This window comes from Echinops telfairi, unplaced genomic scaffold, assembly GCF_000313985.2.
Source record: "Echinops telfairi isolate 266 unplaced genomic scaffold, ASM31398v2 ScPeMD7_60;HRSCAF=208, whole genome shotgun sequence".
Taxonomy (NCBI): Eukaryota; Metazoa; Chordata; class Mammalia; order Afrosoricida; family Tenrecidae; genus Echinops; species Echinops telfairi.
In genome coordinates, this window is record NW_022103958.1 from 787,624 (window position 1) to 858,558 (window position 70,935).

The 70,935-nt window shown below is 36.6% G+C and overlaps 4 protein-coding genes and 1 pseudogene across 4 annotated transcripts; 1 reads left to right on the forward strand and 4 right to left on the reverse strand.

Annotated features, from left to right (window-relative positions):
- Positions 1-2,728: 2,728 nt before the first annotated feature.
- Positions 2,729-3,661, reverse strand: LOC101661202 (olfactory receptor 8I2). The gene has a single exon (XM_004708391.1). The coding sequence runs from the start codon at positions 3,659-3,661 to the stop codon at positions 2,729-2,731; it is 933 nt and encodes a 310-aa protein (XP_004708448.1).
- Positions 3,662-10,845: 7,184 nt separating this feature from the next.
- Positions 10,846-11,784, reverse strand: LOC101663838 (olfactory receptor 1052-like). Its single transcript, XM_004708511.1, has one exon. It carries the CDS (start codon positions 11,782-11,784, stop codon positions 10,846-10,848), a length of 939 nt encoding a protein of 312 aa, XP_004708568.1.
- A 24,985-nt stretch (positions 11,785-36,769) lies between these two features.
- Positions 36,770-37,708, reverse strand: LOC101660888 (olfactory receptor 1052-like). The gene has a single exon (XM_004708390.1). It carries the CDS (start codon positions 37,706-37,708, stop codon positions 36,770-36,772), a length of 939 nt encoding a protein of 312 aa, XP_004708447.1.
- Positions 37,709-56,746: 19,038 nt separating this feature from the next.
- Positions 56,747-60,713, reverse strand: LOC101663530 (olfactory receptor 1052-like). Its single transcript, XM_004708510.1, has 2 exons — positions 59,806-60,713; positions 56,747-56,825 (listed from the first exon to the last, which is right to left on the reverse strand). Exons 1-2 carry the CDS (start codon positions 60,711-60,713, stop codon positions 56,747-56,749), a joined length of 987 nt encoding a protein of 328 aa, XP_004708567.1.
- Positions 60,714-63,226: 2,513 nt separating this feature from the next.
- LOC101660569 lies at positions 63,227-65,321 on the forward strand (annotated as a pseudogene).
- Positions 65,322-70,935: the final 5,614 nt, after the last annotated feature.

Consider the following 70,935-nt stretch of genomic DNA (forward strand, 5'->3'; position numbering starts at 1 on the left):
TAACATCACCATATAAAGGGTGCTGAAATGACAAGTGTTTTATTATGTATGCAGATAGTCCCTGATATGTAATGGGTTTCAAATAAGCTGAATAACCCCTTTTATCATTTTCCTTTCCATTATTATTATCTTTCATTGTCAGTATCCGTGTTAGTCTGGGTACTTTAAAGAAACAAGCTCACAGAAACTCATGTATAAGAAAGTGTTTTATGTGCATCAAGAAAACATCCCAACCCAGTGCTGCCCAAGTCCACAAGTCAAACATTAGCCCACATGTCCCACACCAATCCACAAAGTCCTCCTCCATCTCACAAAACAGACACAATGATGCCGACTGCAGGAGGAAAGCCGAGTCAGTGAATGTGTAAGCAAGTCAGCGCTGGCAGGAATCTCCACATGGGTGCTCCAGCACCCAGGGCTGCATCGGGGCAGGTCCATGTGGCTTCTCCTCAGAGATGTCATGCAGGAAGTGAACCTTGCCAGCTGAAGCAGGGAACTGGCTAAGGCAGCTGCACCCAGACCATCAGAAAGCAAGAGACTTGAGAACTAGAAAGGAGAGGCTCACCGAGCCATTTATCCCTCTGCCCTTCAATTAACCCCACATTTTTGTTTTTGATAAACCATTTGATATACCATCTGAGAGTGCTGATATACCATCAGCACATTTCATTCTACAATATTTTTAGTATACATTACTAACAGCATATATAATTAAAGATAAAAGGATGGTCATAAATGTGGTTTGTCATAATTTAAACATGTTGTGATTCAGGGGCTATCTGTTCATTTACCACATTTAATAATAATAATAATGCTTTTTACCAATCTTAAATTTGCTTTTATATATGACTTTTATTTTGTTCCAAAGAGAAACAATAAAGTAATTTATAATGAAAACATTTTTTAGAAAGTTATCACAGAAGTCTTCAGTGAAGAGATTACATATAAACAACTTGAAAAGCGTGAACTTGAAAATCATATATATTCCTGGAGGAAGTGAGGATCAGGCAAATGGAGTAACAAAAACAATGTTTTATAAAATAAAATCATAAACTAAAGAAATACAAGTGTTGATATTGTTTTTAATAAGGCACCATAGACTTATAGATTGAACAAAAATAATTTTATTTCTTTTTAAGCTTGATATATCAAACATTTTAAGTTGAAGGGAAGAATTTTAATTTGGAGAAAGACTTTGCTAATTGCTATGTTGGACAAGTAAAGTGTAAGAGTCTTTTGCTCCTGGAGGAAAAAAAAACAAGCAAGCAAGAAAATGACCAATAGATACATACTTATATTAACAATAAAAATTAAATGGGAAGTCCACTTGACATCTATTGAAGAATGCATTTTAAGTTCCTTTGGGAAATAAGAAAGAAAAACAGATAAAAGCCAGATTCTGGTCAAATGCTAATGTATGCAAGTGTTCTGTTTTACTTGAAAATTGAATAATATATTTACAATGAAAATCCCTGATAGGACAAAAGAAGGAAAATATACTTAGCTTTGTGAATTTCCATGGTGATGATAATGGGAAGTTTTCAGTCACCAATATTAATTCAGAAACCATGAGTGGAAAAATAATTTTCTTGTGACTTTAGTATCTCACTCCAAATTTACTGAACCATTGAGTCAATTTTGACTCATAGTGACCCTATAAGAAGAGGAAATCTATTTATTTGGATTACTAAGACTTTTGAAAAATTCACCCTAGGAACATGTGGCCTCATCTGTCTCTCTCTTGGGATTGTTGATGGGTTCCAGCCACTCACCTTGAGATTAGTAGCTCACTGTATGGGGCTCATGGTGACACTAGGGCTCCTAGACCTTAGTATAGAGGAGTGTACAATGAGGGAAAAGGTATTTCCAAGATATACTTTTAATCATACAATGATGTTTGGAAGTTGTCCTTTATAACATTAGTTTACAATATGAAATATTACATCATAATATCATTTGCAAGACTGAAACTCCTCTAATATCGATCAGAGAAGAAAAGAAAAAACTGGCAAAGATCTACATGCACACACTCTCACTGATCCCATCACATTAGATTAATGACTTATTATCTATCTAGGTGGTTTGATTAAGACATAGGAGACATGATAAAAACTGTAGTAACAATTATTGCAAAAGGATCAAATCACCTGGAGTTTTCTCTGTGTTTCCTCTCCAGTGCCTTCTGGGCTCATTCATGCTTGCACCTTATTGAATTGATCACAATATTTTCATCTTTTGAAAAATTTGTTAGTTCTGTTCTCTTTCCTGTATGTTTTCACATTATCAAATGTGATTTCTTACTGTCAGTGAAAATTATTTTTACTCACATTTTAATCCTCTAATTCCTTGCTCTCAATTTGCTAAAAGCTGAGCAGACGGAACAACAAGCTATACTGAGAATCAATTCAATTATTTGTCCACATGTTTCAATATGACTGAGTTCTCATACAAGGTTGATTAAGTATGAATTCTGTCACTACATAAAGTTCTTTCTCTGTTTGAACATGTTTATGTTATAGCTAATGATGTGTCTAAAGAACCTTCTAAAAAGAGTGGTTTGCTATCCCATATAAACAAATAAATAGGTATTTATCTTCTCAGTTTGAACCCTCTGATTATTTGGTTTTTGATATGCCTTTTGAGGTTACCATAATATGTTCCTAATTTTTAGTCATTTAATGCTCAAATTCATCCAGGTTTTTAAAAATATATCACATGCATAGATTTCTTATGGAAATTGTTTTCTATGAATGACTCTCAAGAGAGCATTCTTCACATCTTTGTTCCGCAGACTATAGATCAATGGATTCAACATTGGAATGACAATGGTGTAGAACACAGATGCCACCTGTGCCTGGGTCAGAGAAGATGTATTATCAGGCTGCAAATATGTAAAAATCAGGGACCCATAGAAGATGGTTACACCCATGAGGTGGGATGCACAGGTGGAGAAGGCTTTTTGTCTGCCCGATGCAGACTGGATCCTCAGGATGGCTGCAATGATGGCGATGTAAGTGATCATGATGATCAGAAGAGAACTCAGAAGGGTGAACCCAGCTAAAACAAAGATCACCATTTCTGTGTCAAATGCATTGATACAGGACAGGGCCAGCAGGGCTGTGGTGTCACAGAAAAAATGATTGATACTGGAATCACAGAAGGCCAAACTGCTTATCACACAGATGGATATCAGGGAATTTGTGAAGCCAATCATGTAAGGCATGGATGCCAGCCAGTTGCACACTTTCTGGGACATAATTACAGAATAGAGTAAGGGATTGCAGATTGCTACATAACGGTCATAAGCCATGGATCCCAGAAGAAAGCACTCACTACACACCAGACCAACAAAAAAGTACATTTGAACAAAGCAGCCAACAAAAGAGATGGTTTTCTGGTTGGACTGAAAATCAACAAGAGCCTTGGGAGTAACAGTAGAGGAATAAAATATGTCAATGAATGCCAAATTGCTGAGAAAAAAGTACATAGGTGTGTGAAGCTGAGAGTCGATTCTGATTAGCATGATTAGTCCAAGATTCCCCAAGACAGTGAAAAGATAAATGAACAGGAATATCAAAAAAAGACTGACTTGTAGTTCAGGGTGGTTAGCAAATCCAGAGAGGATGAAGAATGTCGCCTCAGTAAAGTTGGACCCAGCCATTTATTTCAGTGAGATTGCTGGTTTACCTAGTTCACAGAATAATACACATCAGAGAAGGATTAAGTCTAAAGACCTAAAAAAGCAGAGCTCATTTAGGTATTACCATATGATAAAATACTGAATGACCATAAATTAGAGAATACATATCACTTTCATTCCTTACTGAATTGGCAGAGTGAAATAGTTATTTGTATTTAACTCAGACTCGTTAAAGGCACAGAATGCACTAGTTAAATAACCCAAAGGGACTTCGTGCTATTTAACCATTTGCTATCTACACATTTCTGTTTATCCATGTATTCATTTAACAAGTATTTATTCAATGAGAAATTTTGTCTTTTTTTACATTAGAGCAAGTTTTCTTAAGATCTACTAGAAGATACAGACGGGCGGGTGTGGGGGGGTAAAGGCTACCAGTATTTGCTATTATGGAAATACACGCACAGTTTCAGATTTAGATAATAGAATTACACTTACCTGGAATTTGGTTATCCAATGGAAATTATCTTCTCTTGTAGGTATCTTCCTATTTCCAGATAATAAAAAAGAAAGATAATGGCCTTCACCAAAGACATCCTTAATATTTTGCACATATATGCCTAATCTATATCCTATGAACTGTCAGTATAATAGCCAAATCTGTGGTTATTTAACACAGAGATTCATTGCTTATAAAACGAACTCCTATAAATATGTTGATAAAAATATAGAGGTATTTTTGTTGATAATACTGGATATTTTGTATGTTTCTTCCCATTGATAGGATAGAAAATAGGAAATTAAATAGCTATAATAATTCTTTGTCTAATGTCTTCTTTTTCCACCTCAAAACTAGATTTGCATTCAGGGTTAACTCTGCTCTTAGTGTATTTCTAAAGCAGTTTCATGAGAAAGGATCATCATCTAAAATCTAATGTGCTGAGCAGACTTCTTATATTAGCAACCTCTTCTTCAAACTTCTAAGCTAATCTCATACAGGAATTGGTCAATTAACATCTTGCATCTCTTGAGATTTGTATTCTAATTGTACCCCAAGGTCTAAAATTCTTAATTTGTGTGGCATACATCTCTGATTCAATTGTTCAGAAATGCATATTCCTCACTTTTATATATTTAATTGTTAATAGTACATATTGAAGAAGTTAATTGTCATTTTAAAGTCAGATTACATTAAAATATTATATATTATTACTTGTACTTTGAATAAGTACTTTGAACTTTTATAGAGATTATTAACTTCCTGCATATTTATCTCTGCACCAGTTATGCATATATCACAGTATCATCATCACCATTCATCATCATCATCATCAAGATATCTAAATTCATGGTGTTCTTAATACATGCCAAGCATAATGTTAAGGAGTATAAATGTGTAATCTTATTTAATCTTATTATATTAATCACATAACCCTGGTGAAGTTAACTAGTCCTTAATAATATGCTACTTCATTCAGTGAATTTTTTAAAAGTAACTCTCCAAAAATTAGTGATTAAGCATTCAATCTGATGTTATGAACATATTTTTCTTAAGATGTTCATCTCTTCCATATCCAATTCTACTGGTCAATTTTTCTCTCCTAGTAAGCTTCTTGAGAAAATAAAACTGAAACAATTGAGCAATATACTGGGATATCACAGTTTTGTCTATCATTTACTTATTCACTTATCACACATTTTTAAAGCATTTATGTATATTTTGCCACAATTGAATATAACTTCATGAACAATAATGAGTACAAGGAAGAATAAAATGTTCTAGAATTGATTGTGATAATTGTACAACTCTTCTTGATATGATTGAATTATTGAATTATATGGCATATACATTAAATGCCAATAAAACTGTTTAAAAAGCATTTATTAGATAGAGATATTTTACTGTGTGCTAGACCACAACTGTATACATGAGATTGTTTCTACCTTCATATTTGTGTTAGGCTGGGTTCCCTAGAGCAACAAAATCAGTGATGTTGCATATATATATATATATATAAAAGATTTATATCAAGAAATACTTAATAGTTATAGAAGTAGGTAAGTCCAGTTCAGTTCAAATCCATAGGTCAGATGTAAGGTGGAGGCTTCTCCTGACTCAAGCGACAGTAGAAGCTGACAAACATGAAGCAGGGTAATGAAGGAGTGCCGCAGTCTGGTGGATGCAGAGGTAAATGAATACAAGTTCGGGCCAAATGATTGCAAGGTAGACAGTCTACTGACTGTTCCTGGCATTGGCAGGTGGAAGAACAAGAGATCCATAACCAGACAAACACAGGCTCCAGATCCAGTAGAATTCAAAGGGGGCAAGAGAGCTCTGGGTCTCTCTCTCATACAAATGGCCACAGCTCCAAGGAGGTGTCATCAGGCCATGACCATATTGGGCTCCATCCCTCCCTTTAACCAGGTCTAGTTTACATAAACTCTAACCATCGCAATGCCTGAAGATGTTACATGAAGTTCCGTTGGTTCTGGCTCATAATATTCCCGCATTCAATAGAATGAAACTGCCCAGTTGTGCACAATCAGTACAATTGTTGATTTATTTAAGAGCATTGTTGTAGCCACTATATCAATGGATTTTTTCCCCTGACATGTTTTTCCTCATCCCTGATGTCCTTCCCAGAGACTGTTCCCTCTCGAATAAGTGAAACACAAGGATTTCTACGCTTGTAATGATTTACATTCTCAGAAAGACACAGGGAGTTCTGCCCGGTACAATAGGGTCACTATGAGCCAGAAGGACTTGATGATAGTGAGTTTGAGATTTTTGGTTCCCTCCTGATAAGAAAGTCTGTAACATGAAGTCTAACCATACTCCCTTCTAAGGAGAATTCTGGCTTTACTTCTCACAAGACACATTTCTTCACTTTTCTGGCAATATGTTCTTTATTTTTTGTCAACACCATAATTCAAAGGCATCATTTCTTCCACTATCTTCCTTAGTTAATTGTCCAGCTTTGGCACACAAATGAGGCAATGCTTTGATCAGGCACCCCCTTGTCCACAAAGTGGCATATTTTCTCTTTAACATTTGAAGAGTCGGAGGGGGCTACAGAAGAGTTTTTCGTTACATCTTTATAGGAGCACACAGCCTCAACTTTCTTCCACGAGAGGTTGTGGGGTTTGAAAGACCTAAGTGGATGTTCTCAGAATGACAACCTATGGAGCAATTTTATTGTGCCCTATAAGATTATTATGAGTTGGAATAGATTTGACGGGATTGAATGGGGTTTTGTTTTGTTTGTCTTACAAGAACATTGCTCAGTGCTACATGACAACATGTAACGCGATTTCTTTACTGTTGTTTCCATGGGTGTTAATTATAGATGTAAGTAAATGAAAATCCTTGAAAATATCCAAATTTTATCTATTTGTCATAAGCATGATTATTTGTCGAGTTGGATTTTCCCCCTCATATTGCAGTTTACAGGGTATGGTGGTATTGTCCAGTAAGCATTGGACTGTTGGCTGAAGCGTCCTCTATTTGAACCCACCAACTGCTCTGTGAAATAAGGATGAGACTTCATGATCCCATAAAGGTATACAAAGTGCTGGTAAACCTACATAGTGTCAGTATGAGTCAGAATGGACTTGGTGGCAGGGTGTAGGTAATATTGAAGTATAATTCATACTGAAAGATGCAATCTTTAATCATCATTAGTAAGTGCTTTAAATCCTCTTCCCTTAAGAGTGAGTTCCCTCATATGTGAGTTAAAATTTCTCATTACTATAATGTTCTGATATTTAGTGAACCAATTGTTGTTATTGTGCTAACAAATATTTAATTGGTATGATTGCCTATAGTTTTCATAAAATGTGAATTGTGGGCATTTAATAAAGACTTGTTTATTAATGGAATCCATATTTGTTTATATGCCTATTTTGATTTCTGTTAATCAGCTATATTTAACTTTATAATCATGCTAGCTATATGTTACACATGAGCCACAGTGAAATTATAAAAACTAATAAATGTTTACTTATACAATAATATTAATGAAAGTAAGGCTTCATTCAATCTCACCAGTTTTTCTACTAATGTCCTTTTTCTGCATCAAAATCTAACTCAAACCCTCACATTGCCCCTGGTGGCCTTGTCCCTTATTCACTCCCATTCTCTGACAAGTCTTCAGTCTTTTCTTTGATGATTTTGATACAGTTGAAGAGTAATGGGCAAGTATTTGTCGACATTAAAACAAGCCATGTTACATTTTTTCTACTTCATAATTCTATTACAGACAAACAGATAGATAGAGCAACCAAGTTAAGCCATTTTACCTCACTACAGTAGTGTAATTAATTAACATACTCAGCTTCTAATCTAAGGATGGATGCTTTTAGTTAAAATTGCCTGGGAAGAAAAGTCTAGTGATTTACTTCCAAAATATGAAACTCTCTCAACTGCGATCCTTATGGTCGTTAGTTTGAGACCACCAGCAGCTCCATAGGAGAATCACAGGGCTTTCTACTCCTGTAAACAGTTACAGTCTCTGAAACCCACAGAGGGATTTGCTCTGAGTTGGCATCGACTCAATGGCAGGAAGTGTATCACACACACACACACACACAGTGTGTATATAGTATATATGTGGGTTTTAGAATGCACATGTTTATATGTGTGTACACATGTATATACATACATATGCATAAATTAATTCCTTACAACACAGATTCTTATTTTTGTTTTCTAATGATAGTTTAAAAGTATTATTGGATAATATCAGTATGTAAACAATATTTTACAACTCATCATTTTAGATTAAACGTTTCCTGATATTGAGTAAAGACTTAGGAAATGCAGGCTTGAATTTCTAACAGTGTGATGTAAAATAATATTTTAAATATAATTTCAAATACCATAAACACTACTGCAAGGTTTATTTTACTATGTATATTTTACAGAGCTACAAGACATTAAAAAATAATAACTAATCACTTTTGGCATATTAAACTAATATTTTCACATATTAATCTTCCTACTGAAAGGCAATAGTTTTAAGGAAAAAGTAAGAAGTCATGTGTAAACTGCCTGTCCATTATGCAAATGTTTAAAGTTAAAAAAAAGAAAAAGAAGGAAAAAGACTAAACTCTGTTCACTTACCAAGAAACAGGATTTTTTATTAACTCTGGATTTGTGTCTCCTGTGGTTTAGATATAGCTTTCCTTTGATTGGTTGGGTTTAAATAAAACTATTTTAAAATTGTTATGATGGTTTCACTGCTTTTATACTTATATATTTTTATTAAATACAAAACCCTCTATGGAGATTAATATTGAAAATATGATGGACTGCAAGAAGAACAAATATACATGTCTTGTAAGAAGTACGATAGAATTTAGATGCAAGGATGGTGAAATTTGTCTCAGGGACAGTGGATGGGTTATCACCAATACCTGGTAAATGAATTTGTGCTTGGTAAAGTGGAGGCTCAGTGAGAAAGAGGAAGACTGTCAAGGAGAGAGACAGTGGCTGCCACAATGAGCTCAAACATAACAATGATTTTGAGGATGCCTTAGGACTGAGCAGTGCTCCATTTGGTTGTATGCAGCCTTACTTTAAGTCAGAATTGACTCAACAGCTATCATTGAATCTAAAAAACTACTTCTGGTCATTCGGGACCAGCAACTTATTTTCTAGATCAGTGCAACCAGTTTCCAAAGCGCAACTGCAACTTGACACACATGAAATCAATAAAATAGCACATATTTCTAAAGATTTCATTAAGCCTTAGATCAATATTTGCTAAATCCTGATTTCACCAACTGTTTATACTTCACAATATTGGATTTTGTGGATTGTATTTTAATATACCCTCACCCCAGTATATTACATAACAGCAAATGGAATAGCTTTAGTTATCTCGTTGATGAATCTTTCATTTACTACTGACTTTATTAGCAGATTATAAAACTTAGACTTTTTCTTTTATCTTTTTACATAACTAGTTAACATTTTTCCATCAATGTGTATGTACCCACATATATTTATCAAGTGGAACAATAGTACACATTTTCCAATATATATCAAGGCTGTATTACACATTTTCCAGACATCTAGCCTACAAATGACATGTCATTCTCCTATACATAAATGTCACACACATGTTGTCTTCTGAGTCTCTATCTCAAATAAAAATCTTAAAGTCATTGGGAAATTGTGAAGGGCTATCTAAATACTACATGCTGTTACTTTATTCTGAAAATTAAACTCTCATAGAAAGTTATTTGTGTAATAAAAGTTGAACTTGTGCACATTTTTTTAAATGGGGAAGAAGTAGGTCTGTACCAATCAATATCTACAGACCTTATTTTAAGACAAAGCTCTTATATGTATAATATGAACTGAAGGGACTTTCTAGTTTATCATAAAAAGTACAGTGAACCAATCTTCAGGTACTTTTTTGTTCAATATCTCTTAAAAAAAGCTGTACATAGCAGGAACATGTATTCTTAGAGTCACTCTAAGCAAGTGTCAGAAGATCCTAAAAAAAATTAAAAGTATTGCAAATAAGCTTTCTGTAAATATTTGTGACACTTTAATATGGAGTACTAATGACAGTGGAATTTTTCTCTGTTTGACTTTGTTTATTGTGATGGAAATCAAGGCCAGGGATGGCTAAATAGCTTAGACTAACTACTGTGAATGGAAAAGTAATCTAGAACCCAATTCTACATGCTTTTTCAGAATTTACATTTTATTTTGAAGAATATCAAGATGCACATAATCCAGCGTACTCTTGGAAACATCTATCCGTAATTTTTCTAGATAATTAAAGAACCAATCCTTTTTGTCTTGAAGTATTTTTTTATTCCTCAATGGGGAGAGACACAGATAAGAGACATTTTATTATTCTTGAATTTTATGACTGAATTGCTCTCTATATTTGTGTGTGTATGTTTATAAAATTCGTGGACTTATTTCTTCTTAGATAGAAAATTTGAAAATCATGAATTTTCCAGAGATATCTGGCCTGCATCATAGATCTTGTTTTCAGTTAATTGCTATATATTGCACAGCATCTTGCACTTCTTGAACTTTTCTTCTTTCTTTCTTTCTAAAGCAAACGGATTCAATTACATAAACTCCAAGGATTCTTCTGGCTTGAATATACCCTAAATTTATTTAGATATCATTAGACAGATCATATGTTTATATTTTATTTTCAGAAATATATGGCATACAATTAACAGGAAATAAGTTTCATTTCTATTGCCCTTTTGGCAGCACCCTTAACGTCCTTGTTCCTCAGGCTGTAAATCAATGGGTTTAACATTGGAATCACTAGGGTGTAAAACACAGACACCACCTTTTCTTGTTCTAGGGAATACTGAGAGCTTGGTTGAATGTAACTAAAGCTTATAGAACCGTAGAATAAAGTCACAGCAGTCAGATGCGAGGCACAGGTAGAGAAAGCTTTGCGTCTGCCAGCAGCTGAGCGGATCCTCAGGATGGCAGCAACAATGAAGACGTAGGAGATTATCACTGTCAAGAAGGTGATCATAGCAATCACGCCAGAGAAAACTAAAAGCAACAATTCATTCAGGGATGTGTCAGAACAGGACAGCTTCAGCAGAGGGGGAAGGTCACAAAAGAAGTGACTGATAACATTTGGTCCACAAAAAGACAGTTTCAGCAGGCCAATTGTGTGTGTTAATGAGTTGATCACACCTCCTACACATGATCCTATGACCAGCACAACACACGCTATTTTAGTCATGGCCACTGTATAAAGTAGAGGGTTGGCAATAGCCACATAGCGGTCATAAGCCATTGCTGCCAGTAAGAAGCCCTCAGTAGTTAGGAGTGACACAAATAAAAAGTATTGCAGAATGCATGCAGAAAATGAGATGATCTCCTGTTTAACAAAGAAGTTCAGCAGCATCTTGGGTGCAAAGACGGATGAGTAGCAGGCGTCTACAAGTGACAGAGAGCTCAGGAAATAGTACATAGGGGTGTGGAGCTTGGGAGTGATTTGGATTAGAAAGAGCATTCCCAGATTCCCCACCAAAGAAATGAGGTAGATCAGCAGGAATAACACGAAGAGGACCACTTTCAGTTCAGAACGATTTGTCAGTCCCAAAAGAATAAACTCAGTAACCACTGTAATATTTTCACGGGCCATTTCCTTATGTTTCTTGTTGCCTGCTAAGGTAAGGAAATTAGCATAAATTAAAAGATAATAATAGTGTTGCAATAGGAAGACTATTTGTAATTCTTGGATAGCTTTGTGACTGGAGTTAGTAAATTCCCTCCCTCTGGCTACATTATTTATGAAATTAAAAAACAAATCAGAACCAACTCAATGGCATCTAACTATAACATTTTAATCTCTTCAAGCACTGCTTGTGGGTTCCCGAAGAAGATCAATTTTTCAAGATCCACTTAAAATATTGGTAAAGCTTAAGTGAAATTTAAACTAAAGAAAAGAAGTACAACTTATGAAAGATTTGGAACCGGATTTGAAAATTTAAATTGTGTACCTTTCTGAATATTTGGTTTTTTAAATTCTCATTCAATAATAGCTTCCATTAACAATGATGCAGAATTTCAAATCCACCAGGGGCGCTGCAGGATCTGCTGTCAGAAAGATCTACAGAGTTGGAAACACTGCAGGGTCACTACAAGCTGGGATTGACTGGATAACAATGAATGGGGTAAGTCAAACAGGCCTGCTTAAGGTAAGCAGTTAATGCTGGGCTGCAAAGAGAAAGTTTAGGGGTTCTATGTGCCTAAATTATGAGGCACCTCATAAGAAAATCGACACTTTCCTACCATAATTTATCCATGGAACCTTCTCTGCAGTAGTTTTATTTTGAGAGTCCTATCAAGTCAGCAACAATAGGTTTGGTGTGCTATATATCAAGATCTAAGAATGAAGTATAAATCTGAGATGCCCTATTTATGTTCAGTTCATACCTCGATTTTCTTTTAAATTGGAAGTGATAAAACAAAACAAAACAAGCCAGGGCTCCAGCATTCCAAAGCCTAGAGAGTTGATCCTTAGGAAAGAGCTAGACTGGCTTCGGAGAAGAGCGTCCTATGGGAGTAGGAGAAGGGGCATTGAGAGATCACATAGGAAACATGGGAAACAGCAATTTATCGTAATTGTCATTGATGTTTGATGTTCACTAGAAACGCTTTATGAGTCCTTATATTTTGGGGGGAGAAAATGTAAAGCAAGCATATATCATTAAACACACCTGTAACAATATAGATGCTTCTTTGTGATGCTTTCTTTAACATTCAATGTTGAAACTTAATACGTAGGACACATTCTGTCTTTTATACAAAGCCAGTGTTCATTGGTTAGATCATTTCTACATTTACTCTGATTGATAAACTTTATATAAAAATAATGAAAATATTTTAAATAATCCATTATATGAGTAGCTTTACATGTGTAAAATAAAAGATAATTGTGTGTGTGCTTCATGCTTTCATTGGGAGACACGGTTCCATTATTGCCTACTCAGGAATAAAGTAATTACAGGCATAATAAATATATTTCTAGAGAATCTACAGTGTTGAAGGAATATTTCATAGATATATAAACTTGTTATTTATACTGAAATATACCTTTAAGGGGAAAAATGGTTTAAAATCAATTAAGGTTATGATTTATCACTATTCCAGTTAAATATGGGACAAAATTTAAGGGTAATGTATAAAAAATAATTAGGATAAAAAATATGAAATAAAATTCAATGGTTAAATTACAAATTTCTCCAATATTATATTTTCAAATGCTTATCATATTAAAATTTGAGTGCATGTGTATGCATGTGTGTAGTGATTTTTTAAATATGATTATATAGGATATACAAATAAATTCATTTAACTTACCACTGAAAAGGAAAATGGTCAACATCTAGTCTTATTTGGGAACCTCATGTTCACCTAATCCCATGGGCTATTATTTATATAAGAAAAAAAGCAGTTAGATTTTGCCTGGTATTTGTAGTGATACAAAAAATAAGCCAAATTTTAGTAGTCACGGGTATCCAGATGAAAAGCAAAATTATTATTTAATATATGAATGTCTAAGGTACAGCTTCCATTGCATGGAAGTAAGTACAAGATGACTAACCAATATTTCAAAAGGTAGCTTTAGATCAAATGTTTAGCTATATATTTTCCTTAGATCCATTGGGAATAAACTCCTTGGTGGTAAATTTGATGATTAAGCAGGCATAATAAATACATTATTAAAAGTTTCTCCATGTTTCCTGTGGGATCTAAGAATCTCTCAAGAACATAATAGCCCTTAAGGTATTTAATGGGCTGAATGTGATACTGCATTATAGGACATGTGCAGAAAGTATAGAACAAGTGCAGCCAGAGTGCTCCTTACAGGAAAGGACAGCGAGGCTTGACCTTACATAGTTTGGACATATTTCCAGGAGAGATTAGTCCCTAGGGAATGACAGCAGGCTTGGTAAAAGGGACAGATTATAAAGGAAGACCTTCAATGAGATAAATAGACTGATACAGTGGCTGCAACAATGGGTTCAAACAGAGGAGCAACTCTGAGAAAGGTGCAGGGATGGACAGTGTTTCATTCTGTTTTGCATAATCTGCTATGTGTGGGGACTGACCTGATGGCACTTAACAGTTGAGTTAAAAAAAGAGATTTAAAAAAATCAAATAATTACGGAGTCTAAGTCAGGTCTATTATCTGTTGCAGCCACAACTCATATGCTGCATTGTCATATGTTGGTGGCTTGTTTGTTGCTGTGATTCTGAATGTTATGCCATCTGTATTTCAAACACTAGCAGAGTTATCCATGGTGAGAAAGTTTTAGCAGAGCTTCCAGTCTAAGACCTATTGAATGGCCTTCTAAAAATTTAACCAATAAAAATCTTATAAATAGTAACAGAACACTGATACAATGCTGGAAGATGAACCCCTCAGGTTAGAAGGAATTAGAAATATGAAGGAAAGTGCTTCCTCCCAAAATTAGAGTAAAGCTTAATGACTTGGATGGAGAAAAATGGAGGGGGTTGGTATAATTTCTTCTTGAAGTAGCATAATTCAAAACTGAGGAGATAGCTGGCCATATGTACAGGTGAAGAGGCCAACTTGGAGAATTCAGGTGTGAGACCAACATGCCAGGGTTCTTTTGAAAGGTCTACCACTGCAAGCTCAGCTGTGCTCCCTTTGAGCATATTCGTTTTGCACAGCACCTGCCTGTGCCTTACCTCCCTTGTCAGTAAGTGCAACCCAGTTCAGGAACCCAGGTAGCAATTGCAGGCCTCCTCAAATCCCCCATCTCCCTGGGTTTAGTGAATAAACAGCATGGGGAAGTAGACCAAGACAGTCTGCCCCTCCAGGGCATCCCAGCATTTCTGGGTTTCTTCGTGGCTTTCCCAACCACTGTCTATGTAGCATTAGGACATGAAGACCAACTGTCCTTAGCCAGATCTCCCTCTGAGCAGAAGCCACCCCTCCCTTAGGCATCCACTACCACAGCCTTAGGAGCAAATAGTTCTAAGTTGATCAGAAACCCACTATAAAGTGTCCTTTTCTTATAAACACAATACCTGAGTGACAGCACTCTCCCTACATAATATATAAGATCATTAATTGACTCTGGTAAATTTAATATACCCCTCACTTATCACAACCACCATAACCTCTAGATCCTGATTCCTCTACCTTAGTAACACACTCCTTTAATATACCAAGTAAAATCTCATCTTCTATAAAAATTAGTATAATTAAGCTTTAAAATGCAAAGGAGACATAGGGGAAAAGCTACTATATACATACATTCCTTGGGTTAGGTACAGGTACTATGACAGGGGCCAGACCCAATCCAGGGATACAAAGGGCAGCGAACTAAAAATGAAGGGAAAAGAAAGAAGAAGAAAAAAGAAGCAGGTAGTGGGGGAGCAGGGCACTAACCAACCCAAGGGGAGGGACCAGATTTCAACCTGGTATGCCAAGACATGAATGCAACATACCAGCATGAAGCAGGGAACCAATAGAGAGGTCTGTGGGACCTGCCTCAATGCCAACTATGTGGACACATTCCCTTGCCTCCCCTCCCAGAATAATGCACAACAGAGGACAGCACTGAAGCTACAGCTCAGTGGGAGTAGCAGGTCTGATCAGAGCACACAGAAGGAAATTAAGAGGGAAGGAGAGAGTAGAACACATCCTTATCCACCAAGACCCAAGGATGATATTTTTGCTCAGCACAGCCAATGCACAGAAAGGACCATAGGGCCAACCCCACCACAAGACAAGACATCCCTCACTGACTCGTAACCTAATGAGGGAAAAATCTGGAGGCACAGTGTGGGAATTGTGCCCAATCTGACCCCACCACACTGGGGCAAAATGCTAAGGGTATGCAACAGAACAGCGAGAGGAGAAAAGTAATGAAGTTCCTAGGTAATTCCAAACATAGACTTTCCAGGGCATGGAACCCCATCAGACTTAACTAGAAAACACTCCTAAAGGTCAACAAACAGACCTACAACTATTTATAGGGCTTTTATTATTTTTGGTTGTTGGTTTTTTTTGTTATTATTGTTTGGTGTTTTGGTTTAATTTTGTTATTTTGTTTTGCTCTGCCTTGTTTTTGTGCATAATACTATCTCTGCATGTCTATCTAGACAAGATAGGTGAGATAAACAGTCCAGAGGAGAAAACAACGGGACCAATGGTTCCATGTGGACATGGGAGACGGGAGGTGGGGAAAGGAAGTGGGTGTTAACAAACCCAGGGACAAAGGAACAATGAGTGAGCTAGAATTGATGGCAAGGAGGGCATATGATACCTAGTAGGCCTGGATCAAGGGCAATGTAACCGAGAAGAATTACTGAAACCCAAATGAAAGCTGAACATGATAGTGGGACAAGAGGAAAGTAAAAGGAAATTGAGGAAAGAGCTAGGAGGCACAGGTCATTTATAGAATTCTAAATACAGGCATGTACGTAAGAAAATATATTTTTATATAATAGGGAAATAGATCTATGTACATATATTTATATGTTAAGTATCAAGGAAGCAGACAGACATTGGGCCTCTACTCAGATACTTTCTCAAACAACAAAAGAACACTTTGCTCTAATAACCTGGAATTCTGTGATGCTCACCTTCCTGACAGGATCACTTAAGACAAAATGAATGGATGCATAGTAAATGTGGTGAAGAAAGCTGATGGTGCCCAACTATCAAAAGATATAGCATCTGAGGTCTTAAAGGTGTGAAGATAAACAAGGGACCATCTAGTTGAGAACCAACAAAGTCCACATAGAAGACTCAAACCAGCCTGTGTGATCACAAAGTATTGATGGGATCAGGTATCCGGCATAAAAGACCCAGATCAAAAAATCATATCAACATGAAAGAATGGGAGTGCAGAATGGAGACCCAAAGCCCATCTGTAGACAATTGGACATGCCCTTACAGAAGGATCACAAGGAAGAGACGAGACAGTCAGGGTACAGGATAGCACCAATGAAACTTACAACTTTCCTCTAGTTCTTTAATGACTCCTTCCCCCACTCATGATCCCAATTCTACCTTACAAATCCCCTAGAAGAGAGCATGTACATGGGTACAGATAAGAGCTGGAAATACAGGGAACCCAGGACAGATAAAACTCTCAGGACCAATAATGAAAGTAGCAATACCAGGAAGGGAAGGGAAAGGTTGGGGGAGAAAAGGGGAACAGATCACAATGATTTACATGTAACCCCTCCCTGGGGGACAGACAATAGAAAAGTGGGTGAAGGGAGACATCAGTCAGTTTAAAACACGGAAAAATAATAACAATTTCTAAATTATCAAGGTTTAGGGAGGGAGGAAGGGTGAAAGAGAGAGGGGAAAAATGAGGAACAGATACCAAGGGCTGAAGTAGAAAGAAAATATTTGACAATGATAATGCCAAGAAATGTATAAATGTGCTTGACACAATGGATGTGTGTTTGGATTGTGATAAGAGCTGTATAAGCCCCAATAAAATGATAAAATGTGTGCCCAACCAAAGACCATCAAAATTCCTCAACCATATCCTCTAAGAGATGAAAAGAGAGAGATCAACAATTATAGGAGATGATTAAGATGATGGAAAGATAGATCAACCGGTAAGAAACTCAATGAAGAAACAGAGTGCTGAAGAACACAAACAAATCGACATTTTAGGTATTTACATAACTCTCAAACCAACAGCAAGAAAAAACTAAACATTCTTCTCCAATGCTCATGACTCATATTCTAAAAATAGACCACATGCTGGGGGCACAAGGCAAGCTTAAGAATATTCAGTCAAACACATAGAGATCACTTAAATCATCTTCTCTGATTACAGTACCATAAACCTTGAAATCAACAATAAAAATAAGTAACAACAACAAACACTTGGAGAAGCAACAACAAACTATTTTTAAAAGACTTGGTATTAGCCTTAACTAGAAAGGAAATTAGGAAATTCCTAGAAACCAATGCGAATGACAACACAATATACTAAAGCCTATGGGACACATTAAAGGCCATTATCAGAGGTCATTTTATTGAAATAAATGCACATGTGAAAAAAGAGAAAAGAATATTGTTGGTACTTAAACACAGTACCTCCAGCAACTAGAACAGAATCTATAGCATAATCCTCCCAAAAGCACCAATAGCACAAGAAAAGAAATCATAAAAAAATTATTGCAGAGATAAATGAGCTATAAAACAGAAGAATATAGGAAAACATAAACAAAGCCAAAAGTTGGTTCTTTGAAGAGCTCAACAAAATCAACAAACCACTAGCAAAGCAAAGAAAAGAAAGATCAGATATCAATATGTAGAATGGAGGGTGAATAGGGGAAGTCACAACAGTACCTAATGAAGTAAAAAAGGTAATACTGCAGTATTACAAAAGATAGTATTCTAACAAATTCAATAATTTGGAGGACATGGACAAATACTTAGAAAATCACTCTCTTCCCAAATAAACACATATGGTCATTAGGAACTTGAACAGACCCAAAGTAAATGAAGAAATAGATAAGGTCAATAAGAAACTCCTAACTTAAAAATATCACTGGTCCAGATAGTTTTACAGGAGATTTCTACCACGTATTCTGAGAAGAGCTGACACTAATCTTACATAAACTCGCCCAGAACATATAAAGGGACAGTAAGATTCTGTCTTCATTCTATGAAGTCAGAATAGCCCTGGCTCCAAAATATGTCAATGACCACAAAAGGATAAAGAATTACAAACAAATATCTCCCAGGAACTAAGATGTAATATTTCTCAATAAAAACCCTGGCAAAAAGAAAATTAAAAAATGATACATCATGACCAAGTGGGATTCATGCAAGGGATATACAGATGTGTCAACATATGAAAAAACTAATATAATCTACCACATTAAAAAGAAGAAAAGGCTAAGAACCATATAATCATATCAATTGATGCAGAAAAATCATTTGTTAACATCCCTGACCCATTCCAAATAAAACTCTCAAGGAGATAGGATTAGAGGGAAATTCATCAATTTAATAGGGGCTATATACTAAAAACCAATAGCCATTATTACACTCAATGGAGAAAAGCTGAAGTGTAACTGGAATATTGCTGATTTTTGTGTAACTTCTTATCCTTCTAATGTAACCTTATACAATGGGGCTTTAATTAGAAATCATTTGCAAGGGCTTAAGAGAAACTTGTACTTATTAATGTATTGTATGTCTATCTAGATAAGATAGGTGGGATAAACCATTCAGAGATGAAAAGAACTGGACCAACATTTCCAGGGATATACGGGAGAAGGGGAGGTGGGAGAAAGGAAGCCGGGTGGTGTGGGGGACCAACCCAGGGACAAGGGAACAACAGGTGAGCTAAAGTCAATGGAGAGAAGTGCATAGGATGTGTAGTTTGGCTTAATCAAGGGCAACGTAGCATTGTGGAATTACTAAACCCCGAATGAAGGCCAGAAATGATGGTGTGACAAGAGGAAAGCAAAAGGAAATAGAGGAAAGAACCAGGAGGCAAAGGACATTTATAGAGCTCTAAATATAGGCATGTACATATACAAATATATATATATCATGATTTTTGTCCTGGCAATCACATGCTGCTTCTGTAGAAAGCTAAAGCATATGAAAGAGAATCATGTAGCCTCAATGGCTCTTTTGAGATGGAACTGAAGGAAGTACTCAAAGCTGTGCTCAAGGCAATAATGAAAACCAAGAATCTATGAATTGATTAAATACCAACTAAAATGTTACCACAAGTTGTTGAGACATTGGAAATACTCACTCACCTATATGCCCCAAAATTTCAAACAAATAGGGGACTTGTGGAAAGCAGAGAAAGGGAAGAGAGTGTATGCAGATGAATCCTTTAGTCTCATATATTAAGGAGCATGGAAGGCTGAGTTTCTGGGGTGGAGAGAGGCCCAATCACATTCTCATAATTATTATTGTTCCCCACTATAACCCCCCCCATAACAGTACTAACTTAAAATTACCACTTATAAACGCATGGCTGATTTGCTGCGTAGCTGTCAGCTTTAACTATAGGTGCAGAAACATGCTATTGCTCTCTAGATTCTGAAGGCAGCCACTCCCGCTTTACCTGCCCCTGGCAGTGCTGTCAGGTTATTCTTCCATTATACTCAGGGACCTTTATGGTTAGGGTACAGCCCACTTTATTAGGTCTGTGGTTATCTGTAATTAGGGGGAATTGCGTGCCCCCTGAGTGTATATAAGCCTTGGTTGGAAATATATTCGATCTCTCTGCATGGATCTGACTGCTGAATCATGATGGACCCAGAGGTGAGCAATCACATGATTTATCTTGTCTGATGTCTCTTTAATTTTACCTCTCAATTACACAGCTGCCTCTCAGACAATTCGATTGTAGTGCCTGGTACATCACAAGATAGGAAAACTTATCCACTGTTGATGGACTTGTAAATGTGTACAGCCACTGTAAAAGATGATATGGTTATACCTAAAACAAATGGCAATTTAAATATCATATGATCCAACAATGCCATTTCTTGGCATATACCCCTAAGGAATGAGAAACAGGTCACACACATACATTTGCTCTTCCATGTTCTTTGCAGCACAGTTCACAATAGCAAGGCCTGGAAATAGGCTAAAGTCCCATCAGTAGAAGAGTGTATAACAATCCTGTGGTATATACAAACAATCGAGTAATATGTATCCCTAAAAATTAGTGATTCAACCATTAAAAACCTCAAAACATGGAAAGATCTGGAAGGCATCATACTGAGTGAAATTGTTAGTTAAGCGCAAAAAGACAAATACTGCATGAGTCCACTGCTGTGGGAACAAACAGCAGAACAGGCACAAGCTCAGGCTTGTAGGTCACTCAGTCTTCTGGCTGGGAGGGGGGAAGGGGTGGGGCTGTAGCAGACAGCCTGTTAGAGAGACTGACTGGTGACAATGAACCATACACCCTCTGCTGTAGGTAGGAATTGTGTGAGTCACTTAGCCAGGGGTCACTTCCTGTCAGCTTGAATCAAATGGAGGGGAATGTCCGCTGAGTGGCTGCCATGTTGATCTGTGGTGAGGTTTTCAGGAGAGGGATAGTTTCTGCTGATTTCCCTTGATTACAGATCTCTTTTCTCTATGTACTTCCATAGTATGTAAACCAGAGAATATAGAAAATATACTATAGGAACTCCCATGTCTATTATGTAGTGCTTTCCTAGAAATTATCAATCATTTTTCAGAGTAGATGTTCCAATTGATGCTTTCATCTGTTGTTTATGGTCATTCCCATTGCCCCACAGTTCTACCGGTACTTGGTTACTTGGTGATTCCTATTTTTGTGCCTTTCTACTCTCTCTGTGTCTCTGACTAAAAATCCTCTCCCTCTTCCTTTTTTAGCCCTCCTAGTGGAAGCGTATTGCTAACTTTTATTGCCTTAAATTGCACTGATGAGATTATTAATGTCACCAATCAGCTTTTCTCTTTTTCTAATTTTCGAAAGATATTGTGACAGAATTTATTGACAATATCTCAAAAACATATGTGACACATTGAGCACTAAGGACAGAAGGCCTGACAAGCTATTGGGTAACAATAGCAGATCACACATGAAGAAAGAAAAAGATCATTACAAACCCAAGAAATAAAGATTAGAGCAAAACGGAAGCAAGAAGAGACCCAGAAACTTGCTCTTGAACAGAGTTAAAACAAATGGAAGAACTGATAAAGTCAAAGAACACAACAGATTTTCAATTGGCAGCTCTGGAAAACAATGTAAAGTATTGTAATGAAATGTGCAAAGACCTGGAATTAAAAAATTCAAAAGGGTAGAGCATGCTCAGCACATTTCAAGCTTACAGATCTAAAGAAAATGCGAGCTTGAATGTTTAAGGATTCCATGGACAAAATATGGCCCAATGCAGGAACCGTTAAAAGAAAATGGAATAACTACAACAGCAGTATTGTCCCAAAGAGAACTGGTAGATGTAAAGCCCTTTCAAAAATGGATGGAACTGAAGGAAGTACTCAAAGCTGTGCTCAAGGCAATAATGAAAACCAAGAATCTATGAATTGATTAAATACCAACTAAAATGTTACCACAAGTTGTTGAGACATTGGAAATACTCACTCACCTATATGCCCCAAAATTTCAAAGACAGTTGCCTGTTCAATCATCTAGAAGAGATGAAATATTGATCCTGTTTCATTTTTCCTATAGACAAATATTCAATTTTGCCATTTATTAAAGGAAATATTTGTGTTGCCACACTAAATGGATCTTTTTCCATTTTGAAAATTAGTTGTCCATAAATGGTTGGTTGAACTCTGAAATCTCTACTCAATTTCATTTTTCTGCCCTTAAGAAATGGAATGACAATGTGGCTGCAACCATGAGCTCAAGTGTAGGAACAATTGTGAGGTTGGTGAATGGCCGGTCATTGTTCTGTTCTGTGCTGTACAGGGCTGCTATGGGTCAGAACCAACTCAATGGCACCTAGCAACAACATGAGTCTGTTGAGCCAGTTGGACGCTCTTCTTTGTACAGAGACTGTGCTCTATGTTTCACATTGAGGATGTTCTTTTTTTCTGTGTCAATTTGACTGTATTTTCCTTTTTGTATGCAGTTGGACATTGATTTGCTATTCGCATAAAGGATGTTTGAATTTCAATTAAGATTACATTGAATACACAGATTTCTTTAGGCAAAATAAATGTTTACACTGTATTAACTTTTCTGATCTGTAAGCCAGGGATGTCTTTCCATTTTCGTAAGTCTTGCTTAGTCTCTTGTAGCCGTGTTTGTGATTATCAGCGTATAACATTTATTTCTCTTGTTAAATTATTTCTTATGGATTTAATTGATTTGGAGGCTATTGCAAATGGTATTTTTAATTAATTTTTTCAAAGTAGTCTGTTAATGTAGCGGAACATAAGTGATATTTGTGAGCTTTTCTACCAGGATTATTGTTAAATGTTTCTCTGTTGCCCATCAGCTTTCTTGTGGAATATCCTGGGGCTTCCATGTATAGGACTATGTGATCTGCCAATAGAGATAGTTCCTTTCTTATTTGTATTCCTTTTATTTCTCTCTTTCCTAATTGCTGTGACTAGGACTTCTAGCACACATTTTTTTTTTGGTGGGGAAAGGTGGTAATGGGGATCCTTTTCTCATTCGCATTCTCAAAGGTGCTTAGCTATTCTCCATTGACAATAATGATGGGCGTTCAATTTGCATATATGCCATTAATTGTGTTGAGTAATTCTTCTTCCATTTCAGTTACATCGACATATTCTAACAAAAACGTTGAATTTCATTGAATGCCTTTTCTTCATCAATTGAAATGTTCCTAAGATTCTTGTCAGGGTAGAGCCTGGAGGACCTACTATGAGTTCTGAATGACCTATCCTGAGTTATCTGATTCATTCCACTAATTATGTCAAAGACAATTAGAGATTTGGATGACATATCCCAAATTGCCTGGCATTATCCATACCAGAGGTCATATCCAATAACCTATTGACTAACAATGGCCTACTCGATAATGGTGTGTACAAGCCTTGGATGACAGAACAACCATTATGCTGGAATCAGAAGCAATTGAGAGAAAAAGTAAGGGCCAATGGGAAACAGGATATGGGATGAGGTGAGCCAATGATGTACTGCTACCAGACCACTATAAAATCCAATGTCACACCCTTAGCTATTGTAAGCTTCCTCAAATCATGAGGTGACCCATTTGGGGATTGAAGCATAATTTGCATATTAAATCTTTGCTGTGCTTGCTATCTTTTTGTACTGTAGTCTCTTAATGGCTTTTGTCTCTAATATAGATATATATATTTTAATTTGTGTGAAGTCTTTACCTCGCTTAAGTATCAAGGTTATGTTTACTTTATAAAAATAATTCTATAGGTTATCAGCTCTTCACTGATTGGTAGAATTTTCCAGTGTAGCTATTTGGTGCTGGACTTTTTATATTGTTGGCAATCCAACATAAATTAGAATGTAAAGACAATGGAATTTCCCTCACAAATTTTAAAGCCCCCTGTGTGTCCATTAGATCCAATTGATGGCAGGGATTTATTTAATTTCTCATTGATTTTAGTTATCTTCTTTATGATATTGTGTCTAGGATTTAAAGTGAAGTGATGATATTCTCTACTATGATTATGGAGATGTCTGTTTTCCTTGTATATTTGTCTATATTTGTTTTATGTATTTTTGGTGCATGGTTATTAAGAAAAAAACATAAATTCACTACTATCAAGTCAATGCCAACCCATAGTGACTTATAGGACACAGGAGACCTGCCCCTAAGAGTTTGGAGAATAGAAAATAGTGTCTTCTCCTGAGGAGTGGCTAGTGGTTTCGAACTGCTGACCTTGTAGATTACAGCCCAATTCATAAGCACTAGGGCACCAGGCCTCTTGCATTTCAATTAATTGCAAACTTATGTGTATTTGTTATGCCCTCTTGCTGCATGAACTTGTTCGTTGTTGTACTATGCCATTCCTATCTATTGTAGTAGATAGTGATTTAAATTATATTTTTAATCTGGTATCAATATAAATGCCTCTGCTTTGTTTTGTTTACATTTAATAATTTTCTTCATTCTTTCATTTTCACTTTGCTTGAGAACTTATGTCTAAAAAGTGCTTTTTGTAGACAGAAAAATAATGGATCTGTGTTTGTTTACCTTTTGCATAGACAGATTATTTATTTTTAAGGTTAGTATTTAAACTAAAATGTCTACTTCATTCCATTTATTATTTGAGTTTTCTTTGTCCTGATTTTTCTATGTTTGTTTGTATTTGGCCTACTTGGGACTATGTTTTTTTTAATTTCCTTTTGTTTCTTCTTGATGATCTTAGTGGTTAAATCATATGTTATATTATACAACCTACAATTGTAACAATATTTACTGTATAAACAACAGTTAATATTCAAATTTAACATAATGCATATATGCAAGATAGGCTCCATTCTCTACCATTTCTGTTGGTGTGTCTCCATGGACAATATTGTACAACATATACCAGGGAGTACTCCATAAAAAAATGGAATTATGCTTGGCAGAGCAGAGCTTTCATAGTTCACATTGTTCCCATGAGGCAAGGATCCAGCAACTCGCTCTGAGTAAGTGCACCCAGTGGTGTCACCTGGGAAGGTTCTTTCTGGTCACAGTGAATTTGTTCATAACAGCAGTGTCTCTTGAACTGTGCTTTTTGTGATGACTGATTTAAGAGAACAGCACGAGACTGTTAAATGTTGTTTCATGCTCATGGAAAAATGTCACAGATGGGTTTGATGTTGAACACAGCTTACAAGGACAGCGCTATGGGAAAAACTCAAGTGTATGAGTGGTTTTCTCATTTCTAAAAAGTGGAAATGTCAATTGATGACAACCCTCGCTCTTGACACCCATCAAATTCCTGAATGGATGAAAATGTCAAGTCATAGTGAATTTGGAGTTCATTCCACTAGGTCATACTGTTAATGAAGCTTTCTATTTAGAAGTTCTGAAAATATTGTGTAACAGAAAAGGCCTGATTTGTGGCAGATGGTACACTGGTTCTACCACAATGGCAGTGCACCTGCTCATGCAGCCATCTCAGTGTACCAGTTTTGGGCAAAAACAGCATACCTCTCTTGCCCCACATACCTGACTCATCTGACCTCACTTCTTGTTTCTATGAATTCAGAGTGACATGAAAGGACATCGATTTGAAAATGTAGAAGAGGTGAAGAAAAAAAGAGGGAGGGCCTGTCAGCCATCCAAACATATGAGATTGAAAAATGTTTCCAAGCATGGAATTGCAAATTTGACAAATGTATTAAGTGTAATGAAGAGTTCTTTAAAGGTGACAGGGTTGTTTGTAAAAAAAAAAATTCATACATACCTTTGAAAAAAGATTCTGATTTTTTTTTTTGGGGGGGGATTACCCCCTTGTATTTGATAAGTTTACTATGGGTTTCTTACACGCCTGATGTTGTATTATTTATAGGATTTAATCATTGAGTTAATTCCCTGAAAACCTCCTGCCCTCTAATTGCCTGAATTGTTGCATTTTTGGACAGTTCTCTTATTTCCCCATTTATGGATATGAGTCTGTATAAAATGCTCTTGCCTTCTATTTGGAATATCTCTCCTGTCATTCCTTTGCCCTCTATTTACTCTTTCATCTTGTCCTAAAGTCCATCTGTCCCAGATCTCAGTAAAAGTCAACAGCATGTTTTGCACTTCCCCTATTGCATTGCCCAGGAATCCCTGTGGCCAATATACTCTGCCTTCAAAACACCGGGCTGCAGCTTCTTCCTGCAGTTCCATCGTTGTGTTCCCTGTTTGTGTTTGCTCAGCTTCTTCTCTAAATAGAAGTGGTGTGAACACACCAATATTAGTGCACAGATGCCCTCAGCTTCTGCGCCATTCCTCTTCTTCACCCAGCTTCTGTTCACGCTGACTTGTCAATGCCTCAACTGCCAACAGAGATCTGAGATCTCAGTTTGTTCCTACTTTTAGTTTTTGTTCAGTGACTCATTTAATGGGGGAATAAATAGAGCCAGTCATTTACTTCTTTATCTTGTTCGACGTTCTCTGCACTTGTTATTTTAAAACATTAATTTCTATATCAGTTCCAGTTATTAGAAATAAAATCAATATATGTTTTTTTCTCTTGTTTATTCATATTCCTATAGGCATTTAACTATCTAAAACCTGGAGTTTCCAAACAAAGACTTTATCATCTAAAATGTGACAATTTTGCTTTATACTCTGTCTTTTATTAACATAATACAAGTTTTGTGACTTTTAAGATAATGCTTAACAAAAGTATTGAGAAGAGGACTCAGCACATTTTTTTCACTAAGTTTCACTTCACTATTAATGTCAATGCATTGTTTATGCACTTGACCCAAACTTGGTGCACTCTCTATTATAAATTGAAACTTAAAAAACATTGCATGTGAATTTATGTCTGTAAATTTCATTTTGTTCCTTTTAAAGGGAGACGAGTTGGGCTCCTGAAAACAGAGTCGGTAGTTCTGACCCACCGGTCACCCTTGGCAAGAAAGATAAGGTTCTCTGCCTCTGGAAAGATAGGCAGTCTTAGAAACACTTAAGGAGTTGTAATCTGTAGAGTTGCTGAGTCATAATTACAATGCCAGAAATTTTTTTTATGTAATTGTAGTTATATTCCTAAATTTTCAACTAAGAAATTTGGGTTTCAGTTTTTATATTTATGACATTGATTTATGTTTAGTTAATTTTTTTATATGATGAAGGGCATAAGTCTCATCTCATTCTTTACCATGTGGAGATACAGTTGTCCCAGTATCATTGGTTGACTCGTTGTGTTTGTATTCATTTAATCCTTTCAAAATACAGTATCTTCTCATGCACATTCCTAACATTTTTCCATTTTCATTTTCGCAGTTCTTTGCAAGATAGATTATCTGTGGGTCTATTGGAGTATTTTGCTTTTTGACCCGATTATACATTCTAACTATGTTTGTAGGAAAGCATCATAGAAATGAAAAATGATGTGTGTTTTTTTACCATGTGAGTGATACTATTCTTATGTAGACAGAAAGAATGAGGGGCTGATCATGTTTATTCAATTCTGAATTGAACTTACTTAGACTGATTTATGGTTAGACTATATTTTGCCTCTGGCATGTTCCTGTTTCTGGGCTATACACTGGGTAGGACTGAGTGTCTTATCCTGTTGTTTTCTTCCCCCTTAAAACACTTCAGGAGGTTTAATTTCCATTCTTTGGAAGTGTGTTGTTAGCCTCCAGTGATGCGCATGTTCTTGCTCTAACGAGTATCATGAGAGCAGTCCTGTGTTTGAAACAGGTCTTTACCTTTACTGTGAGTTTATGATCCAAAAACCTAAATATTGAGAAAGATTTCACTCTCTCTTTCTAGCTCAGTCCCATATTTGGGACTCTTCCTTCAGTGTCATAGATTATAGAAAGATCAAAACCTGGCAAAATGTTTTGAGCCAAAGACATATATATTACATGTGTTGATAGTCTTCCTTCCAGAGGATTTTGACTCCTAAGTACAGCAAGACTGCAGGACCCTGTCTTTTAGTTCAGGAATAGCTTCTAACAACTAAACCTCCCAATTCAGAATTTCAACCTCCCAATTCAGAATTTACCTTTATGCTTAGACTCCTCTTTAATGCAATTCTTCCAGACCACATAAATGCCTTAAATATGACTTATCTTTCACCCATAACACTTCCAATACACAAGTTTAGAAAATTATGGGCAAAAAAATGTCATATGTACGTGGCTTGGAACACCACCAAATTTGTTTCTTCTGATTTTAAATAGTTCTTTACTTATGACTATCTATGAAGGGTGGGGCGAGGCTCACAAAGGTTATGAAAATATTCCATTGTCTTTTCAATCTGTATTTCAATAATCTATTCACAGCACCTTTATATCTATCAACTTCCTTTATCTGTTCACTGAATTATTCATCCGACTGTCTACCTATTTGGTTTTGAGCCATAGAATTTAGCTGATGTCTTGCTGGGAAATGCAGCCATCTAGGGTGAGAATTATAGAATATCAACTATAAATTCTACTAAATACTCTGACCCACAGAGACCCTGCCTGCAAGCCAGCTCTGTATTTTCAGGTGTTCCCTGAGTCAGTGCAAAATATCTATCACCTTACCAATATAATGCTAATCTTTGCAAACTTAAAGTCATTGCAGTTCTCCCTTACTTCGCATAGATTCACTCTTTATCAATCGATTACTTCTGCATCATGTCCTGAATTTCTTGTTATTTTTGAAAAAATGTTGCCTTGAGCACGACTCCATCACTGCGTCCAGAGGAAAGGGTTTCTTTTAGGAGTATTTTACCATGTTTTCTTAACATTTCATTTTGAAAATTTTCAAAATTTTAGAAAATATTTCAGAATACTAAAATGACCATCCAGCAATCCTGTACCTGTAATCATCCTTTGAAATAGAGGCATTTGCTTTCTCTCTACCTACATACATATATAGATATACATAGTCATGTAATTATACACATATATTTATTCTATATAATGAAGCCATATTTCTCTTTCTAAAAGTATTCTTAAGGTTGCTCGGAGTTTTAGAATTGATAATAAGTATTACTTTCATCTTCTCACAATAATCTGAAAAACCCTGTCTATGGTGCTCTAAAATTCACTGCCCTAGAGTCTATCCTAACTGATAGGGCAGGGATACCAACCTATAGGGCAGGAGAGAACGGCCCCTGTGAGTTTCTGAGACTAACTCTACTGGAGTGGAAAGGCCAGTCTTTAGAGCAGCTGGCGACTCCTAGCTGCTGACCAAGGTATAACAACACCACCACCAGGCTCCGGCTTGTGTGCTATATCAATTAATTGGTTTTTATCCTTTAAACATTTTCATATTACTTTTAACTTTTAGATTTCAGGCTTAAACAAAGTCTATCTGTCATCTATTATCCATGTACTTTTAAAAGTCTGAAGAAAATATCATTATCATCTCTTTCAAAGTGAACATTTTGTTTCATAAATTTAAGTAGGTTTTCTGAGTTATAAAAGTAATATGCAGTATATAATCTTTGGTGAATACTGAGACTTATGTGGGATGCTGAATCTGCCTGATTTTTACATATTGTATATGTGCTTAAAATCAATAGATGCACTATTACCTATTGTCTGCTGTCTCTTGCAAAACACAATAAAACAAAAAAACTTTGACATCCTCTTTGATTCCTCTATTTTCTTCACCATCCTGCCACATTTACCCTCCGGATATATTTTATATTTGATTTCTCATCACTTACACTATGAGAGATCTTGTCTAAATTCCCGACAACTTTCAGCTGAATTACTGTGCAGTCTCCTGCCTGAACTTTTGTCTTCAATTCTTTCCCTTGCCACTCTTCTATGTGATCTAAATGTGCCATTTCTCTCACTGAGTTTGAAAGTTCCTAGATGATGTAGTATTTGGACTTTGGGCTGCTCACACAAGATGAGCAGTTTGAAACTACCAGTCACTCTACAGAAGAAAGATGAGGCTTTCTGTACGTTTTTCTGGTATATGAAATCTTACATAGGTAAACCTATACAGACAATAACTGATGAATAATTACCTAAGACATGACAGGAAGGGTTCAGAAGAAATGGGGAGCTAATCACACTATGTGAAAGAAGAAAATATTCTTAAAATTGTGAGGACTGCACAAGTCTTCTTAATATGATTGATCTATTGAATCTTACAATATGTGAATTATATGCCAATTACACAAATAAAACACAAACCAAAAAGCCTATAGTGTTGTCAAACCCCTAAGGCAGATGTACCCTGTACTACAGGGTCACGATGAGTCAGAATTGACTTGTGACAGTGAGTTGAGTTGAGATACATTTGGTATATGTCAAAGGCAATCTGATTCCTTTTTCCTTCAAGGGAACATCCGCTATATCTCTCCTTTCTTCTTTTAAAAAATATCTTTCCTCCTGATTCTTGTATATTCTAAGAAATGTATGTTCATGACTCTATCAGCTTTTTCATGGCTATATCAGCTCTAAAGCACTCTCTTCAGGGAAAAATTCATGATACATATTATTTATCTATATATTTGTCTGTATATATTTGAGATGTATATATATATATTGATATTTCAAAAAGTTCATGGAAGATGAAATTAAAAGATAGTGGATTTTTTTCCATGAACTTTTTTTTTAACTGTCTTTTTGAAAAAATGAAATATTTTTATTGAGGGCTCTTACATCTCTTGTCACAATCCATACATTCATCCAGTGTGTCAAGTATATTTGCACATATGCTACCATAATTATTTTCAAAGCATTCTCTTCCTACTTGATCCCCTGATATCAGCTCCCCATTTTCCCCTCCTTCTGCTGCCCACCTTCCCTCACGAACTCTTGATAAGTTATTTTCATATCTTACATCGTCTTCCATCTCACCTCACCCACTTTTCCATTGTTCGGCTCCCTGGGAGTGGGTTATAGGTTGATCCTTGTGATCAATTCCCCCTCTCTCCCCACACCCTCACTCAATCCTCTTGGTATCTCTACTCTGACTGTTGGCTCTAGGAAGTTTATCTATCCTGGATCCCCTGTGTTACGGGTTCTTGTCATAGCAGTGTGTGTGTTCTGGTCTAATCAGATTTATAAGGTAGAACTGAAGTCATGATAGTGGGTGGTATAAAGCACCAAAGAAATAGAGGAAAGTTGTGTGTTTCATCGGTGCTATACTGCACCCTTACCAGCTCCTTTCTTCCCTGTGATCCCTCTGTATAGGAATGCCCAATTATGTACAGAAGGGCTTTGGATCTCTACTCCATGGACACACACACATTCACCTCAGGTTTGATTTTGTTCTGAGTCATAGATGCTGGTACCTGAACCCATCGAGACCTCATGATCACACAGGCTGTTGTGCTTCTTCCATGTGTGCTTTGTGCTTCTCAGCTAGATGTCTGCTTGTTTATCTTCAAGCCTTTAAGACCGCAGATGCTATGTCTTACAATAGCCGGGCACCAGCACCTTTCTTCACCACAATTACTTATTCACCCATTTTGTCTTAAGCAATCATGTCAGATAGGTAAGCATCACAGAATACCAGATTGTTAGAACAAAGTGTTCTTGTGCTGAAGGAGTACTGGAGTTGAGGCTCAAAGTCCATCTGCAACCTTAATTCTTAGCATAGAGATACGAGTACATAATTCTTTTCCCATCTCAATATATATATATAGTTTTACACACACACACACACACACACACACACACACACACACACACACACACATATATGCCTGTATTTAGACCTCTATAAATGTCCTTTGCCTCCTGGTTCTTTCCTCTGTTTACTTTTACTTTCCTCTTGTCCCACCATCATATTTGGCTTTCATTTGGGTTTAGTAATTCCTCGCTGCTACATTGCCATGGATTAAGCCCCACTAGGCATCCTACACACTTCTCTCCATTGATTTTAGTTCACTTGTTGTTCCCTTGTCCCTGGGTTGGATTCCCCCACTACCTTCCTTTCTCCAACCTCTCCTCCTGTATCCCTCCGGAACCATTGGTTCCATTCTTTTCATCTCTGAATTATTTATCCTCCTATTTTATCTAGGTAGACATGCTGATACATTAATACACAGAAAAACTAGGCAAAACAAAATAAAACAACAAAGGAAGTCAAGACTAAAAACAATAACAACAAGAAAAAAAGAAAGCCACCGACAAAGATGGAAAGGACTGTAAATAGGTAAAGGTGTGTTTGTTGACCTTTATGTGTGATTTCTAGTTGAGTCTGATGGGTGTCACTCTGTTTCCAAAGTTTATTTTTGGTATTCCCTGGGAACTTAATCACTTTGCTCCCCTTGCTGCTCTGTTGCATGTCATTAGGTTTTCACCCCAGTGTGATGGGTCAGATTGTGCACAATTCCCACACTGTGTCTCCAGTATTGTCCCCCACAGTGTTATGGTTTAGGGAGGGACGCCATGTCTCATGGTGAGGCTGGCCCTATGGTGGTCTGTGTGCATTGTCGGCTCTGAGCAGGAACATCATCCTTAATCCTCGTGGGCCAGGATGTCCTCCCCTCCCTCTCAATCCCTTTTTGTTTCTCCTGTGTGCTCTAATCAGACATGCCCCTCTCCCCAAGATGTAGGCCCAGTGCTGGCCTCTGAAGTATATTATTCTGAGGGGGAAGGGGTGGTGTTGGAATATTTGGGGCTGGCCTGCAGACATCTCTTTTGGTTCCTGAGACATGCTGGTATGTTGTATTCACGTCTTGACACATCAGATCGAAGCCTGGTCTCTACCCCCCCCTCCTGTGGAGTTAAAAACAATACTCGCCCCTTGTGGAGGTTAGTACACGGCTCCCACCACCCATGACATTTTTTTCTCCTTCTTTCACCCTCTAATTAGTTGACTAATGTATGTATCCCTGTATTGGGCTTAGGCCCTGCCATAGTTGCTGGACATCACCCCAGACATATATGTATATAGTAGCTTTTCCCCTATGCCCCGTTTTTGTTGTTATTTTTTGTTGTTTTAAGCTTCCCTGAGTGGATTCAGGTACTTGTCCTGAGTGTTGTACTTGCCCATATTGTACTTGTCCTTTTGTGCTTGGCTTACTTCATTTAACATGATTTCCTCCAATTCTTCACATGTGACAATGTTCTCCACGCATTCATTGCTGCTTTTTAGGGATGCATAGTACTCCATTGCATGTATGAACCACGGTTTTTTTTTTTATCCATTTGTCTATGGATGGAATTTTGTGTTGTTTCCAACTCCTTGAAATTGTGAACTGTGCCATAATGAACATTCGAGCAACTTGGTTTGTTTTTTGTCTCTTCTGGGTGTATACATAGTAGGGGCATAGCTGGTCATGTGGTAGCTCAATTTCCATGGTCTGGCCATAGTATTTTTCTTGCCTCTTCTGGGTATATGCCCAGTCGGGGGATTACTGGGTCATATGGTAGCTCAATTTCCATCTGCTTTAGATATTGTCTAATCAATTTCCATAAGGGCTGTACATACCTACAGGTCCACCAGCAGTGGATTAGAATTCGTATCTCACCACAGCCCCTCCAACACTTGTTTATTTCTGACTTTTTGAATTGGGATATATTTGAGGGTGTTAGGTGGTATTTCATAGTTGTTTTAATTTGCATTACTTTTATGGATAATGATCAGGAACATTTTCTCATATGTTTATTGGCCATTTGGATTTTTGCCCCTGTGTAACTTCTGTTCGGGTCCTTTTCCCACCTCCTCAGTGGCCAATTAGTTGTTTTCTTTTTGGAAGCTAGCAGAGAAGGTAGATTTTAGTAATAAGGCCTTTGCATGATATGGCATTGCTAAAGATGCTTTCCCCATCTGTGGGCTCTCTTATTACTCCCTTGATGAATTCTTTTGATGTACACAGGTGTTTTATCTTCAGTATATCCCACTTGACAATTTGTGACTTCTCTGTATTTGTATGCTTCTCTATTTCTGATAGCCTATGTATTCCCTGTGGCAAGATTCTCTGGTTTGTCCCAATTCACCCATTAATGCCCCTAATGGTTTAGGGTTTTACCTCAAGGTCTGTGATCCATCTGGAGTTTATTCTTGTGCATGGAGTAAGGTAAGGGTCTTACTTCATTTTTCTACAGGTAGATATACATTTTTTAGAGCACCATTTATTGAAAAGGGCATCTGCTTCCCATTTGATATTTTTGGGGATCTTACCAAAAATCAGTTGTATGTATGCTGAAGTTTTTATTTCTGGGTTTTCTGCACTTTTCCATTGGTCCGAATATCTGTCGTCATACCACTACCACACTGTTTTGACCACTGTGGCTGTATAATATATGCTAAAATCAGGTAGAGCAAACCCTCCCACTTTTCCATTTTTGAAGAGTCCTCTGTTAATTCTGGGCTTCTTCCGTCCCCATAAAAAATGGCAATCATTTTTTCAAGTTATTTGCAGAAGGATGATGGTATTCATATTGGGATAGCATTAGACTTATATAGTGCCTTGGGCAGAACTGACATCTTTACTGTGTTGAGTCTTCCAGTCTATGAGCATGGAATATACTTCCATTTGTTGATCACTCTTGATTTTTTGTAGTAATTTTCTGTAGTTTTCCTCGTACAGATCTTTCATTTTTTTAGTGAGGTATATTCCTAGATATTTCAATTTGTGCTTCGTTATTGTGAAGGGTACTACTTCTTTGATCCCTTCTTCTGTAGTCTTGTCTGATGGGTATAGCAGTCGATAGACTTCTGGTAGCTGATCTTGTATCCTGCCACTCTGCTATATTCCTCTATTGCTTCCAACACTCCACTCCAGAATTTAGAGGATTTTCAATATATAAAATTCTATTATCTGTGAATAACCATAGTTTCACCTCTTCCTTCCCCAGATGAATACTTTGATGTCTTTTCTTTGTCTTACGTTGTAAGCTAGGACTTCCAGTATGATGTTAAATAGGACTGGGGGCAAGGGGCACCCTTGTCTGGTCCCCTTTTTCAGTGGAATTGTTTTTGTCTTTTCTCCATTGATTACCACGTTTGTTGTTGTTTTCTTCATGCATAGGTTGTATAATATTGAGGAATTTTCCTTCAACTTATATCTCCTTGATATAGACACTCCTTGAGTGTCTTAAACAGGAATGGGCTGTTTGAAGTTGTCGAATACTTTTGCTGCATCTATCGATATTATCATGTGGTTCTTATAATTTTTCCCGTCAATGTGGTGAATAATACTAATGGTCTTTTGTATGTTGATCTGTCCCTGCAACCCTGGTAAGAATTCCACTTGGTCATGGTGAATTATTTTTTAATATGCCTTTGTATTCTTTTGGTCAGTATTTTGTTAAGGATTTTTGCATCGATGGTCATTAAGAATTTTGGTCTGTAGTTCTCAATTCTTGTGGGATCCTTACTTGTTTTAGGTATCAGAGTTATACTAGCTTCATAGAAAGAGTTTGTCAGTTTTCTGTCTTTTTCTACGTTCCATGAACTTTTTGAAACAAGAAAATATACTCACATATTCATATACATCAATAGATCTTTCCCACTTAGTGAATTTATTTGCTAGTTATTCAGTTTGAAAGCCTTTTATTCATCATAGAAACATTCCCTGAATATAGAAGTCTCATTATTTTTCAAATGTTGTTGCTAATTTTCAAGAATTCTTTAAAATGTTTCTACTTCTCTGTATTGTCCAACCCAAAACACTTTTACTTTTATAGGCTTAGAGTAATTTTCCCCAACTTGTTCTTCTATCCACTATGTTGATAGCAACATCACCTTTTTTTCCTGAAGAATTCCAGTTATATTTCACATAAGACTTCACCTCTGAGTCATTTGAGAGAGCTTTAAAACATGTTAGCTACATCAAAATCCTTTCACACCTATGACCTCAATGACTTTTCAGGTTTTTTTCTATTGCTTTTATTTAACAAATCCATGTTAGAGATAAAAATTGATTCCCATGCCCTTAAATAGCCCTTCCCATTTTCCATAGTCCAGTGCTCCCAGTTTGTCTAACACATTTTCCTCCATGTCTTAAATTTTCTGGTATAGAAGTGTGCTTTATATATTTTATGTTTACCATCACCATTTTTCCTAAGATACTATTGAAATATGTATGTTTATAAACAAAATGGAAGACACATATTATGTGTGAATATGGCTGTCAGTATATATGTAGAATTTTTCTAGACTAGGGCATTCTTAGAACAACATCAGTTTGCATGGGTTAACTTGGACCATTAGAAAAAGGGCATATTTTTTTTCTAAGACATTATTATATTTTATAATTTCCTCTGGATAGAGTATTGTATTGACTTGAAGCAATAGGTCTTATTCTCTTAAACTAAAGGCCATCTATTTCACATTATAGGACAAAATATGTTAAAAAACAATTTATTCCTTTTACGGAAATGAAAAATTAAACAATTTAAATTTTAAAACTATGAAAAATTAATTCGAATGATTCTCCTTTTCATGTTAATATTCCATTAATTGCATATCTTTATGATATTTATTCTTATAATTATATTTGTGAAACAGTGTTATAGCTCTCCTATCTTTACAGATTAATGTCAGGTTAGAACAATCATGCCACTGAGTCAAGTGGGGATTCTCTTCCACAATACTGACCTTTTAGCAGCATCTTTTACATCTTTATTCCTAAGGCTATATATCAGTGGGTTTAGTATGGGGATCATCAATGTATAAAACACAGATGAAACCTTCTCCTGTTCCAGGGAATATTGGGAGCTGGGTTGGATATAACTAAAGGTCAGAGACCCATAGAATAAGATAACAGCAGTCAGATGAGAGACACAGGTGGAGAAGGCTTTGTGCCTTCCCTCAGTTGAGCGGATTCTCTGGATGGCAGTGATGATGCGGACATAGGAGACAATGATGATAATTAAAGTGAACAATGCAATGAAGCCAGAGAAGAGAAAAAGGAGCATCTCATTGGTGTGGGCATCAGAGCAAGAAAGCTTTAAAAGCGGGGGAATGTCACAGAAATAATGGTTCACAATGTTAGGACCACAGAAGTCTAGTTTGAGCAAACCAATTGTGTGAGTCAAGGAATTAACGAGTCCACCTAAGTAAGAGATAAGGACCATGCTAATACACAGCCTTTGAGTCATGATGACTGTATACAACAGGGGATTAGCTATTGCCACAAAGCGGTCATAAGCCATCATAGACAGGAGGATGACTTCTGTGGTTACATACACTGCGAAAAAGAAACTCTGCAGTACACAACCAGAAAATGTGCTGGATTTATGCTCTGATAAGAAATTTACCAGCATCTTAGGAGCAATGGCAGTAGTGTAACAGATATCACAGAAAGAGAGGTTGCTGAGGAAGAAGTACATTGGCGTGTGGAGTCGGGTATGTAACCTAATTAAAACAACCAGCCCCCCGTTGCCTAGCAGAGTGATGACATAAATGAAAGCAAAGATGAAAAAGAGAGGGATCTGCAAATGGGGATTTTCCGTTAACCCCACGAGAAGGAATTCCTTCACACCTGTATGATTGCAACCTGCCATGTATGGATTTAGGTTTTAGATATATCTCTCTTCGGTGGAGGACCAAGAAAAATTCACTCAGATGAAAAAGAATATGGCTTCTTCCATGATCCAGTTTTCATAATTGCATGGAACAGTTATGTTTGCCCTGCAGTCAAATGAAGAAAAAAATTCACTTTAGTTTGGGCATACTAAAATCATTTGCAGTGATACAAAGTATTGCAACTAGAAATTATTTCATATCCAGGTTCTCAATTTCCACATCACGAAAACGGGGATAAGATAATTCTACTAGATAACAAAGCTATTGACTGATACAAAATACTTGGTCTCAAACCTGTCACTTAGTCTTTGAGTTATTAAAGGCCAGTCTTGTCAGAATTATAACCTATGGTACTAAATCTTCCCTTATCCAAAGCTAACCTGTTCATGTTCGTCTACACCCAGTGCAGCTCAATGTCCTGCCTTCGATAAAAAATACACCATCTTCCTCCCAAAATCTCAGAACTGAGACCTCTTTCAGCCTCATGTTATGGCTAGATCTTATGAGCAAAAAGAAAATTCATCGAGCAAGAAAGAAAATTCATCGTTATTTTTCTTTATTTGCTACTTTAAATTAGAGTATATTAACGATGCCACATCCTGTTTCATTCACATCCAGAGTAGGTTATCTAATTTTAATAGTTCTATAATTTTATTAGCTTATTTTAAGGCTATTTTCTATGAAGAGATCTCTAGCTCTGTTTACTATCTATCTGCTGCCCTTAAAATCCTCAATTCAAACCCACCAGCAGCTCTGAGGAAGAAAGACAGGACTTTCTACTCCCATAAAGAACTACAGTCTTGAAAACTCACAGGGGTTCTATCCTGTCTGATAGGGCCACTGTAAGTTGGCTACTATCCTAGTAAGGTGACCAGATGTCCCACTTTTCGAGGGACACTCCTGATTTTGGGCGTTCTAAAAAAGTCCCGATTTTTTGAAAGAATGCATGACTTGTCTATTTGGTCCATATAGAGCAAATTTTTAATCAAGAACCCCCCGTCCCCCTTTAATGGTGCCCTGCTCTAAATTTGGTCACCTTACAATAGGGCCATTGTGAGCTGGTAGACTCAATGTCAGTAACTGTGGAGATATATATATATATAATGGCATATCAATATCTGCCTTTATATAAGTTTACCAGATTACTACCTTTGTCAGGTCCTTTCTATGTCTATTTCAATGAAGAATAGATTCAACATCTAGGAATCAGTTCACTGAAAATGTGTTCTATGTAAGACACAATTTGTGTTATTAGAAAATTCAGAAAGAACATAAGAGCTTTCTCTTTATGGAACATGATCTCTACTGTGTTAAAGTTATATCGAGTGTTAGGGTTATTCTTCAAGGAGTTGCTAAGTTAAAACAATATTCTCCATTCTTGATTTATAAATTGTATCCCATATGTTTTTATGTGTGGTCATGTCAAGTATAGTAAATCAAAGTCCCACTGTTGCATGAATAAAGAACAATGATGTTCTTGGGAGCAGCAATTTGTTTTACTAACAATATGGATCATACAATAGAGAATCAAAATGCATTTATATGTTGGAAATAAGGTCAACCAAAAAGGGACGCAAAAGGATATTTTATTTGTTTATTAATAGTAACTTGTTTTCTTTTGGGATGTTGCTTATGGGAAAGGCATTAGAATAAATAGAACAATGATGATCTAGAATCTTATATTACCCTTGACCTTCTGTCTCTTTTGCTAATCTACAAATATTCCATAAAAAGAAGCACAACACTAGAAGATATGTTATATAAACTGGCTTTGTTATTATAAATATCTGAGTTCCTTTAACACCACTGTACTTCATATTGTACAAAACTGTTTGTATAGTATTCCCATTTACTGTTTGGGGCTATAGAGGGAAAAAATTAATTCTCTGCTGCTTTAACTGATATACAATTTCAAACTGTTTTTCTAAAAATGACCTCACACATGTTACAAAAAGACAAGGCTCAATATCGCAGCACAACAAACCAGGACCCGGGTATGAAAGAAAGTGAACAGGGAGGAAGTCAGGAGCACGGGGAAAGATCACATGGGTTGAATGTGGAATCAAAGAGATGTAACTTTTTCCCCAGTTCATATCATGTTAGCCATAGATCCCTGAAGAATTATCCAAAATCATAAAAGTCAGTGTAGTCTTAAAATCTAATCAAATAGTGGAAAGGCATATCTTAACAGGAGTTTATGATAAACAACATATAACTATTTCTTTCCTATTCTGTGGTAGACAATGCAATGCAAGCTTTTAGTATTTTCCCCCATTATCAGTAAAAAGTTTCCTCACTGAGGACATGGGGGACAGAGACCTAAGAAACCCAGCAGCCCACACATGTGTGTCAGAGGACAGCTGTGCTTCTGAGGGTTTCATTGGCTGGTTTTCAGAGGTAGAGCACCAGTTCTTTCTTCAGATGTGCCTCTGTGTTAATTTGAACCTGCACCTTTTCAGTTTGGAGCTGAGCACATAAACAATTAGTACCAAAGTCCTTCTTAATACTAATTGTTAAGATTTACTGGGTGTAATTGTCTGCACTAATAAACAATCATAGACAATTCAATATGATTTCTTACGTTTTAGACCAGTGTTTCCCATATTTGGTCATACTGCCCTCCGGGTGGGGTACTGGAACGATCCATATGGAGGGGGCTGTAAAAATAGTGACCAAGATTGTTTATCCTGCCTTATAGGCTGTAGTGAAATAGATTTTTATTGCTTGTGACCCTTCAGTTATTCTTTTTTTTTTTTTGGGAAAGGGATCTTTAGGACACATACATTTGGTATCATATGGGTTACACCAAAGGAAAACTGAAGTACTGAGATATTAAATGACCTAATCAAAGGCATTGGGCTATTAGCCTAGAAGCTTGGATACAAACAAGGTCAGTTTGGATCCATAGGCAGCCTCTCTGATCCATCTGCTTTTCATTCATATACTTATTCTCTCAAATGCTTGCCATGAGCTTATGTCCCACTTTCTTGCACCAAACCAAGTCTAAGAAGGTCAGGCATACTTACTGCAAATCTAAACGTGTGTCCAATATTTTGTTGTACTGAAAGCTGCACAATGGGAGTGAAAAAAGGTATTTTTAAGAAAAGATAGTTCAGAAAATATTTTCCTATCACTTTTAATTGCCATGTTGCCATTTCTGTGATTCCCCCCCTGGAATTTCTATGCATTTGAATAGAACTATCAAAAGGCAGTATTTTTCCTCTGTGGAATCAACCAGTTCCATTTGACGTTAATCTGTTTATTTCACTATTTTTAGCAACCATAATTTTGCTTGTTGAACTCATTATTAAAAACAAAAAGCAATAAAGGAAGCAAAGTGCTATTGATGGCTATGCCCATGCCGTAAGAATGAACTAGTACATGTATTCATTCTATTACTAAATGCAAGAGTTTACTACCACTCAGCGATGCCTTCCAGATATGTTAAGTCTCTTTTGGGAAACTAAGAAGTTTACATATTCTCTTAGGAAAAGAATGGCTTGAAAACAAATGTTTTAAATTAAATAATACTTACCTTGAGAGGAGTATCACGAAAAATCATGTTGAAAGGAATTCAGTGTGAAAAAGAAAAGAAATTTCTCACCTAATGTATATTTTTATTTTTGTTTCCTAAGGGATATTTAACATATTCAACCATCTGATCAAGAACACAGTTAAAAATAGAGATATTACTCAGATAAATAAGAGTTGAAAACCTCTTTCACTTCAGTGAAATAGAGAAGACAGCCAAATAGCAATCCGAATAGTTCATGACATGAGTGAAGACAGAATATTATACTGAGTGAATTCAGCCAATTAATCCTAAAAGGGAAAATATTATATGAGACCACGGTTATGAGGAAAACCATACACAATAAAGAGTGTCATAACTGACTTTGGAGAATGTCAAGGAGAGAAGGGAAATTATTGGAAGATAAATCAATGAATTGAGTTAGATTGTTGACAGGTATTAAATTGGGTGAAATAGAATATAGTAGCCCACAAGAAAGAGAAGAGAAATCAAGATGAATGATAAACTCTTGGGAGGTTTGATCAGTAGTCTAAATGTTGGGTACAAATCGATGATCTGATATGTAAACACTCATTTAACTTACAATTTTTTTAAAGTTGAAAAAAGGAATAGTTCCTGATTATCATAAGGATTCTTTCTCCATTTTGTAGTATTATGAATTATTGTTTATTAAAGTGTCCATTCTTCACAGCATGCTTTCATGGTTTTGTGTGCAAAATATAATTTTGCTCACATAATCTGTATAAAATGACTAGTTTTAACACATACAATCTATTTCACAAATTTTGTCATGTTATTTTTAAAATGATATATAAATGAATGTGCATTTGATTGAATGCTATAGACATTTTATATCATATATATGAAACCGTAGTTGTATGCATGCATATCCACAGTAAGACAGTAAGCACTGAATGGTTTATGATTTAAAATGGTGTATAGAACTAAAGACTAAAAAAAATCTCAAATAATAAAAAAGCCTAAAATTTTACAGTTAAAAATAATATTGAAAAACCAAAAAATTCTAATGCTGAAAAATCTAGTAGGACATCTTAGTTGTTGCTATTTAATGGAAATGCATTAATGCAAAAATATTCTAGTCAGATACACTAGTGCTGTAATATGAAGTACTAGCTTGCTGTAGTAAAATACATCTTGAGGTCTGGAAATTAAGAATCTGTTTGCTAATCCTGATTTTATTAGAGACAGGATGAAGTAACATACCTATAGAAAATAAAAATAATTTCCAATATATTGTCATCACAATTATAAAAACAAATCGAGCCTAAATGATTACCAAGGTTTAGTTTAAAGTTTGCATAGTACTGGAAAAATAGTTTTTCTTAACATAAAACTAAGTTATATCAAAATTATTAGATGTTATATTAAATGATTTTTCTAAATATACATTTAATTTAAATTGATCTATGTATAAATCAAGTATTAAATTCCATAAAAAATCACACATATAAGAAAATACCTGATATGGGTCTTTACAAATATTAACTTTCTCAACAGGGAGCCACTTCATTGAGAACCACTTTCATTCAATTAATAAAAAATAATTTAGTGTTTTCTGACTCTTTTGGAATAATATAAAGGTTCCAAAACCAGAACCTGATTATTTCAGTATAAAGACATGGAAAAGTAATAGAATTAAAAAGAAAAAAAAAACGTACGTAGTCTCTTGTTACAAATACGCTAAGCTAAGCAAAGTTCAGAGTGTATGGGTCTTTGAGTGAAGAAGGCCAACTTTCATGATTCTTAAAGGAGTTTTATGTTTACCATTTTTTTCTTCCTTTTGGGACATAAGCTGTAGCTCATTTTCTAGACTTGAATCTCAGATGTCCAAAGGTTGCATCATTAATATCATTGCTGGTCTCTTGAGAGTGGAACTAATCATAGAGCTTCAGGTGTTCTCAAGAATTTTTAAAAATAACTTGATTTTACACTTTGGTAAAAATAATTTACTTTGCAAAAAATAAAACCAGATCCAAAACAAAAGGATAAGTAAAATAAAACCCCCTATCTTTTCTACATCTCAAAGGTCATGTGGTCAAGTCATAAAGCAAATACACCAAAAACCCTCTGCTCTATTGGGTGCCATATGGTACTCAGAACACTGACCAAATACACTTTTTAAAAAAGCCAATTGTATTCACTCTGTAAAATGAAAATATTCATACTCATCCCCAGTGAATTATTATGAAATACATGTGACAGAGTCCATGGTATTATACAAATGAAAAGACATCATACAATGTAAAGTTAAGACTGCAAAATATGTGTTGTATTTCTGTTAAAATTATGCTTTCCCTCTCTCTAATAACCCAATGGGCCCCAGAAACCAAAACCTGACTGCTACTCAGTCAATTCAGGCTCATTGTGACCTTTGAATTTCCCAGCCTGTACATTTTAACAGGACCATAAAGCCTTATATGTCTCACATGGAGTCTCTGGCCCTGTCGAACTGCTGATCTTGGGGTTAACAGCTTATATATAATTCACTTACACCACCCAAGTTCCAAAAGATAGAGTACAAGTGTAATATATGTATATGTGTTTACATAAACATATGATGCATATATCTATATTCCTCAATAAATTTTGTGCCTACTACCTATTAATTTGAATAGAAACTGCAAATGAATTATAAAACATAATCCACAGTACTATGGTGCCCAATGGATTATTCTCTACTACTTTTTCTGTATAACTGTGTATGTATTTATATAGCCAACAGACTGGAAGAGATCCATTTTTTCACTCATTCCAAATAAAGGTGACACTAGCTTATGTGGAAATCATTGAACGATATCACTAATATCACATGTAACATTTGGTGACTATGCTTCAACAAATCCTGCAGAATTACACTGACAGGGAGGTTCCAGAAACTCGAGCTAGATTCAGAAGCATACAAGGAATATGGAATGTTATTGCTGGTGTCAGATGGATCTACGGGAATACCAAAAAAATATTTCCTACTGCTTATTGTTTACACAAAAGCATTTAGGTAGATCATAACAAACTATGGATAGCCTTAGAAAGAATGAAACTTCCAGAATACATCATTGTCTTCAATCAGAACCTGCACATGGACCCAGAGGCAGTTATAAAATGGAATTTAAGATTATTGCATATTTTAAAATTAAGAAAGATATACAGCAGGATTGTATCCTTTTGCCATACTTATTCAATCTATTTGCTGTACCAATAATCATAATAGCTGACTATATAAAAAATAACTCAGCATCAAGATTAAAGGAAGATTTATTTAAGAAAAAACTTGCAATATGCAATGATACAAACTTGCTGGCTCAAAGAAAAGAGGACTTGAAGCACTTACATATGATCAAACAGGACTATGATCAATCCAGTCTCCAGAATGGATTATATTAACGTAAAGAAAGCCAAGATCCTTATGATGGATCAATAGAAACCCTCATCATAAACAGAGAAAACATTGAAGTTGTGAAGGATTTTTCATTCCTTGCATATAGGATTAATGCTCATGGAAGCCACAGTGTGATAGATAGGTTACTGTGCCAACCTGGCCAACAGGAACCTATGAGATTAATAGGGTCACAGTTTGATTTGAGGGCCAAGAGATAAATGGCTTTGCATGCCCCACCCCTCTCTCTCATGCTCTCTGGTGATCAGACCACCTTGTGGCTGCTTTAGCTAGTTCTCTGCCTTACTTGTGAGATACAATACCTCTGGGACAGACAACTCGTGGATCATGATGCTAAACCTTGAAGTTCATTCAAGACCTGCTTCACCAAGCTGCGTTTATACACATTCCTTGAACTTGAAGCTGTTGGATTCTGTTGTCTTACATTGCTTGAGTTCGAGATCCCAGATGGGCCTGCATTGCTAATCTCCTGAGCTGCTGACTATTGGTGACCAACCCCACTGTTTGCTGCCTGTGGGTGGAATTCCTGAATTGCCTTAAGGAAGACTCAGCCATGTGCTTCCTTGACCTTGGACCCAGTAGCCCTTGTGAGTTGAAGGATCTCCAGTATATTAACTGTTCCATGGATGTAAGTTGAACTGAGCCCCCTGTATTGCTGTGTGGACTAATTAGCTGTGTGGACTAATTAGGTGTACTGCTGTGTGGACTAATAATAATCCTTTATGCCGTATCTATCTATCTATCTATCTATCTATCTATCTATCTATCTATCTATCTATCTATCTATCTATCATCTATCTATCTATCTTTCTATCTATTCATAAGTGTTCTGGTTTTGTTTCTCTAGGAAACCCTGCCTAACAGAGAGTCATTGGTCTTTGGGTGAAACCCCTGGCTCAGTGGGAATCCAATGAAAGGGCAGGCAGAACCACCATATATTTATATCTCAATGTTCCCCTTGGATTAATATGACAGAGATAAATCTGATATGCAAGGATTTGCTCATGAAAGCAATGTTACAGGAAAATTTAACCTAAACAGAACTCAATAAATTAAGAAATCAATCTGTACAAAGCAACAATGCATGAATTACAGCTCACAGTTGGACTATACACCCCTAAACCTCATGTCAATAATACCTTAAATTCTATGCCATTAATAAATTATTGATGCTATCAATGCAATTGCCTTATACCTTAGAGAGATGATTGGCAATGTTTTATCTTTTCTTTGCTTGGTTTTTCATTTGTTTGTTTGAGGGGATTTTTTAGCATGTGTGTTTTTGTGGATTTTTTTTTTTTATTTGATTGTTTCAGTTCTTTTTTTTTTTTTTTTTTGTCATATTATGACTGCTAAAATAAACCAGAATTCTGGGCACCCAGTTTACTCTAGCCCCAATTTGTGTGATAGCTAGTTCAGGGACAGGTGGTTGCCCCTCCCATGCCTGTAAGGGGCCCCAAAAAGGAGGTTAAAAAGAACTCAGGCGACCATTAGACACATAGGAAGACAGCTCACTGTGCATGCTCAAATTTAAGCTCCCAGTCAGGTGCCCAAGTACTCCTGGGCACCCAAACTAGGTAGGCCTGGGCCTACTACATCACCCTGGTGGGTTTAACACAGTCAGTGGTGTCAACCAATACCTTCAACCTTGCATCCCCTAGCCAGGGGCTGAGCCAGGATCAAGGCAGGACTTCCCCTTATGCTCTTTTACCCTTCTCCTGGACAGAGACAGGTCAGAGGCTGGAGGCCCACACAACAGAGCTGTGCTTGGGCAGGCCCCCTTAGGGCCTACTTGAGGATCACAGCCTCTCTCTTCCCGCATGCTCTCTCTGGCCTTAGTCCTCTCGCCCTTTCTCCCAAAACCCCTTGGGCCCTGGCATCCTTCTCCAGTTCTGCACCTTTGGATGTGCTGTTCCATGAGGCTGCTCATGACCAATTGTGAGTGTCAATGTGGTTTGTGCATCTGCACGCTTCCCTGAAATAGTGTGTATTGTTTCGAGACTGTAAAACTTGAAACTTCTCATGCTTTTCATAAAAAAACCAATTGGATTACAAAAGAGGGATTGGCATGAATTCCTTCATTGTATGAAGCAAGAACTGAGGTATTACCCTCTTGAGAAACCTTACAAATCCAAGAATAGTAAATGCTTATAACAGGGTTTGCTCAATACTTACCTTCATGAAGAGATCACTGAAGATAAAGGTTCTATAGCACAATGTGGTGAAGAAAGCAGATGGTTCCTGGCTATCAATTGGAATAAAGTCTGAGATCTTCAAGACTTGTATTCAAACAAGCAGCCATCTAAGTGAGGTGTCAACTAAATTCACCTGGAAGAAACACACTGGCCTGTGTGACCCAAAGACAACAATACAAAATTCAAATATGATAAAGAGAAAAGTATCAGAGCTTAATTTATGACTCCTCAATATGTAGAAGGGTATGGAGATCACTGGGAGCACAAAATCTATCTTCAGAGGGTCTAGTCAGATTAAGACTCTGGCAGATCCTCTCTAGCCATAGGTGAGGAATGCAAACAGCTTTACTATTAGACGGCAGTGATTATAAACTTAATTGTGGTGGATTGAAATAAAGTGTAATATGGTACTTGGTTAATTGACCTCCTTCTTGACCCAACTTCAATTTTTTTCCTAATTTTAAGTATTTCTTGCTTGATCCACAACAGAAATTTCTTCTCTGACCTTTAAAAAATATTTCTGATGGTCTTTTCTTCCTTACTCTTTATTTTTATTATCTTTATATTATTATTTTTTATTTCTGTATCATTTTATTATTATTTTTTGTTTCTGTTATGTTTCCCAGTTGATGATGAACAGAAAGTGGGATGCATAGAGAAAGTAACTGCTGCAATGATTTATCAGGGACTGGTTGTATAGAGAATGTGGGTAATTGGGAAACAAACAATGAATGCAGGTGGTGTGAAGAAGCACTAAAACTGATTTAGATGATGTATGATCAACTCTTTTTTAAAAACAACTTAACTCTGGAAGTTTGAATTGCATATCAATAAAACTATTTTTAAAAAGAAAGGTCCTGGGCTGATGTGTTCTATCCAATACAATGTTCTGAATCAGCATCTCAAAGGAACCCAGGAGAGCCCTAACAGTCAAAACACAAGAAAAAAATGTTTTCTTGTGTTGTGTAAATTTTTTTCTTTCAAACTATAGAGATCTTTGACCTATGGGTAAAGAAGCCTTCCCCCTATCTAAAAATATATATATTTAAATATCTCCCCAGATAAAAAAAGAATGTTATTTTCATGAAAGATTCCACCTTGCCCTTATCCATTCTCCATCCGTTGTATGTTGAGTGTCTCAATGTTTAACATTGTTGCAGTGTCCATCACCTAAATAAAAAGTTAAAACTTGAGCTGCGTTTCAAATTATTTAGAAGTGAGGGGACAATGCCATCAGAAGTATATAGATCTCCTGTAAACACAGCTATTCCTGTGAATGAAATCTAAGAGTCTTTAGATAAATATGAGAATGGGTCAAAGTTATGGACAGTAGTGCTGCATTGCATGGGCTTATTCTGAACAGAGTAAGCTTGAACTTGACTGTGCAATCAGTGGGTGTGTGTAGACCAGGTCTCTCGGCAATGCATTGTTCTTATTCTAACTAGGGGGCCTTCAAATAAAAGGTGAATCCAAACATTGGCTTCCAAATGGATCTGCTTAGTCATTTGTATTCAAGCAGAGAGGTTATCACAGAAAGTTATGGCATCTTATGGGCTAGCAAGAGGTGTTGGGGGAGTGGGAATTGTTGGGGGGAGGATTCCCAAGGGCCAACCTAGATAGCTTTTCTTCAAAGACACAGGATGGTCACTGGGGCTTGTTATAAAGAAGTTTTAAGAACTTGTTAACAACTGCATTGGTGATTAAAAGGCCAAGAAAATACTTAGAGGAATTATTTTCTTCACAACTATGCAGCTGATCAGGAAGTTGATAGGAAAACCTTTCCCATGATTCCTACAATCCTGTTCTTGTCTCTTCAGACAAGATTCTTTGTCCTTTATTTTTATTACCACAACTCAAAATATTTTTCAAAATACATATTATATGATTCTCTCAAGAACATGATTTGAGTCCCTCAGATATTTGAAGGGAAGCATTAAAGAGATAAAAACATCCCCTTCAGAAGTGTACAGGCCTAGATAGCGGGCATGTGGGTAAAAATAGCTTCACATGTTGATATTCGACCAAACAACAAATCAAACAAAAACAAATAGTTTTAATAAATATTCCATAGCAATACTTTTTGACTAACCCTTGTATATTCTACGAACTCTAAAATAACAATAAAGCCACATTCACTGTCATCAAATCAGTTCCATTTGAAATGAGCCTTTAGGACAGAGTAGAACAATCCCTTTGGGTTTCTAAGCCTGCAAATGTTTATGGGAGCAGAAAAGCTCCTATTTCTCTTGCAAATAGATAGCAGCTCAACACATAGTCCCCATTCACCACCAGGGTTCCTGACTGAGAAAAGGTAATAAATACATAGCACATGTTTTCACTTGAAACCTTGTGGGGAACAGAAGGAATTCTCTTAAGTTGTCTCCCCAAAATATGTACCAAACTTAGCTGCTTAAGAGTGACTCTCGGCGAAAGTAGGTCAGAGGTTATTCTCCTTGACATTGGCCATCTGTAGTGGCTAGCCCATTAGTCTGACTCACCCTGAATAAGACCCACTCCCTTCTGATAAGGATAATGGTGGTCTATTCACTTGCAGAGATACCAGAGAGGGCAAACCCGCCCAAGGGTGACCAAGGTTAGTTAGCCATTATCAGCTGTTTAGATCAAGCAGATACCACTGTCTATTCCACAACCAATGTGGGCACACCCCTAGGTGATTCCTCTCCTATTGATTGTATTGTCTATGTTAATATCCCTCCTGATGACTCAGGCTATTGTCCACTATCAGGGAACTTGCATGCTTCCCAGAATAGTAATGGTCTGTTTTGTTATGTGAGACATTAGAGCGATCAAACTTGTTCTAGAATGAATTGTATTGCCCCTTTCTGTGATGTATGATTACGATGCGTGGTTAGCAATAAATAACGAAGCTCCCTGGTACTCGAGAGGGTGGCTGGAGAAGGTGACTAAGGAGGACGAAGCAGCGGCTTCTTCTCTGACAGCTAAGCCCCCTCCACGAGGACCATCAAGCCGGGCGGAGGTGAGATATGCTACCATGAATTGCGTCTGACTCCATTACTTGACTCTATCCTTTAACTCTCATGCTCTCTATGACTTTACTATAATCTCTACTTATTATCGCTGTACAATTGTGCCTACCAAACCTGTGATGTTTTGTGGGGTTCCCTCTTACCCTTAACCCCACAAAACCTGAAGAGTCTGATAAAGTGGGTTTTTATTACAAAAGGTAATTTTTAATTGCTAAATATGTCATCTAATTGTGCATCTTATCTTTGAAGCTGCTTTCCTTCCAATCATTTTGAATATAACTGAGAAATAGAAATGGAGTCCTTGGTCTTCTCCTCAATAGAATTAAGTCTGTGCATTGGCTTGTCTACATAGACATGAATACGTCAAAGTATATATTTTTTATTAAAAACCTTTTAATTATGAATTAAGTTGGAGTTTGCCTATCAGGTCATCATTTTGCATTCAACAACTTAAACAACTTATCCATCGTCTCCATAGTGTGCCTTATTTTTTCTCCCCTTTTTTGTTCAAACCTATCTCTTAGGATATTGTCTTCATTTTTTGCAAAGTACCTGAATTGACAGAGGCTACTGAGAGACATCATATCAGTTGAAAGAGAAAACGTTTTTTATTCATTAGTGTAATTAAAATGATCAGTGTTCATCAAAAGTATCCAAAATAATGGGGACATATGTCCTAAGTGCTTTCATCATAGTAAATACGGTTACCAAATTTCAGTTGCTTTCATTTGAAAGAAAACAACCACACCACGGGCAAGAGATTAATTGCCCTACCAAAGTCTCTTTGGGATTAGGGAATATTCTGGGATAATATCCCTTTTCTACCAGACTAAGAGGTAAATACTCATCACTTATACATGTATTTCTGCAACCTTGAGAGAAAAGTTGCCAGCAACGTGTATAAAGTAAATTTTACAATTTAAATTTCTAGATAATAGCAAGGTAGGTGACTTTTTGAAGCATCCATAAAATGTCTTTTGAGACTGTGACAATAATAATGGACCCACCTCAGGGAGCACTATATATCTTTTTGTCCCTGTAAGTTTTTCTCTGAGCCAGAGTGTGTTTGTGGGGGTTTAGCCTAGGGGCAGTGATGATACCGATTGGAGCCCCAACAATATCCATGGCATTTTCTAAAAGAAAGGGAAGCTGACTGGGGTAATGTTTTAAATAGGGGGATTCCCTGCTCTGATAATTCCCCAAAGTAGTAAATGAAGCTTTTATGAGCAGGTGACATGTACACAATCACAAAATGAATGGTGTTGTGTTTGTTCCTACAAATATAAATTCACATATCCTATCATTTTAAAGACAGATATAAAATTATTAAGTAGTAATAATAACATTAATGCAATATTAATGAGTTTTGGCATTTTGACAATTAAGTATTGGTTGGCTAACCGAAAACTTGGCAATTCCAACCCCCTAACGACTTTGACAGGGCAAAGACCTATTAAACTTCTCCCATAAAGATTTCAGCCTTTGGAAATGCTTGGACAGTTCTACTCTGTCCATTAGGGTTTCTATGGGTCTGAATAAAATTGTAATGATAATATATATATATAGTATATATAAAGTGCCCTATAAAAAGTGGTATGTAATAATTCATTCATGTAATTATACACATATATTTTTTCTACATAATGAAGCCATATTTCTCTTTTAAAAGTATTCTCATGCTTGCTCAGAGTTTAAGAATTGATATTCAGTAATACTTTTATCTTCTCACAATATCTGAAAAACTCTGTCTATGGTACTCTAAAACTCACTGCCCTGGAGTTGATTCTAACTCATAGGGCAGGGATACCAACAAACTTTAACTCTTTACTGGAGTGGAAAGGCCAGTCTTTAGAGCAGCTGGCGACTCCTAGCTGTTGACCAAGATATAAAAACACCACCACCAAGGTGCCCAGCTTGTGTGCTATATCAAATAATTGGTTTTTATCCTTTAAACATTTTCATATTACTTTTAACTTTTAGATTTCAGGCTTAAACAGAAATTAAAGTCTATCTGACATCTATTATCTATGTATTTTTAAAAGTCTGAAGAAAATATCATTATCATCTCTTTCAAAGTGAAAATTTTGTTTCATAAATTTCAGTAGGTTTTCTGAGTTATAAAAGTAATACATATGATCCTTTGCTGTATACTGAGACTTATTTGGGATGTTTAATCTGCCCGATTTGTACATATTGTATATATGCTTAAAACCAATAGATATGCTATTACCTATTGTCTGCTGTCTCTTACAAAATAAAACAAAAAACCTTGGTATCCTATTTTCTTCACCATCCTGCCACATCTACCCTCAGAATATATTTTATATTTGATTTCTCATCATTTTCAATATGAGAGATCTTATCTAAATTGCCAACAACTTTCACTTGAATTATTGTGCGGTCTCCTGCCTGAACTTTTGTCTTTAATTCTTTCCCTTGCCACTCTTCTATGTGATCTTAATGTTCCTTTTCACTCACTGAGTTTGAAAGTTCCTAGATGGTGTAGTATTCACCCTTTGGGCTGTTCACACAAGATGAGCAGTTTGAAACTACCAGCCACTCTGCAGAAGAAAGATGAGGGTTTCTGTACGTTTTTCCGGTATGTGAAATCTTACATAGGTAAACCTATACAGACAATAACTGATGAATAATTACCTAAGACATGACAGGAAAGGTTTGGAAGAAATGGGGAGCTAACCACCCTAACTCTGTGAAAGAAAATTTTTTTCTAAAATTGTGGAAATGATTTCAGAAGTGTTCCTAATATGATTGAGCTATTGTATTTTATGATATGTGAATAAATGCCAATTCCAAAAATAAAACACAAACAAACAAAAAAAATCCTGCAGTGTTGTCAAAACCCTAAGGCAGTTCTGCCCTGTATTATAGGGTCATAATGAGTCAGAATTGACTTGTGACAGTGAGTTGAGTCATATATGCTATAAGTCGACGGAAATCTGGTTCCTTTTTCCTTTAAGGAAATATCTTTAAGGAATATCTCTCCTTTCTTTTAAAAAACAAATTATCTTTCCTCATGATTCTTGTATATTCTATGAATTTTCTTTTTATGGTTCTATCAGCTTTTTAGAAAACACTCTCCGGGGATTCTAATGCATGCATATATATTATTTATCTCTCTATATTTGTATGTATATATTTAAAATGTATATGTATTTTTATTTCAAAAAGTTCATGGAAGATGAAATTAAAAGACAGTGGAATTTTTTTTCCATGAACATTTTTAACTATTTTTTAAATTAAATACTTTTATTGGGGGCTCTTCCATCTCTTATCACAATCCATTCATTCATCCGGTGTGTCAAGTACATTTGCACATATGCTGTCATCATCATCATTTTCAAAGCATTTTCTTCCCACTTGAGCCCCTGATATCAGCTCCCCATTTTCCTCCTCCTTCCCCCACCCCGCTTCCCTCACGAACCCTTGATAAGTTATAGATTATTATTTTCATATCTTACATCATCCTCCATCGCACTTCACCCACTTTTCCATTGTTCATTCCCCTTAGAGTGGGCTATAGGTTGATCCTTGTGATTGATTCCCCCTTTCTCCCCATAGGCTCCCTCAATCCTCCTGGTATCTCTACTCTCATTATTGGCCCTGGGAGGTTTATCTATCCTGGATCCCCTGTGTTGCGGGCTCTTGTCCATAGCCGTGTGCATGTTCTGTTCTTATCCAATTTGTAAGGTAAAACTGAAGTCATGTTAGTGGTGGGGTATAAAGCACCAAAGAACTAGAGGAAAGTTGTGTGTTTTATCGGTGCTATACTGCACCGTGACAGGCACATTTCTTCCCTGCGATCCCTCTGTATAAGAATGTCCAATTGTCCAAATTTTTTTCTTTCACAGAGTTAGGGTGGTTAGCTCCCCATTTCTTCCGAACCTTTCCTGTCATGTCTTAGGTAATTATTCATCAGTTATTGTCTGTATAGGTTTACCTATGTAAGATTTCACATACTGGAAAAACGTACAGAAACCCAGATGGGCTTTGGGTCTCCACTCCATGCACCACTCCCTCCCCTTTCACCTCACTTATGGTTTTGTTCTGAGTCTTAGACGCCTGGTACCTGAACCCATCGAGACCTCATGATCATGCATGCTGATGTGCTTCTTCCATGTGTGCTTTGTTGCTTCTCAGCTAGATGTCTGCTTGTTTACCATCAAGCCTTTAAGACAGTAGATGCTATATCTTTCAATAGCCGGACACCATCACCTTTCTTCACCACAATTACTTATCCACCCATTTTGTCTTCAGCAATCATGTCAGGTAGGTGAGCATCACAGAACACCAGATTGTTAGAACAAAGTGTTCTTGTATTGAGGGAGTACTGGAGTCAAGGCTCAAATTCCATCTGCAACCTTAATTCTTAGCATATAGATATGAGTACATAGTTAATTTCCCATTTCATTATATATATATATATACTTTTTTTTTTACTTACTTATGTATATGCCGGTATTTAGACCTCTATAAATGTCCTTTGCCTCCTGGTTCTTTCCTCTATATACTTTTACTTTCCTCTTGTCCCACCATCATATTCGGCTTTCATCTGGGTTTAGTTATTTCTTGCTGCTACATTGCCCTTGATTAAGCCCCATGAGGCATCCTTCTCTCTATTGATTTCAGTTCACTTGTTGTTCCCTTGTCCCTGGGTTGGATTCCCCCGCCCCTTTCCTTTCTCCCACCCCACCCGCCCCCTCTCCTGTATCCTTCCGGAACCACTGGTCCCATTCTTTCCATTTCCAAATTTTTTATCCTCCTATCTTATCTAGATAGACATACTGATACATTAATACACACAAAAACTTGGCAAAACCAAATAAAACCACAAAGATAGTCAAGACCAACAAAACAATAACAACAGAAACAAAACAACAAGAAAAAAAAGCCACTGATAAAAATGCAAAGGACTATAAATAGTTCACGGTCTGTTTGTTGGCCGTTATGAGTATTTTCCAATCGAGTCTGATGGGGTGCCAATCTGTTTCCAAAGTCTATTTTTGGTATTTCCTGGGGATTTCATCACTTGCTCCTCTTGCTGCTCTATTGCATGTCCTTAGTGTTTTGGCCCAGCATGGTGGGGTCAGAATGTGCAAAATTCCTGCACTGTGTCTCCTGTATTGTCCCCACAGTGGCCCTATGGTTTAGGGAAAGATGCCATGTCTCATGGTGGGGCTGACCGTATGATGCTCTGTGTGCGTTCTCTGTTCTGAGCAGAAATATCGTCCTTTGGCCTTGTGGGTCAGGATGTCCTCCCCTCCCTCTTAATCCCTTTTTGTTTCTCCTGTGTGCTCTAATCAGACACGCCCGTCCCCCAAGATGTAGGCTCAGTGCTGTCTTCTTGTTGGGAGCCAGCCCTAGCGGGCATTCTCAGGGTCCTTCAAACAATGACCGGCCCTAGTGGAAAATAACTGGCAGGTGATTATGCCTTTAAAAGATATCTTAGTCACCAAAGCTTCCTTGTTCTATGAAACTGTCTGTTTCTACGGAAAGATATTGAGACAGCTTGCAGTTTGTGTTACCCCCCCCCCCCCCCCCGTCTCCCCCCGAAATGTTCTTTGACTATTGTGCAGCTGTAACTGTTGTGCAGCTACGTGACCTTGGTTGGTTATCTTCCTCACCCTTCACCCATTGGTTGAAATACCAAGCACTCATTGGACTACAGACATACCATATTGGGAATATGATGGATAGCTGATTGGTTAACATTCTTATGCTTCATTATAATATACATGTTGGATTGGATGTTGTGCAGCACACCTTATTAGAATATGCACCTCCCAGTTCCTCTTTATATAACCCGAGCTTTGCCCAAATAAATCGAGCTTGATCAGCATTTGTCTTGCTCCACGTCTTCATGTCTTTTCTTCCATCCAGGTTCGTCGCCCCTTCGGGTCACTACGTGAGGGTCTCGCTGGATGAGACCCCAACATCTTCTGAAGTACATTCTTCTGAGGGGGACGGAGTGGTGCTGACATATTTGGGGCTGGCCTGCAGACATCTCTTTTGGTTCCTGATACATGCTGGTATGTTGTATTCACATCTTGACACATCAGATTGAAGCCTGGTCTCTATCTCCCCATCCTGTGGAGTTATAAACAATACCCGCCCTTGGTTGGGTTAGTACCCAGTTCCCACCAACCATGACTTTTTATCTCCTTCTTTCCCCCTCTTATTATTTGATGGATGGATGTATCCCTGTATTGGGTTTAGGCCCTGCCATAGTTGCTAGACATCACCCCGGGGATGTATGTATATAGTAGCTTTTCCCCTCTGCCCGGTTTTTGTTATTGTTATTTTTTGTTGTTTTAAGCTTACCTCAGTAGACTCATGTTGTACTTATCCATGTTGTATTTGTCCTTTGGTGCTTGGCTTACATCATTTACCATGATTTTATTCAATTCTTCCCATGTGGCAATGTGCTTCATGAATTCATTGCTGCCTTTTAGGGATGCATAATACTCCACTGCATGTATTTACCAGTTGTTGTTTTTTGTCCATTTGATTATGGATGAAAATTTGTGTTGTTTCCAACTCCTTGAAATTGTGAACTGTGCAACGATGAACATTAGAGCACTGTGGTTTGTTTCTCGCCTCTACTGGGTGTATACCCAATCGGTGGGGCTGCTGATCATATGGTAGCTCAACTTCCATGGTCTGGCCAAGGTTTGTTTCTTGCCTCTTCTGGGTATATGCACAGAAGGGGGATTACTGGGTTGTATGGTAGCTCAATTTCCATCTGCTTTAGATATTGTCAAATCGATTTCCATAATGTCTGTACATACCTACAGGTCCACCAGCAGTGGATTAGAGTTCCTATCTCAGCAGAGCCCCTCCAACACTTGTTACTTTCTGAGTTTTTTGCATTGGGCTATATTTGAGGGTCTTAGATGGTATTTCATAGTTGTTTTAATTTGCATTACCCTTATGGATAATGATCAGGAACATATTCTCCTATGTTTATTGGCCATTTGGATTTTTGTCCCTGTGGAACTTCTCTCCAGGTCCTTTTCCCACCTCCTCAGTTGCCAATTAGTTGTTTTCTTTTTGGAAGCTAGCAGAGATGGTAGATTTTAGTAATAAGGCCTTTGTCTAATGTGCCATTGCTAAAGATGTTTTCCCAGTCTGTGGGCTCTCGCATTACTCTCTTGGTGACTACTTTCGATGTACACAGGTGTTTTATCTTCAGTATATCCCACTTGCCAATTTGTGACTTCTCTGTATTTGTATGCTTCTCTATTTCTGATAGCCTATGTATTCCCCGTGGCTAGGTTCTCTGGTTTGTCCCAATTCCCCCATTAATGATCCTAATAGTTTGGGGTTTTATCTCAAGGTCTGTGATCCATCTTGAGTGTATTCTTGTGCATGGCGTGAGGTCAGGGTCTTCCTTCATTTTTCTATAGGTAGATATACATTTTTTAGGGCAGCACTTATTGAAAATGATGTCTGCTTCCCATTTTATATTTTTGGGAACTTATCAAAAATCAATTGTATGTATGCTGAAGTTTTTATTTCTGGGTTTGCAGCTCTTTTCCATTGGTCTGAATATCTGCCATTATACTACTACCACCCTGCTTTGACCATAGTGGCTTTATAATATGTGCTAAAATGAGGCAGAGCAAGTTCTTCCACTTTTCCCTTTTTGAGGATTTCTCTGTTAATCCTAGGCTTCTTCCCTCCCCATAAAAAACTGGCAGTTTTTCAAGTTCTTTTCAGAAGGATGATGGTATTCATATTGGGATAGCATTAGACTTATATGGTTCCTTGTGCAGAACTAACATATTTACTATGTTGAGTCTTCCAGTCCACGAGCATTCAATATTCTTCCATTTGTTGAGGTCACTCTTGATTTCTTGTAGTAGTTTTCTGTAGTTTTCCTCGTACAAATCTTTCATTTTTTTAGTGAGGCATATTCCACGATATTTCCATTTGTGCTTGGCTATTGTGAAGGGTACTACCTCTTTGATCCCTTCTTCTGTAGTCTTGTCTGATGGGTATAGCAGTCAATAGACTTCCGGTTGTTGATCTTGTATCCTGCCACTCTGCTATATTCCTCTATCGCTTCCAACACTCCACTCCAGAGTTTAGAGGATTTTTGATATACAAAATTCTATCGTCTGTGAATAACCATAGTTTCACCTCTTCCTTCCCCAGATGAATACTTTGATGGCTTTCCTTTGTCTTATGTTGTAAGCTAGGACTTCCAGTATGATCTTAAATAGGACTGGGGGCAAGGGGCATTCTTGTCTGGTCCCCTTTTTCAGTGGAATTGTTTTGGCTTTTCTCCATTGATTACCATGTTTGTTGTTGTTTTTTTCATGCATAGGTTGTATAATATTGAGGAATTTTCCTTCAACTCCTATCTTTTTGAGTGTCTTAAACAGGAATGGGCTGTTCGAAGTTGTCGAATACTTTTGCCACATCTATCGATATTATCATGTGGTTCTTATAATTTTTCCTGTCAATGTTGTGAATAATACTAATGGTCTCTTGTATGTTGAACCAACCCTGCTTCTCTAGTAAGAATTCAACTTGGTCATGGTGAATTATTTTTCTTATATGCTTTTGCATTCTATAGGCCAGTGTTTTTTTTAAGGATTTTTGCATCGATGTTCATTAGGAATATTTGTCTGTAGTTCTAAATTCTTGTTGGATCCTTGCCTGCTTTAGGTATCAGAATGATACTAACTTCATAGAAAGAGTTTAGTCGTTTTCTGTCTTTTTCTATGTTATAATAACTTTTAAAAATAAATAAATATACTCATATATTGATATACATAAACATATCTTTCACCCTTAGTCAATTTATTTGCTAGTTATACAGTTTCAAAGCCTTTTATTCATCATAGAAACATTCCTTGAAATTTAAAGTCTCATTATTTTTCAAATTTTGTTGCTAATTTTCAAGAATTCTTTTAAATTTTTCTACTTCTCTGTATTACCCAACCCCAACCATTTTTATTTTTATAGGCTTACAGTAATTTCCCCCAACTTGTTCTTCTATGCACTATGTTGATAGCAGCATCACCTTTTTTTCCCTGAAGAATTCCAGTTATATTTCACATAAGATTTCATCTCTTAGTTATTTGAGAAAGTTTTAAAACACGTTAGCTATATCAAAACCCTTTCACACCTATAATCTCAGTGACATTTCAGGTTTTTTTTACATTGTTTTTATTTAACACATCCATGTTAGAGATAAAAATTGATTTACATCCCCTAAAATAGCCCTTCCCATTTTCCATAGTCCAGTTCTCCCAGTTTATGTAACATATTATCCTCCATATCTTAAACTTCTCTGGTATACAAGTATGTTCTATATATTTTATGTTTACCATCACAATTTTTCTTAAGATACTATTGAATTATGCATATTTAAAAACAAAATGGAAGACATACATTATGTGTAAATATGTCTGTCATTATATATATATATATATATATATATATATATACAATTTTTCTAACTAGGGAATACTTAGAACAAAGTCAATTTGCATGAGAAAACTTGAGCAATTAGACAGAGTATTTTATTTTTTTCCAAAGATATTAATATATTTTATAATATCCTCTGTATAGAGTATTAGTTTGACTTGAAGCAATAGGTGTTATACTTTTAAATTCAAGGCCAGCTCTTTCACAATATATTACAAAATATGTTAAAAATAATTTATTCCTTTTACGGAAATGAAAAATTAAAAGAAGATTTTAAAAACATGAAAAATTAATTGGAATGATTCTCATTTTCATGTCAATATGCCATTAATTGCATATCTTTATTATATTTACTCTTATGATTGTATCTGTGAAAAAATGTTATAGTTCTCCTATCTCTACAAATTAATGTCAGCTTAGAACAATCATGTCACTGAGTCAAGTGGGGATTCTCTTTCACAATATTGACCTTTTAGCAGCATCTTTTACATCTTTATTCCTAAGACTATAAATCAGTGGGTTCAGCATGGGGATCACCAATGTATAAAACACAGATGAAACCTTCTCCTGTTCCAGGGAATATTGGGAGCTGGGTTGGATATAACTAAAGGTCAGAGACCCATAGAATAAGATGACAGCAGTCAGATGAGAGACACAAGTGGAGAAGGCTTTGCGCCTTCCCTCAGTTGAGCGGATTCTCTGGATAGCAATGATGATGCAGACATAGGAGACAATAATTATAATAAAAGTCAACATTACAATGAAGCCAGAGAAGATCAAAAGCAGCATCTCATTGGTGTGGGCATCAGAGCAAGAAAGTTTTAAAAGCGGGGGAATGTCACAGAAATAATGGTTCACAATGTTAGGACCACAGAAGTCTAGTTTGAGCAAACCAATTGTGTGAGTCAAGGAATTAATGAGTCCACCTAAGTAAGAGATAAGGACCATGTTAATGCACAGCCTTTGAGTCATGATGATTGTATACAATAGGGGATTAGCTATTGCCACAAAGCGGTCATAAGCCATCATAGACAGGAGGATGACTTCTGTGGTTACATACACTGCGAAAAAGAAACTCTGCAGCACACAACCAGAAAATGTGCTGGATTTATGTTCTGATAAGAAATTTACCAGCATCTTAGGAGCAATGGCGGTAGAGTAGCAGATATCACAGAAAGAGAGGTTGCTAAGGAAGAAGTACATTGGCGTGTGGAGTCGGGTATGTAACCTAATTAAAACAATCATCCCCCCGTTGCCTAGCAGAGTGATGAAATAAATGAAAGCAAAGATGAAAAAGAGAGGGATCTGCAAATGAAGATTTTCTGTTAATCCCACGAAAAGGAATTCCTTCACACCTGTGTGATTCCAACCTGCCATGTATGGATTTAGGTTTTAGGTATATCTCTCTTCAGTGCAGGACCAAGAAAACTTCTCTCAGATGAAAAAGAATATGGCTTCTTCCATGATCCAGTTTTCATAATTGCATGGAACAGTTATGTTTGTCCTGCGGTCAAATGAAGAAAAGACATGAACTTCAGTTTGATGATAATAAAATCATTTACATTGATGCAAATTATTGCAACTAGAAATATTTCATATCCAGGTTCTCAGTTTCTACATCACCCAAATGGGGATAGGATAATTCTACTAGATAATAAAGCTATTGACTGATACAAAATACTTGGTCCCAAACCTTTCACTTAGTCTATGAGATATAGAAGGCCAGTCTTGTCAGAATTATAACCTATGATAGTAAATCTTCTCTTATCTGAAGCTAACCTGTTCATGTTCATATACACCCAGTGGAGATCAACGTCCTGCCTTCCATAAAAAATAGACCTTCTTCCTCCCAAAATCTCAGAATTCAGACCTCTTTCAGTCTCATCTTATGGTCAGATCTTGTGAGCATTAAAGAAAAGCCATCGTTATTTTTTTTAATTTGCTACTTAATATTAGAATATATTAAGGATGAAATATCCCATTTCATTCACATCCAGAGTAGGTTATGTAATTTTATTGGTTCTGTAATTTTATTAACTTATTTTAAGGCTATTTTGTATGAAGAGATCTCTATCTCTATCTTTATCTATCTATCTGCTGACCTTCAAGTACTCAGTTCAAAACCACCAGCTTCTCCAAGGAAGAAGGACAGGACTTTCTAATCCCATAAAGAGTTACACTCTTGGAAACTCATAGGGGTTCTATCCTGTCCTAAAGCGCTACTGTGAGTTCACTGCTATCCTATAGGGCCACTGTGATTTGGCTTAGACTCAATGTCAGTAAGGGTGGGTATGTATAAATAAATGCATGTAATAGCATATCAATCTCTGCCTTTATATAAGCTTACCAGATTTTTGATCTTTGTCAGGTCCTTTTTATGTCTATTTCACTGAAGAATAGATTCAATACCTACGAGTCAGTTCACTGAAAAGGTTTTCTGTGTAAGGCACAATTTATGTCATTAGAAAATTCAGAAAGAACTTAAGAGCGTTGTCTTCATGGAACATGATCTCTACTGTATTGAAATTAGAGTGAGTGTTAGGGTTATTCTTCAAGGCATTATTAAATTAAAACAAAATTCTCCATTCTTGATTTATAAATTATATCCTGTATATATTTTTTTATCTTTGGTCATGTGAAGTACAGTAAATCAAAGTTCCACTGTTGTAAGAAAAAGTGAACTGATTTGCTGGGATGCAGCAATTTGTTTCTACTAATAATACGGATGATTGAATCAAGAACTAAAATTAATTTATATATTGGAAATAAGCTCAACTTTAAAAAAAGGACACAAAAGGACATTTTATTTTTTTCTTAATAGTAACCTGTTTTCTTTTGGGAGGCTGCTTTTGGGAAAAGCATTAGACTAAAGTAGAACAAGGACGATCTGGAATCTGATATTACCCTTGATTTTTATCTCATTTGGTTACCTACAAATATTCCATAAAAAGAACCAAAACACTAGAACATATATTATACAAACAAGGCTTTGTTATTATAAATATCTGAGTTCCTGTAACACCATTTTACTTCATATTATACTAATCAGTTTATATAGTATTTCCATTTACTGTTTAGAGCTACAGAAAAAATATATATAAATTCTATGATGGTTTAACTGATGTACAATTTCAAACTGTTTTTCTAAAAATTATTTGATGCACGCTACAAAAAGACAAGTCTCAATAACACAGCACAGAAGAAGAGGACCCAGGTATGAAAGAGAGTGAACAGGGAGGAAGTCAAGAGCACAGCAAAAGATCTCATGGGCTGAACGTGGAATCAAAGAGATGTAACTTTTTCCCCAGTTCACATCATGTTAGCCATAGATCCCTGAAGAATTATCCAAAATCATAAATGTCAGTGTAGTCTTAAAATCTAATCAAATTGTGGAAAGGTATATCTTAACAGGAGTTTATGATAAACTACATAAAACCATTTCTTTCATATTCTGTGGTTGACAATGCAATGCAGGCTTTTATTATTCTTTCCCCATTATCAGTAAAAATGTCCTAACCGAAGGGCATGTGGGATACAGGCCTGTAGTGAAATTGATTTTTATTGCTTGTGGCCCTTCAGTTATTCTCTTTTTTTTCTGAAAAGGGATCTTTAGGACACATAAATTTGGGATCTTATGGGTTATACTTAAGGAAAAATAACCACTGAGAGATTTAATGACCTAAGGAAAGACATTTGGTTATTAGCCTAGAAGCTGGGATACAAACAAGGTCAATTTGGATCCATCATCAGCCTCTTTGATCCATCTGCTTTTCATTCATATATTTATTCTCTCAAGTGCTTGCTATTAGCTTCTCCCCCGGACTCCTTGGTAGTCTGTCAGGGGGAAGCTCCTGCCGCCGTCCTTTCTTTTCCTTTCTCCCCACGAAACAGGTACCAGTCCCAACATGCGTGAGTGCATCTCTATCCACTTCAGCCAGGCTGATGTCCAGATCGACAATGCCTGCTGGGAGCTCTACTGTCTGGAACACGGCATCAAGCGCGATGGCCAGATGCCTAGGGAGAGGGGATGGCTCCTTCAACACCTTCTTCAGTGAGACGGGCACTGGCAAGCATGTGCCCAGGGCAATGTTTGTAGACCTGGAGCCCACAGTCATTGATGAAGTTCGTACTGGCACCTTCTGACAGCTCTTCCCCCCTGAGCAGCTCATCACGGGCGAGGAGGATGCAGCCAACAAATGTGCCCGTGGGCAGTACACCATTGGCAAGGAGATCGTCGACTTCGTCCTGTACAGGATCCTCAAGCTGGCTTACCAGTGCACAGGTCTCCAGGGCTTCTTGGTTTTCCACAGCTTCGACGGGGGCACTGGGTTCCGGGTTCCAGGGTTCCGGGTTCACATCCCTGCTGGTGGAATGCCTCTCAGTTGATTATGGCAAGAAGTCCAAGCTGGAGTTCTCCATCTACGCCGCCCCCCAGGTGTCCACAGCTGTAGTTGAGCCCTATAACTCCATCCTCACCACCCACACCACCCTGGAGCACTCAGATTGTGCCTTCCTGGTAGACAATGAGGCCATCTACGACATCTGTCGCAGGAACCTTGATGAGAGCACAATAAAACTTCCTTGCAAGACGTTGAACTACCTTACATGACATTGAACTACCTTGCAAAACGTTGAGCCACATCAAATAAACAAGCACAAGAAACTCCACTTAAAAATATATATATTATATATTTTTAGAATATATATTATAATATAATATACATAATATACACACACACACACACACACACACACATATATATATATAATGTAATATTGGGGCCCAGGCCAACACTTACATCAAAGAAGCCACCACAAAAATGTGAGACCCCTGATAAGACTGAGCTGAGACCTGACCGACGCCCAAAAGCTAGCCGAGTCACCTAAAGCCTGGAGAAACCTCATAAGACTTGACTGGGACAGTGAGAACGTCAAAGAACTGGCCAAAATGTCCATTTAAACCCAAGTAGAGACACTGACCTTTAGAGAGCTAGGAACCAAGGAGACATCATCTCCTGCTCTCTCCAACTCTACCTGGGGTGAGTACACCGATGAGCCAATGCTGACTGGGACTATGGTGCTAATATGAAATGTGTGAGAAGTGTTGTTATTATGCCTTTATACTCATAGTTGTTATTCTGCCTTTATGCTTATAGTTGTTTGCCCTTAGTTGTTTGAATAATACTTTAGATTGTTTGATGTGTGTTTGCAGTGAATAAACCGAGCATTCGAAAATGTCTAAGAGCATTAAGTAATTATTGATCACGCCACTCATGACAAACCTTGATAAGAAGCACCCAACCTACACCAACCTTAATCGCCTGATTAGCCAGATCATGTCCTCCATCACTGCTTCCTTCAGATTTGATGGTGCCTTGAATGTAGATCTGGCAGAATTCCAGACCAATCTGGTGCTCTACCCCCGCATCCTCTTCCCTCTGGCCACATAAACCCCTGTCATTTCTGCTGAGAAAGCTTACCACGAATAGCTTACTGTAGCAGAGATCACCAATGCTTGCTTTGAGCCAGCTAACCAGATGGTGAAATGTGACCCCCACCATGGGAAATACATGGTCTGCTGCCTGTTGTACCGTGGTGACGTGGTTCCCAAAGATGTCAATGCTGCCATTGCCACCATCAAGACCACACGCAGCATCCAGTTTGTGGATTGGTGTCCCACTGGCTTCAAGGTTGGCATTAATTACCAGCCTCCCACTGTGGTCCCTGGTGGAGACCTGGCCAAGGTGCAGCCAGTTATGTGCATGCTGAGCAACACCACAGCCAGTTGCTGAGGCCTGGGCTTGCCTAGACTACAAGTTTGACCTGATGTATGCCAAGCGTGCCCTTGTCCACTGCTACGTGGGTGAGGGGATGGAGGAAGGAGAGTTCTCTGAGGCCCGGGAAGACATGGCTGCACTTGAGAAAGACTATGAGGAGGTGGGAGCAAATAGAGCAGATGGAGAGGATGAGGGTGAAGAGTATTAACCTGTCTCATTGTACACTCTGTTGTCTTAGGACTTTTATATCTGTTGTCCTGTAAAACTGTCCTATGACCCCTAACTGTCAATAAAAGTGTTTTCTTTTTAATGTCAAAAAAAAACAAAGCTTTCTTGGACCAAGGCAAGTCTAAGAAGGTCAGGAATATTTACTGAAAATCTAAACATGTATCCAATATTTTGTTGTATTTGAAGCTGCACATGGGAGTGAAAAAAAGATATTTTTTAAGAAAAGATAGTTAAAAAATTATTGCCCCATCGCTTTTAATTGCCATGTTGCCATTTCTGAGATTTCCCCCCTGAATTTCTGTGCATTTGAGTAGAATTATCAAAAGGCAGTATTTTCCCCTATGAAATCAAGTAGCTCCGTATGACTTTAATCTGTTTATTTTGCTATTTTCAACAACCATAATTTTGCTTGTTGAACTCATTATTAAAAACAGAAAAACAATAAAGGAAGCAAAGTACTTTGATGGCTATGCCCACACGGTTAAAATGAACTAGTACATGTATTCATTCTATTACTAAATGCAGAAGTTTACTACCACTCAGTGATGCCTCCCATATAAGTTAAATCTCTTTTGGGAAACTAAGAAGTATACATATTCTCTTAGGAAAAGAATGGCTTGAAACCAAATGTTTCAAATTGAATAATACCTTGAGATGAGTATCATGAAAAGTCATGTTGAAAGGAATTCAGTGTGAGAAAGAAAAGAATTTTCTCACCTAACATATATTTGTATTTTTGTCTCCTAAGGTATATTAAAGATATTCAACCATCTGATCAAGAACACAGTTAAAAATAGAGATATTACTCAGGTAAATAAGAAAGTTGAAAACCTTTTTCATGTCAGTGAAATAGAGAAGACAGGCAAACAGCAATCCAAATAGTTCATGACATGGATGAAGACAGAGAATAATATACTGAGTGACTTCAGCTGATTAATCCTAAAAGGAAAATATTACATGAGACCGCTTTCATAAGGAAAAACAGACACATTACAATAGGAACAGACTTAGGAGAATGTCAAGGGGAGAAGGGAAATGATTGTAAGAGCAATCAATGAATTGAGTTAGATTGTTGACAGGTGGTAAACTGGGTGAAATAGAGTATAGTGGCCCACAAGACAGAGAAGAGAAATGAAGGGGGAGTTGAAAGAAAAACTCATGGGAGGTTTGCTGTAAATGCTGGATAAAAATTGATGATCTGAAATGTAAGCACTCAGTTAACTTTCAATTTCTGAAAAGTTGTAAAAAAGAGATAGTTCCTGTTTACATAATGATTCTTTCTCCATTCTGTGGAATTATGAATTGTTGCTTATTAAAGTGTACATGCTTCATAGAATGCTTTCATAGAGTTTTGTCTGTAACATATAATTTTGCTCACATAATCTGTATAAAATGATTAGTTTTAACACATACAATCTATTTCACAAATTTTGTCCTGTAATTTAAAAAATGATATATATTTGAATGTGCATTTGATTGAATGCTATAGACATTTTATATTACATATATGAAATCATAGTTGTGTGCATGCATGTCCACATTAAAACAGTAAGTACTGAATGGTTTATGATTTAAAATGGTGCATAGAACTAAAGACTAAAAAAATCTCAAATAATAAAAAAGACTAAAATTTTACAGTTAAAAGTAATTTTGAAAAACCACAAAATTCTAACATGCTGAAAAACCTAGTAGGACATCTTAGATGATACCATTTAATGGAAATGCACTAAAGCAAAAATATTCTATTCAGATACACTAGTATTGTATATATAGTACTAGCTTGCTATAGTAAAATACATCTTGAGCTCTGGGAATTAAGAATATCTCTGCTTACCCTGATTTTATTAAAGACAGGATGAAGTAACTAACACAGAGAAAATAAAAATAATTTCTAATATATTGTCATCACAATTATAAAAAACAAATTGAGCCTAAATGATTGCTAAGGTTTAGTTTAAAGTTTTGCATAAGACTGGGAAGAATAGTGTTTCTTAACATAAAACAAAGTTATTTCAAATTATTAGATATTATATTAATTATTAGATATTATATTAAAGGATTTTTAATAAACAAACATGTAATTCAAATGTATATTTGTGTAAATCAAGTATTAAATTCCATGAAAAATCACACACATAAGAATATACCAGATATGGATATTTGCAAATATTAACTTTCTCAACAGAGAGCCACTTCATTGATTACTTTCATTAAACTAATAAAAAAATAATTTAGTGTTTTATGATACTATTGGAATAATATCAAGGTACCAAAACCAGCACCTGATTATTTTAGTATAAAGATGTGAAAAATAATAGAATAATAATTTTTAAAAAACTTACATAGTCTCTTGTTACACATAATCTCAGCTAAGCCAAGGTCAGAGTATATGTGGCTTCGAGTGAAGAAGACCAACTTTAATGATTCTTAAAGGAGCTCTTTGGTTACTATTTTTTTCTTACTTTTGTACCTGTACAAGAGCTGTAGCTCATTTTCTAGACTTGAATCTCAGATGTCCAAAGGTTGCATCATTAATATCATTTCTGGTCTCTTGAGAGTGGAACTAATCAAAGAGGTTCAGTTGTTCTCAAGTATTTTTAATAAATAACTTGGTTATTGCCATGTTGCCATTTCTGAGATTTTTCTCCCTGAATTTCTGTGCATTTGAATAGAATTATTAAAAGGCAGTATTTTACTCTATGAAATCAAGCAGCTCCATATAACTTTAACCTGTTTATTTTGCTATTTTTAACAACCATAATTTTGCTTTGGTAAAAATAATTTTACTTTGGTAAAAATAATTTACTTTGTAAAAATAAAACTAGAAAAAAAAATAAATAAAATAAATAAAACTAGATACCAAACAAATAGATATATAAAATAAAACCCCTATCTTTTCTACGGCTCAAAGATCATGTGTCAAGTCATAAAGCAAATAGTACATGCAACTACATGACCAAAACCCCTCTGCTCTAATGTGTGCCTTATGACACTCAGAAAACTGGCCAAATGCACTGAAATAAAAGCCAATTGTATTCTTTCTGTGAAATCAAAATGATCATAAACATCCCCAGTGGATTATTATGAAGTTCATGTGATAGAGTCCATGGCATTATACAATAAAAAGACATTATACATAAAGAGTTGAGACTGCAAAAATTTGCTGTACTTCTGTTAAAATTATGCTTTCCCTCACTCTAGTAATTCAATTGGCCCGGAAAGCAAAAACTGACTACTACTGAGTCAATTATGACTCATTGTGACTTTTAATTTCCAAGCGTGTACATTTTAATAGGATCACAAAACTTTATATTTCTCACATGGAGTTTCTGGTCATATCGAACTGCTGACCTTGGGGTTAACAGCCTACATACAATTCACTATACCACCAGAGCCCCGATACATAGAGTATATATGTAGTGCATGCATATGTGTTTGCATAAACATATGATACATATGTCTACATTCCTCAATAAATTTTGTGCTTACTACCTCTTAATTTGAATAAAAACTGCAAAAGAATTATAAACCATAATCCACGGTACTATGGTGCCCAATGGATTATTTGTCTACTACTTTTTCCCTATAACTGTATTTACATAGCCAACAGACTAGAAGAGATCCATTTTTCACCCATTCCAAATAAAGGTGACACTAGCTTATGTGGAAATCATTGAGAGATATCACTAATGTCACATGTAAGTAAGATTTACTGAATATGATTCAACAAATCCTGCAGCATTAAATTAACAGGGAGCTTCAAGAAACTCAAGCTAGATTCAGAATACTTGGAATGAAGAATATCATTGCTGGTGTCAGATAGATCTTTGAGAATACCAGAAAAATATTTCCTACTGGTTATTGCTTACACAAAAGCATTTAGGTAGATCAAAACAAATTATGGATAGCCTTGGGAAGAATGGAAATCCCAGGACACATCATTGTCTTCATTCAGAACCTGTACATGAACCCAGAGGCAGTTGTAAAATGGAACATAAGATTATTGCATGCTTTAAAATTAAGAAAGGTATACAGCAGGATCCTTTCACCATACTTATTAAATCTATTTGTTGTTCCAATAATCATAATAGCTGACTATATAAAAAATAACTCAGGATCAAGATCAGAGGGAGATGTATTAAAAAGACTTGCAATAAGCAGATGACACAAACTTGCTGACTAAAAGAAAAGAGGACTTGAAGCACTTGCATATGATCATCAAGGACTATAGCCTTCAGTATGAATTACATCAAAGTAAAGAAAGCCTACATCCATATGACAGATCAATAGAAACCTCATCATAAACAGACAAAACATTGAAGTAGTCAAGGATTTCTCATTCCTTGCATCTAGGATTAATGCTTATGGAAGCACCAGCGTGATAGGTAGGATATTGTGCCAACCTGGCCAATAGGAATATATGAGATTAATAGGGTCACAGTTTGATTGGAAGGCTAATATATAAATGGCTTGGCAAGTCCCACTCCTCTCTCTCTGGCTGCCTGGGGATCAGACCACCTTATGGCTGCTTTAGCTAGTTCTCTGCCTTATCTTGTGAGATGTGTACAATACCTCTGAGACAGTCAACTCATGGATCATGATGCTAAAGCTTGAGGTTCATGCAAGACCTGCTTCACCAAGCTTCTTTTATATACATTCTTTGAACCTGAGGCTGTCATATTCTGTTGTCTTGCATTGCTTGAATTCGAGATCCCATCTGGGCCTGCATTGCTAAACTCCTGAGCTACTGACTATTGGTGACCTACTCTGCTGTTTGCTGACTGTGGGTGGTATTCCTGCATTGCCTCAAGGAAGACTCAGCTGTGAGTTTCCTTGACCTTGGACCCAGCAGCCCTTGTGAGTTGAAGGATCTCCAGTATATTAACTGTTCCATGGAAGTGAGTTGAACTGAGCACTCTATATTGCTGTGTGGACTAATTAGCCACTATAACACTTTATGCTGTATCTGTCTGTCTGTCTGTCTATCCATCTATCTATCGGATCTCCAGTATATTAACTGTTCCATGGAAGTGAGTTGAACTGAGCACTCTATATTGCTGTGTGGACTAATTAGCCACTATAACACTTTATGTTGTGTCTGTCTGTCTATCTATCTATCTATCTATCTATCTATCTATCTATCTATCTATCTATCTTTCTTTCTGTCTATTCATAAGTGTCCTGGTTTTGTTTCTCTAGAGAACCCTGCCTAACATAGAGTGTCATTGGTCTTTGGGTGAAACCACTGGCTCAGTGGGCATCCAATGAAAGGCAGTCAGAACCACCATATATTTAGTATCTCAATGTTCCCCTTAGATTAATATAACAGAGATTAATCTGACAGGCAGGATATGCCCATGAAAGGAATGTTATAGGAAAATTTCCCATAGCACCAACATCCATGCTTAATGTAAACAGAACTCAAAGGAGGGAGAGCAGTCTTAGGGTTTTTTCCATTACTGTCCCCTTTACTATAAGCAAATTTATTAAGGGGTTTTACTGAGTGAATTAAGAGTTGTTTTTTATCTTTGGCACTCTTTCCCAGAAAGGCAGTCATAGGGAACTTCTCGGGAGTTACTGTAGTCAGTTGGGGT

Excerpts from the sequence above, each read along its gene's own strand:
- LOC101661202 (XM_004708391.1), bottom strand. The coding sequence starts at position 3,661 with ATGGCTGGGTCCAACTTTACTGAGGCGACATTCTTCATCCTCTCTGGA.
- LOC101663838 (XM_004708511.1), bottom strand. The coding sequence starts at position 11,784 with ATGGCCCGTGAAAATATTACAGTGGTTACTGAGTTTATTCTTTTGGGA.
- LOC101660888 (XM_004708390.1), bottom strand. The coding sequence starts at position 37,708 with ATGGCAGGTTGCAATCATACAGGTGTGAAGGAATTCCTTCTCGTGGGG.
- LOC101663530 (XM_004708510.1), bottom strand. The coding sequence starts at position 60,713 with ATGGCAGGTTGGAATCACACAGGTGTGAAGGAATTCCTTTTCGTGGGA. Across the intron at positions 56,826-59,805 it reads GTAAAAGATGCTGCTAAAAG|GGTAATGCAAATTAAAACAA; the intron begins GTCAATATTGTG and ends ATTATCCATAAG.